This window comes from Pelodiscus sinensis, chromosome 1 (genome assembly GCF_052426305.1).
Source record: "Pelodiscus sinensis isolate ZL-2025 chromosome 1, ASM5242630v1, whole genome shotgun sequence".
Lineage (NCBI taxonomy): Eukaryota > Metazoa > Chordata > Testudines > Trionychidae > Pelodiscus > Pelodiscus sinensis.
In genome coordinates, this window is record NC_143052.1 from 358,944,515 (window position 1) to 359,015,427 (window position 70,913).

The following is a 70,913-nucleotide window of genomic DNA, read 5'->3' on the forward strand; positions in this document are numbered from 1 at the left end:
CTGAAGTTAGACTTACTGGCCTATAATAGCCAGGGAACATTCTAGAGCTATTTTTTTAAAGTGACATCACATTAGCCTCTTCCAGTCATTTTGTATAGGAGATGATTTTTAAAGGACAGGTTCTTTCAGAACCCTTGGGTGAATGCCATCTGGTCCACATGACTTGTTACTGCTTAATTTATCAATTTGATCCAAAACCGCCTGTCATGACACCTCAATCTAGGACAGTTCCTCAGATTTCTCACCTAAAAAATGGCTCAGATTTGGGAATCTCCCCAACATTCTCAGCCGTGAAAACCGATGCAAAGAATTTAGTTTCTCTGCAATGACCTTATTGTCCGCGATGCTCCTCTAGCATCTCCATCATCCAGTGGACCCCCTGGTTGCCTCACAAGCTTCCTGCTTCTGATGTAAATAAAATGGTATTACTTTCGGAGGTTTTGGCTAGCTCTTCAAATTCCATTTTGGCCTTCCAAATTGTATTTACACTTCGTTTCACAGAGTCTATGCTCCTTTCGGTTTTCCTAGCTAGGATTTAACTTCCACTTTTTAAATGACGCCCTTTTATCTCTCACGTCTGCTTTTACTTGGCTTTTTAGCCACAGGCTACGTCTAGACTGCCATGATTTTCCACAAATGCTTTTAACGGAAATGTTTTTCCGTTAAAAGCGTTTGGGGAACAGAGCGTCTAGATTGGCACAGACGCTTTTGCGCAAAAGCACTTTTTGCAGAAAAACGTCCGTGCCAATCTAGACGTGGTTTTGCGCAAGAAAGCCCCGATCGCCATTTGCGCAAGAGGGCTTTTGCCCGAACGGGAGCAGCACGGTATTTCCGCAAGAAGCACTGATTTCTTACATGAGATCGTCAGTGTTCTTGCAGAAATTCAAGCAGCCAGTGTAGACAGCCGGCAAGTTTTTCTGCAAAAGCAGCTGCTTTTGCCAGTCTAGACGCAGCCATAGTGTTTAATTTGGGGTATACATTTAAGTTGGGCCTTTCATCATGCAACCTCCCCTGTACCACTGAAATGCAGCCAGCTCTGGGCTACAGGCCCTCCGCAGGGGGGATAAAGCGGGACATTTTGGTCCATGATACCACAGCGAACCCCTCCCTTTCGCAAGGGCCCCAGGATGTGCAGCGTTTGGGCCGTCAGCTGGAGGAGAGGGATAGAGAAGAGGGACATGCTGTTCCATGATACTGAGCAAACTCACCCCTTTGCAAGCGCATAAGAGACAGTACCTGTGAGTGCTGAGAGGGACGTGTCTTCCCTGGGAACACCCTCAGGCAGCCGCGTCCCCACCTCTCTCAGCCCAGTCGGCAGCAGCGTCCCGCGCCGAGAGCCGGCACCGGGCCGGGCACTGGTTATAACAGCTCTGGGCCGTCCCAGGGGGGTTCCCTCTGTGGCCTGGGGAGACGTGGCATCTGGATACAAGCAGCGTGGAGACCAAAAATACTCTGGCCAACGTCTGATTTCCCCTGGCTGTGCAATATGATCAGCTTTAGGAGTAAACTAATTAAGGGCTTGAGTTGCTTGGGGAGTGGGGAACCACCCACCCTGGGAGAGGGGAACTCCTGGGCTCTGGGCTGAGTCGGGGGAACTGGCTGCTCTGCACATTTATTTATATTGAAAAATGACAGTTAATTAGTAAGAAAACCCGGGGGAAGGCCTCTGTCTGGTTCCCCCCAACTGCCCAGGGCAGACGGGAGGACTGCAGACAGAGCCATCGTGAGAAGGATGGTGGAGGGGAGACAGAAGCACAGCACAGGACGGTTGCTAAGATATCAGCCATTCTCAGCAGCGACTAGCACACTACTCCGCAGCACTTTTCACTGAGCAATCTTGAAAACACCCAGCAAAGGAAAGCCATGACCCCATTATACAGACAGGTAAACTGAGGCAAGGGGAGACATGACTTGGCCAAGGTCACACAGGGAGAATCCAGGAAGAGGTGCAGGTTGTAGGGCTGCGGGGGCTGCTGCAGCACCCACATACTTGGCACCTGGTTTCCCCACGCCAAGCAGCTGTCCCTATTACCGCCCCATTGGCAGCTCCACCAGCCCTGAGCTCCAGATTTGAGCAGCCGCTCTGAGGACCTCCCAGATTCAGCTCCATTCGGGGCCCCTCTGCCTTCTGTCCCTCTGGGCTCCGTCGCCTGGGATCCAGGCCACCAGCCCTGAAGGCTCCACTGGCCCTCGGGATCCCACAGTTGATCCAGGGCCCTCCAGCTGTGCTTAGGTGGCCAACTTTCCCAGCCAGAGGTCCAAGATGCCATGTGCTGCCTTGGCATCCAAGCCACCTGCTCCGGGAGAGATGGCACCTTTGGGCTATGTCTAGACTGCAGGCTTCTTTCGAAAGAGCCTCTTTCGAAAGAGAGCGTCTAGACTGCACGGAGAAATTTCGAAAAAGTGGCTTGCTTTTTCGAAAGAAAGCATCTAGTGAGTCTGGATGCTCTCTTTTGAAGAAGCCCTATTTACATTGAAGAACGCCTTCTTTCGAAAGAGGAACTTTTGAAAGAAGGCGTTCTTCCTCGTAAATTGAGGTTTACCGCCATCGAAAGAAAAGCCGCGTTCTTTCGAATTAATTTCGAAAGAACACGGCTTGAGTCTGGACGCAGGGGAAGTTTTTTCGGGAAAAGGCTACTTTTCCCGAAAAAACCCCTGAGTCTGGACACAGCCTTGGTGTGCCCCCAGCCAACGGTGGGGAGACACACAAACAGGTGTGGGTGCAGCTCGCCCCCTCACCCTACAAGTAGCTCCAGCGCCACTGCTCACGGGAGTCCTGACTTCCCTGCCAGGACCATGGTCTCTCTCTCAGGGGCTGAACCCATGACAAGAGGGAACTGGACTTATGGCCCATGGGAGGGACTTCCTTGGGGTGCAACCTTGCAGTGGGGTTCTCCTGAGCTCTCTGACATCCCAGCCTGCCCCCTTCTCACACTCCGAGGCTGGGACAAGCCCAGGTCCTCTCACATACACAGCCAGACACCCACAAGTTCACACCCACCCAGAGTACAGAGATGTTCTCGCCAGCCTCTCTGGAACCCACAGGAGAGAGGCGGCGTCCAATTCCCTCCGGCTCCCCTGCCCCATCTCGCTCTGCTCAGAAGCCTAAACCACCTGGATGGCTTCAATAATCTTCCCTCCCTTAGCGTGGGGAGGACAAGCATCGACCCCTGTCACGGAGCATGATTCCCAGTCCCGGTCCCGTTTCCTAAAACACAACGTTGTCGGTAAAGGGAAATGGGCGTGTTAAGGGAAGGGTTTGTGTAACCACTAGCAGATGCGCCTGGGGTTGCTCAGGCCCATAACCAAAGGCTGTGTCTAGACTAGCAAGTTTTTCTGCAAAATCATCTCCTTTTGTGCAAAACCTTGCCAGCTGTCCACACTGGCCGCTTGAATTGCCGCAAGAACACTGACGATCTCATGTAAGATTCATAGAATCATAGGACTGGAAGGGACCTCGAGAGGTCATCGAGTCCAGCCCCCCGCCCTCAAGGCAGGACCAAGCTCCGTCTACACCATCCCTGACAGATGTCTATCTAACCTGTTCTTAAATATCTCCAGAGAGGGAGATTCCACCACCTCCCTTGGCATTTGATTCCAATATTTGACCACCCTGACAGTTGGGAATTTTTTCCTAATGTCCAATCTAAACCTCCCCTGCTGCACTTTAAGCCCATTACTCCTTGTCCTGTCCTCAGAAACCAAGAGGAACAAATTTCCTCCTTCCTCCTTGTGACACCCTTTTAGATATTTGAAAACCGCTATCATGTCCCCCCTTAATCTTCTTTTTTCCAAACGAAACAAGCCCAGTTCATGAAGCCTGGCTTCATAGGTCATGTTCTCTAGACCTTTAATCATTCTTGTCGCTCTTCTCTGTACCCTTTCCAATTTCTCCACATCTTTCTTGAAATGTGGCGCCCAGAACTGGACACAGTACTCCAGCTGAGGCCTAACTAGCGCAGAGTAGAGCGGCAGAATGACTTCACGAGTTTTGCTTACAACACACCTGTTGATACAACCTAGAATCATATTTGCTTTTTTTGCAACAGCATCACACTGTTGACTCATATTCAACTTGTGGTCCACTATGACCCCGAGATCCCTTTCCGCCATGCTCCTTCCTAGACAGTCGCCTCCCATCTTGTATGTGTGGAACTGATTGTTCCTTCCTAAGTGGAGCACTTTGCATTTCTCTTTATTAAACTTCATCCTGTTTACCTCCGACCATTTCTCTAACTTGCTAAGGTCATTTTGAATTATGTCCCTATCCTCCAAAGAAGTCGCAACCCCACCCAGTTTGGTATCATCTGCAAACTTAATAAGCGTACTCTCTATCCCAATATCTACATCATTGATGAAGATATTGAACAGTATGGGTCCCAAAACAGACCCTTGAGGAACTCCACTTGTTATCCCTTTCCAGCAGGATTTAGAACCGTTAACAACAACTCTCTGACTATGGTTATCCAGCCAATTATGCACCCACCTTATCGTGGCCCTATCTAAGTTATATTTGCCTAGTTTATCAATAAGAATATCATGCGAGATTGTATCAAATGCCTTACTACAGTCTAGGTATATGACATCCACCGCTTCTCCCTTATCCACAAGGCTCGTTATCCTATCAAAGAAAGCTATCAGATTAGTTTGGCATGACTTGTTCTTCACAAACCCATGCTGGCTATTCCCTATTCCCTAGTTTATCAGTGTTCTTGCAGAAATACTATGCTGCTCCCGTTTGGGCAAAAGCCCTCTTGCGCAAATGATTTGCGCAAGAGGGCCAGTGTAGACAGCACAGATTTGTTTTCCACAAAAAATGGCTTTTGCAGAAAAGCGTCCTGGCAATCTAGACGCAATTTTTCCAAAAATGCTTTTAACAGAAAACTTTTCCATTAAAAGCATTTCCGGAAAATCATGCCAGTCTAGACGTAGCCACTGTTTTTCTCAAAGGACAACAGAGGCTGGCGTGAGAGTTCAGGGTGGTGGAGGGGGATGGGTGGGCAGCTTAGGGCAGGGTGTCGGGAGCTGTGGAGGGACTCAAGGGGGCTCAAGGAAGGGAGCGAGGGGCTCAGGGCAGACGGGAGAGGCTGAGGTTTGGGGGAGGGGTGCAGAAGTCAAGGCAGCTGGGAGGTGCAAGACTCAGGGCAGAGGGCTGAGGGGTGAAGGCTCACAGGGGCCATTCACGGTGGCGAGGGTGACGCTGCTCTGGTGGCAACTCATCCCAGCGGGTCGGGGCACCGCTCACCGGCCAGCGCCCCCCACACGCTTGCCCCTGCTGGTTTGCAGGCTGGCTGAGGGGGGCTCAGGCTTTGGGGATGCTGCCCCTTCCAGCGACCTCCTTCCAGGGTGTGTAGGCTCTCGGGTGGGGGGGAGGATCTGGGGGCTGCCCCTGCAGATTTTCCAGGGGGGCAGGATCCAGGGGCTGCCTCCCCTGCAACCTCTCTTGGAGGGTGGATTCCTGGGGCTGACCTGGCCTGCAGCATCACCCCTCCCCCACTGACTACAGGCTGTATGGGGGGGGAGACTCTAAAGGCTACTCCCCCTTGTGGGCCCCCTCACCTCTTGCAGGCTGTCTGGGAGGGCAGGCTCCAGGGGCTGCCCAACACCCCCCCCATATCCTGCCTGGCTCTCCCTCCAATGGCCCCCCAAGGCCTGCAGACTCTCCATATAGGGGCAGACTCCAGGTTTGGGGTGTGGGGGCTCCTTACTGGTGTGCTGGCAGGCGTGGTGGTGGGGCTCCAGCCCGGCCGGCTACTCTCCCAGGGGGCGTCTACCGCGCAGGGTTTAACTCGAAATAAACGACGCAAATTGCGCTACGTCCATTGCGTCGCTTTTTTCGAACTCGCTTCTTTCAAACTTGGGAGCGTCTACACAGCACTCATTGCTCCAGACAGCCCTCTTCCTCCAACTCCCCTTGCCCCTCGGCCAGCCGGAGTGAGCCGTCCTCCAGCTGGACAGGATTTCGACATTCTCTCGAAATCCCTGCCTGCTGCGTAGACACGGACTGGGGGATTTCGCTATGTAGATGTGCAGACGTACCCATAGTGCTGCAGCTGGGAACGATCCCAGAAGGATTCAAGAAAACTTAGACTGGCCGCTCGCTCTGGCAAGAACTGAATTATCCATCGCCGGGGGTGTGAACCCCGCATTTTGTTTAATGTCTTTATGGGCCCCGCTTTTCTGCCAGTCTGTACAGTCGCTGGCTGGTTAAGAACTTAAGAACGGCCGTACTGGGTCAGACCAAAAGTCCATCTAGAGTTCGACAGGGTCCTGTCTTCCAGCTGTCGCCAATGCCAGGTGCCCAGAAGCAACGAACAGAAAAGGGGATCATCAAGCGAGTCCTCCCCTTTCAATCAGGGTGTGTTTACACTGCCCCCGCAACTCGAAATCAGATAACGCCATTTCGCTACACAAATTGAAGCCAAATCCGAACTAGCTACTCTGTGTCGTGTGTAGCCGGGATTTAAAAATTCAAATCCCGAGCTTCATTTGCAAGTGCGGTATGCCTACATTACCCTCCTAGTTCGAATTAGGAGGGTAGTGTAGACATACCCTGGGATGCTCTATGGGGTGCAGGGGGCAGAGCTAAGCCAGGCCATGGCTCCTGAACCCCAGCCCTTCCCCTTCCTGGCTCCCCACGAGTCAGCTGGGCATATGGGGGGCAGCATGGTTCATAGTGTTGGGATACGGCTGGGCCACGGCTCCCGAACCCCCAACTGGTGGGGACCAGGTCTGGGTAGGGGGCCTGGCCCTGGTGCGCTGGGTGGCAGATGTGCAGCCCCATCCAAAGGCGGCTGCCGTGGCGGCCCGCTGGGGTCTCTCTGCAGCATGGCTCTTCCCTGTGCTCTGCTGTGGGGAGGAACACCATCCGATTCCAGGCACCTCCTGCGTTCCTGCCGCCACCCAACCCCGATGGTCAGAGGAGGCTGCACGACGAACGTGGGGGTCCTAGCGCTTATGGGTTACGAGAGCGCTAGGACAAATGGACAAACAGAGGCACAGACAGACGGACAAACACAGAGGGTACGTCTAGACTACCGGGTTTTGTCGACAGAAGTTTTGTCGACAGTATCTGTCGACAAAACTTCTGTCGACAAAGAGCATCCAGACACATTGAGTTCTGTCGACAAAGCAAGCTGCTTTTTCGACAGAACCCTGTAGTCTAGACGCAACCCTACAGGCAATAACACCTTCTGTCAACAGAACTCTGTCACCAGAAGGTGTTATGCCTCATAAAATGAGGTTTACCAGCGTCGACAAAACTGCTGAGTTCTGTCGACGTTATGTCGACAGAACTCAGCGGTAGTGTAGACGCTGGTATAGTTTTGTCGACACAAGTCCACTTCTGTCGACAAAACTCAGTAGTCTAGACACACCCAGAGAGAGAGAGAGCGCTGTGTCTGCATCTCTCTCTGGAGTCTGCTGCAACCCCCTGGAGATTCGACCTGTTCCTTCATCCCTTCCTCTCGGCCCCCTTTTCTCTGGCCTCACCTCTGCTCACTCCTCTGGTCCCAGGGGGCCTTGAGAATCTGTTGGTCCATTTTAGGAAAACATATAAACCAGATGCAAGAAGCATGGAAGGGCAGATTTGACGTGATTACGAGGACTAGCGTCCAGATCAGTCAGTTAACTAAAAAGTTCAACAGAAACCTGTCCAAACACTGTACCGTAGCAGGGTTTGCATCCATCTGTGTCTCACCTCGATGGTAGAAACAACTCACCAACCTTCCCTACGCAGGCTAGAAACCCCATCAGCCTGGGAGCACAGCCCCCGCTCTGGCCAGGGGGGACGTTATCGGGGTGTGAACGTACCGATTGTGATTGCAACCACTGCTCTATGCTTGCAGAAAATCTTGGACAAAGTGGGCCAAGTCCGGTGTCCGGTGTCCATAGAAAACGTACAACTCGCTGGTTCCGTTTATACTACATTGGGCTGTATCATTCTTGTACTTGAAGCCAGCTGTTCCATGCAAGCACTGGGCCATGTTCATGATGGTTGGTGGTGATTAGACACCTTATATAATGGAGACCAGGGAAAATGAGAAATCAGAGGCTAACATGGGGAAACAAGCTACTGAGACAAGAACAATGATTCAGATCTGTCTGAAAGTCCTCAAGTCACCAGGGACTCGGAAATGCAGCCTAGAACACTCAGTCTGTGTCTACACTGGGCCACTTATTCCGGATAATCAGCCGCTTTTCCGGAATAAGCTGCGAGCTGTCTACACTGGCCCTTGAATTTCCGGAAAAGCAACGACGCTCTACTGTACAAAATCAGCTGCTATTCTGGAAAAACTATTCTGCTCCCGCTCGGGCATAAGTCCTTATTCCGGAACACTGTTCCGGAAAAGGGCCAGTGTAGACAGCCCCGTAGTCTTTTCTGGAAAAGCGCGTCTACTTTGGCCACAAATGCTTTTCCAGAAAAAGGGCTTTTCCAGAAAAGCAGCCTGCCAATGTAGATGCTCCTTTTCCGGAAAAACTAAAAACAGAATAATATTCCGTTTTAAGCAGTTCCGGAAATTCATGCCAGTGTAGACACAGCCTCAGGGTATGTCTACACTACAGCACTAATTCGAACTAACTTAATTTGAATTAGTTAATTTGAACTAAGCTAATTCGAATTAGTGCATCTAGACCTAAAACTAATTCAAATTAGCGTTTTGCTAATTCAAAATAGCATGTCCACATTAAGTGGACCCTGAACCGAGGTTAAGGATGGCCGTTAGCAGTGCTGGCAGGGCATCAGAGTAGGACTTAGAGCGTGGAGCTGCTGCCTCAGGCTAGCCGAGGGCTGTGCTTAAAGGGTCCCGACCCCCGCCCCGGACAGACAGTTCTCAGGGTTCCCCGCTCGCTTGTCTAACGCCATGAGGGACAGCAAAGCAGTCCTGGCTTGGAGTGTCCTGACTGCCCACACTCGGCACATCACAGCACTCGGCCATCAGCCCGGCTGCACTTGCCGCAGGCTGCCATCTGGGGGGGGGTCAATCGGGGGGCTGCAGGAGAGCTTCCACCCCCAGAAGTCCGCAGAGCCAGCCCAGTCCTCCCCTTCGGGGGCTCGTACCCCATTCATCCCTCACCTCCTTCCACTTACCCCTCCCTAGCCCCCCTTCCTGATGTACAAAATAAAGGACACGAGTGTTCAAAAATAGAAACTCTCTTTATTGAACAAAACTCGGGGAGACTGGGAAAAGGAGGTGGGAGAGGGGGAAGAGAGAGGGTGGGAGAGGGGAGGGCAACTAAAATGATCAGAGGTTGGGAACAGGTCCCATATGAAGAGAGGCTAACGAGACTGGGACTTTTCAGCTTAGAAAAGAGGAAACTGAGGGTGGATATGATAGAGGTCTATAAAAGCATGAGTGGCATGGAGAGGGTGCATACAGAAAAGTTCTTCATTAGTTCCCATAATAGAAGGACTAGAGGACACCAAATGAAATGAATAGGTAGCAGGCTTCAAACTAATAACAGAAAGTTCTTCTTCACAAAGCAAATAGTCAACCTGTGGAACTCCTTGCTGCAGGAGGCTGTGAAGGCTAGAACTATAAGGGTACGTCTACACTGCATCCCTAGTTCGAACTAGGGATGCAAATGGAGACAACCGAAGTAGTTAATGAAGCAGGGATTTAAATATCCCGCGCTCCATTAACATGATTTCGCCGGCGCGCTAGTTCGAATCACAGCTGATTCGAACCAGGAAGTGCACGCCGGGACACGTTAGTTCGGACTAAGGCCCTTAGTCCAAACTAATGTTTCTCCTCGGCATACAGGCTACTGGGCTAGACGGACCTTTGGTCTGACCCAGTACGGCCGTTCTTATGTTTTTATGTTCTAAGCTCAGGGCTCAGGGTCGGGGGTCTCACTCGACCACCTTGATTTTCATGCAAACCTGCTCCTGGGTAGCCAGGCTGGCATCTCTCCTGCCCTAGACGGCCACTTTCCTGTGCCTAGTGCGGAGGTTGTGGACGTTGGAGTCTTCCCCCCAAACCTCGATGAGGTCCACGATCTCCGCACTAGACCATGCGAGCGTCTGCCTCTTGCGGCCCTGGGCAGGCTCCTGGGAGCCGCCAGCCTGGTCCCAGGAAGAGGGGGAGGGCTGGGTGGCAGCGGGTGGCTGGCTCATGCTGTACCAGGTGCAGGGTCTGCTGGCTGGGTGCTGGCAGGCTTGCACGTGGCAAGGGCACTGTAGCCAGCCCGTGCCCCTTTAAGGGCTCCAGGGCCGGGAGAGGAGCAATAGATTTTCCCTGGTGGTGCCCAGAGTGGCCACCAGGGAAAGCTGGGAAGGGCTAGCCTCCCACTAGTTCGAATTAAGGGGCTACACAGCCCTTAATCATAGAATCATAGGACTGGAAGGGACCTCGAGAGGTCATCGAGTCCAGCCCCCTGCCCTCAAGGCAGGATCAAGCTCTGTCTACACCATCCCTGACAGATGTCTATCTAACCTGTTCTTAAATATCTCCAGAGAGGGAGATTCCACCACCTCCCTTGGCAATTTATTCCAATATTTGACCACCCTGACAGTTAGGAATTTTTTCCTAATGTCCAATCTAAACCTCCCCTGCTGCACTTTAAGCCCATTACTCCTTGTCCTGTCCTCAGAAACCAAGAGGAACAAATTTTCTCCTTCCTCCTTGTGACACCCTTTTAGATATTTGAAAGCCGCTATCATGTCCCCCCTTAATCTTCTTTTTTCCAAACTAAACAAGCCCAGTTCATGAAGCCTGGCTTCATAGGTCATGTTCTCTAAACCTTTAATCATTCTTGTCACTCTTCTCTGTACCCTTTCCAATTTCTCCACATCTTTCTTGAAATGTGGCGCCCAGAACTGGACACAGTACTCCAGCTGAGGCCTAACTAGTGCAGAGTAGAGCGGCAGAATGACTTCACGAGTTTTGCTTACAACACACCTGTTGATACAACCTAGAATCATATTTGCTTTTTTTGCAACAGCATCACACTGTTGACTCATATTCAACTTGTGGTCCACTATGACCCCTAGATCCCTTTCTGCCATGCTCCTTCCTAGACAGTCGCTTCCCATCTTGTATGTATGGAACTGATTGTTCCTTCCTAAGTGGAGCACTTTGCATTTCTCTCTATTAAACCTCATCCTGTTTACCTCCGACCATTTCTCTAACTTGCTAAGGTCATTCTGAATTATGTCCCTATCCTCCAAAGAAGTCGCAACCCCACCCAGTTTGGTATCATCTGCAAACTTAATAAGCGTACTCTCTATCCCAATATCTACATCATTGATGAAGATATTGAACAGTATGGGTCCCAAAACAGACCCTTGAGGAACTCCACTTGTTATCCCTTTCCAGCAGGATTTAGAACCGTTAACAACAACTCTCTGACTACGGTTATCCAGCCAATTATGCACCCACCTTATCGTGGCCCTATCTAAGTTATATTTGCCTAGTTTATCAATAAGAATATCATGCGAGACCGTATCAAATGCCTTACTAAAGTCAATTCGAACTACTTAATTCGAACTAGGCTTAGTCCTCGTGGAATGAGGTTTACCTAGTTTGAATTAAGTTTGAACTAGTGGTTTGTATGTGTAGCGCCTAGCAAAGTTAATTCGAACTAACATCAGTTAATTCGAATTAACTTTGTAGTGTAGACAGACTCTCAGGGGCTGACCGAAGGACTCGGAAATGCAGCCTAGAACACTCAGGGGCTGAGCGAGGAGATGGCCGAGCCATTGGCTGTCATCTTTGAAAAGTCATGGAGGTCGGGGTATGTTGCAGAAGTCTAGAAAAGGGCAAATCTAGGGCCCGTCTATAAAAGGGGAATAAGAACAAGCCAGGAAACTACAGACCAGTCCTTTTAACTTCTGTGCCAGGGACGATAATGGAGCAAGGAATTACGAAATCCATCGGCAAACATCTGGAACATAATACACTGATAAGTAGCAGTCAGCATAAATCGAGTTAAACTCATTTGATAGCTTTCTGTGATATGCTAACTAGATCGTTGGATAAAATACACGCAACTGCCCAGAGCAGCCAGGTCCTCTGTGACCTGGCCCAGAGCCCAGGAGTTCTCCTCTCCCTTTGGGAAGGGCCTTAATTGCTGTTTACTCCTAGAGCTGGAGAAACAGCATGCTATGGCGACACGGAGAGAGACGTGATTTAGAGAGACTCCTGGCTGTTTAGATTTAGATGTTGGTTGTCCCCTACGGGCCGAGCGAACCCCCCTGGGACTGCCCAGAGCTGGGTTATAACCAGTGCCCAGCCCTGTGCCGGCTCTCGGTGCGGGACGCTGCTGCCGACGCCGGGCTGAGAGAGGTGCGGGACGCGGTGCATGAGAGGGAGTACCAGAGAAGACACTTGGGTCATTAATCACAGGTACCAGCTCTTGCTGAGGGGCTCCCCTGCTCACCAAACCCAGTGCATCATGGGCAAGATGGGACAGTCTGGGGTTCTTTCTGCTTTGCACCGAAAGTAAACATCCCTGGGCTTTGCTATAGAGGATGAGTTTTCTCCATTATCATGAGTCAAAATGTCCCTTGTCGTAGGACAGTACAGTGAGACAGGAAATTCAGGATTCACTGGTGTGGCATCCTGACAGGTCTCCAGCTCCATCAGCAATGACAAATGTTTGGCTGTGTGCGTTTTCGTATACTCCCTTGGGATATGGTGCCAGCTCTGCACAGGTAGCTAGCAGAATAGACTTCAAGAGAGCCATAGAGAACATAAGAACACAGCCTTCCTGGGTCAGACCAATGGCCAATCTAGTCCAGGCTACGTAAAGACTGCTCCACAATTGGCAGACCTTTTTCCAGTAGCTTTTTCAGAAGAGGCTTTTCTGAAATGTGGCCTGTCTGCACTGGGCCAAATTTCAGAAAAACCTCTTTTAGAAGAGTCCTTCTCCTTCGTCAAAGGAAGAAGACGGGGTTTCCATAAGAGCACGTCTGCTTTGCTACCAAAAAAAGCAGAAGAGCAGACGTGATCCCTAGACACAGGGGAGTTTTTGGTATCCCCAGTAGCCTGTCTGCTGTCAGCGGCCTATGCCTGGTGTCCTTGAGAAGGTGAACAAAACGGAATGATCAAGTGATCCATTTCCAACCCCTGACAAACAGCCTGGAGACACCATCCTGCCATCCTGATAGCCATTGCTGGACCTAAGCTCCATGAATTGATCTAGCTCTTTTCTGAACCCTGTTAAAGTCCTGGTCTTCACTACGTCCTCTGGCAAGGAGTTCCACAGTTTGACTGTGCATTGCATGAAGAAAAACTTCCTTTTGTTTGTTTGAAACCTGCTCCCTATTCGTTTCATTTGGTGACCCCTAGTTCTTATATTATGGGAACAAGTAAATAACTTTTCCTTAGTCACTTTCTCCACACCACTCATGATTTTATAGACCTCTCTCATATCCCCCCTTAGTCTCCTCTTTTCTAAGATGAAAGTCCCAGTTTTCTTAATCTATCTTCATATTGGTCCCATTCCAAACTCCTCATCATTTTTGTTGCCCTTTTCTGAAGCTTCACGAATGCCAAGAGATCTTCTTTTGTATGAGGCCGCCATAGCTCTATGACTATGAACACAGAGACTCTCTATTAAAAGACTCTTCCCCCAAGAGTCCGATCCATGTGCTCTTCTGCACCCGTCAGCTTTCCCCCAGCCCTTAGTTTAAAACCTGCTCTACGACCTATTTAATGTTTAGTGCCAGCAGTCTGGTTCCACTTTGGGTTAGGTGGAGCCTGTCCTTCCTGTGTAGGTTTCCTCTATCCCAAAAGTGTCCCCAGTTCTTAGTAAATCTAAACCCCTCTTCCCTACACCATCGTCTCATCCCCGCATTGAGCTTCTGAAGCTCTGCCTGTCTACCTGGCCCTGTGCGTGGAACTGGAAGCATTTCAGAGAACACCACCGTAGAGGTCCTGGATTTCAGTCTCTTTCCTAGCAGCCTAAATTTGGCCTCTAAGACATCTCTCCTACCATTCCCTATGTCATTGGTACCTACATGTACCACGGCCACCGGCTCCTCCCCAGCACTACACATAAGTCTATCTAGATGCCTCGAGAGATCCGCAACCTTCGCACCAGGCAGGCAAGTGACCATACGGTTCTCCCGGTCATCACAAACCCAGCTATCTATGTTTCTAACGATTGAATCCCCCACTACTAACACCTGCCTTTTCCTATTGACTGGAGTTCCTTCCCCCGGAGACGTAGCCTCAGTGAGAGAGGATCCCACAACATCCTCTGGAAGGAGAGTCCCGACTACGGGTTCATTTTCCTCTGCACCAGTTGACTGTTCTCCTTCCCTGAGCCTTTCATCCTCCTTAACAGTGCAGGGGCTGTCTGATTGGTGAGGGGACTATTCTATGGTGTCCTGGAAGGCTTCATCGACTTACCTCTCCACCTCCCTTCACTCCTATTCAGCTGCCCCAAATCCCTTTCTGCGGTACTGCTCCGTAGGTAGGAATTATCCATTTTGTGTGTGTGCAGGTGATTGATGTTGTATTCTCTGTCATGTCTATATTTTCAAACCTTGTCTTTATTTTTAATAGTTGACATTTAACAGAGAACTTTCTGGCATTTGCCTTTTTGTGTTTTTCTTTGGCTCTGCTGCTGCTGGACTGCAAACATGTGTTTCTGAATCAGCTGTGTGGTTGATCAGTCAGTTCTTAACTCTGGTGATCCTAACGTTACGATTCTACTGTTGAGGGTATTTGTCACCCTCCTTGTCTGCCGATGGACTGCAAAGTGCTTTCTCATCTAACAATAATAATAGAGATTGCCTATCTCCTAGAACTGGAAGGGACCTTGAAAGGTCATTGAGTCCAGTCCCCTGCCTTCTCAGCAGGACCAAGTATCATTCCTGATGAATTTTTGCCCGAAATTCCTAAATGGCCTCTGCAAGAATTGAACTCACCACCCGGGGTTTAGCAGGCTAATGCTCAAACCACTGAGCTATCCCTCCCCACAAATGCAGGCGCAGTGCTTTGTCTTACTTCTCTCCAACTGCAGAACAGAACTATTTCTACATAACACAAGAACATACCATAAAAATGGCCAGACTGGGTCAAACTAAAGGTCCATCTATCCCAGTATCCTGTCTGCTGACAGTGGCCAATGCCAGGTACCACAGAGGGAGGGACCACAGCCGGTAATCCTGACATGATCCTTCCCCTGCCATCTACCTCCAGACAAACATATAAAAATATAAAATATAAAATAAGGAATTTGAATGTGCAGGATCAGTTTTTGTAATTCATTTCTCTGCATAAGGAAAATGTTATTACTTGTGTGAAGAGCGACCAGTCTGCTTCACCCAGGAGAAGTCTCCAGCGCTGAATGTCACATCTCATACTAACATTGTCTCTCCCTCCAGGCATTTGTACTGTGACATCACGCGAGACCCGGGGCACATGCCCAAAGTCGGGAGAAGACACAATACATTCAGGAAAGACTGTTCGGTCTCCGTATTGGACTCCTTCTCTGCTACTCTATGTCCAGTTCCAACAGAACCATCTTCACCAACCCCTCCACCTTCATCCTGATGGGCATCCCTGGCCTGGAGGCAGCTCATATCTGGATCTCCATCCCCTTCTGTGCCATTTACGTCATAACCATCTTGGCAAATTTCACCATCCTATACATTGTGAAGACAGAGCCGAGCCTCCATGAGCCCATGTATTATTTCCTCTGCATGCTGGCCATCACCGACCTGGTCCTGTCCACATCCACCCTGCCCACAATGCTGAGCAACTTCTGGTTCAATGACAGGGAGATCGGTTTCAGTGCCTGCCTCACCCAGCTGTACTTTGTTCACTGCTTCTCTGCGATTGAGTCCGGGATCTTCGTGGCCATGGCCTTAGATCGCTACGTGGCCATCTGTAATCCCCTGAGACATTCCACCATCCTGACAAACCCTGTGGTGGCCAAAATCGGTTTGGCCGTGCTACTGAGTGGTGGCGTACTTGCATTACCCTACCCCTTCCTGGCGAGGCAGTGGCCATATTGCAGAACCAACATCATCCCCTACACGCACTGCGAGCACATAGATGTGGTGAAACTGGCCTGTGCCGACATCCGCATCAGTAGTTACTACGGCCTCTCGGTGCTACTCTGTATAAATGGCCTGTATGTGATTTTGATCGCTGTGTCCTACACCCAGATCCTCAGGGCCATCTTCCGCCTCCCCACAAAGGACGCCCGGCTCAAGACTTTTGGCACTTGTGTCTCCCACCTCTGTGCCATCTTAGCTTTCTACATCCCAACTTACTTCTCCTCCCTCTCGCAGCGGTTTGGTCACAATTTGCCCCTCTCTTTTCATGTTCTCCTTGCCAACGTGTACCTCCTGGTGCCCCCCATGCTGAACCCCATCATCTATGGGGTGAGGACCAAGCAGATCCGAGACAGGCTCTTCTGACTCTTTGCTCAAAAAGAGAGTAAGGTTTTCTGCTGGTGCTCTAGCTCTTCCACTGAGCTCTGAGCAGCACTGGCAGGCGAGTGGATGCCGGGCCTTCTTCCCTGTATCACAGACTGGCCAATCAAAGAGAGATTAATTCCTGTCGTGACCTGACTCTGGTACTCAGCATGACACACTAGGGAATAGGTATGTGTACGACACATCTGGTTGCCACCCTATAGACCCACCCCCTGCTCCCAGGTCCTGCCCCGAGCCACATCATCCCTCCAAGCCCCACGCCAGTTGCTCACTGCTCCCCTTCCCCCCTCATTTTGTGGATCATCTCTGTGATGGGTCCTCCCCAGGGCATCACCTGGAACAGAGATACAGCTGAGCCCTCGGTCTCCCCAGTTTTGGCTCCCACTTGCACCGTGATGTGACAAGCTGCAAAGCTCGCCTCACGCCAAGACAGGGAGGGACTACACCCAGCTGTCTTCATGGATGCTTTTGCCAGCTGCTCATTGACCCACAAAAGTGATGCTACAGCCAAAATATTCCCAGCTGCCCAGCCAAAGACCCCTGAGCTGCACGGTGTTGTCCTGGTGAAAACACAACCAGTATATATTTGTTACCCCGGGCTCCACTTCCACAAAGGAAAGCAATAGAAAGAGAGGTTTTAAAGGACAACAGACGATAGCAAACAGATCTAAGTAGATTAACAATAAGAAATAAAAGAAAACTATTGTCTAAGCCTCATGTACTAGTCAGGATTTCGTTCAAGCAGTGGCTCACCTAGTTAGTAAGTACAAGCAGGTTAGGTTTTTTCAGGCAGGCTTCTGTCATTCCTGCCTGGGACCAGAAGTTCTCCCCAGTTCAGACTTTTCCCTCTGGAACTTTGAGGTGCGTTGTTGTAGGGAGATTTTAGGACTTTAACAGGGTTCAAAAAAGAGCTAGCTAGATTCATGGAGGTTAGGTCCATCAATGGCTACTAGCCAGGATGGGTAGGAACAGTGTCCCTAGAACATAAGAATGGCCACACTGGGTCAGACCGAAGGTCCGTCTAGCTCAGTAGCCTGTCTGCCGACAGTGGCCAACACCAGGTGCCCCAGAGAGGGTGGACCAAAGACAATGATCAAGCCATTTGTCTCCTGCCATCCCTCTCCAGCCTCTGACAAACAGAGACCAGGGCACCATTCCTTAACCACAGTGACTCTTTTTTAGGTCTCTTGCTATGTTTTTTAATTTGGGGTATACATTTCAGTTGGGCCTCTATTATGGTGTCTTTAAAAAGTTTCCATGCAGCTTGCAGGGATTTTACTCTAGTCACTGTGCCTTTTAATTTCTGTTTAACTAGCCTCCTCATTTTTGCACAGTTGCCCTTTTTGAAATGAAATGCCAGGGTGCTGGACTGCTGAGGTGTTCTTCCCACCACAGGAATGTTAAACGTCATTATATTATGGTCACTATTTCCAAGCGGTCCTGTAATAGTTACCTCCTGGACCTGATCCCGCGCTCCGCTCAGGACTAAATTGAGAATTGCCTCTGCCCTTGTGGGTTCCTGCACCAGCCGCTCCAAGAAGCAGTCATTTAAGGCATCGAGAATTTTTATCTCTGCATCTAGTCCTGAAGTGACATGTATCCAGTCAATATGGGGATAGTTGAAATCCCCCATTATTATAGAGTTCTTTATTTTGATAGCCTCTCTAATCTCCCTCAGCATTTCAATGTCACTGTCACTGTTCTGGTCAGGTGGTCGGTAATATATCCCTACGGCTAAATTCTTATTATTGGAGCATGAAATTACTATCCATAGCGATTCTATTGAACATGTTGATGCATTTAAGATTTTTACTTCATTTGATTCTGTTATCTTTCACATACAGTGCCACTCCACCACCCACATGGCCTATTCTGTCCTATTCTGTCTATTTTTTTATTTTATATCCCGGTATGGTTGTGTCCCTCTGATTGTCCTCATTCCACCAGGTTTCTGTGATCCCTATTATGTCAATCTCCTCCTTTAATACGAAGTACTCTAGTTCACCCATCTTATTATTTAGACTTCTAGCATTTGTGTAGAAGCACTATTTAAAATTGCCTCTGTTTATTTGTCTTTCCTTTCCTGATGTGTTAGATTCTTGTATATGTGACTATTTCTTGTCTGATATGGCCCGTTCCTTATAATCTCCCTTCCTCTCTTTCTGACTAAAACCTAGAGAATCTCTATCAATGGATTCTCCTCTAAGAGATGTCTCCATCCAATCCACGTGCTCCTCCGCACCAATCGGCTTTCCCCCATCTCTTAGTTTAAAAACTGCTCTAAGGCCTTTTTAATGTTTAGTGCCAGCAGTCTGGTTCCACCCTGGTTTAGGTGGAGCCCATCCTTCCTGTATAGGCTCCCCCTCTCCCAAAAGTGTCCCCAGTTCCTAATAAATCCAAACCCCTCTTCCCTACACCATCGTCTCATCCACGCATTGAGACTCTGAAGCTCTGCCTGCCTACCTGGCCCTGCGCGTGGAACTGGAAGTATTTCAGAGAACGCCACCGTAGAGGTCCTGGATTTCAGTCTCTTTCCTAGCAGCCTAAATTTGGCCTCTAGGACGTCTCTCCTACCCTTCCCTACATCATTGGCACCTACATGTACCACGACCACCGGCTCTTCCCCAGCACTACACATAAGTCTATCTAGATGACTCAAGAGATCCGCAACCTTTGCACCAGGCAGGCAAGTGACCATACGGTTCTCACAATCATCACAAACCAAGCTCTGTATGTTTCTAATGATCGAATCACCCATTACTAACACCTGCCTCTTCCTAACCACTGGCGTTCCCTCCCCTGGAGAGGTCTCCTCAGTGCGAGAGGATACCGCAACATCTGTCGGAAGGAGGGTTCCAACTACGGGATGGTTTCCCTCTGCTCCCATTGACTGCTCTCTTCTCCTGAGTCTTTCATCCTCCTCAACAGCTGTGGGGCTGTCTGACCAGAGGTGGGGCAATTCTACAGTGTCCCGGAAAGCCTCATCTACGTAGCTCTCGGCCTCCCTCAGCTCCTCCAGTTCAGCCACCCTGGCCTCCATAGCCCGAACTTGGTCTCTCAGCGTCAGGAGCTCCTTGCACCAGGTACACGCATACGCCACCTGCCTACAGGGCAGACTGCCTACAGGGCAGGTAATCATATGTGTTACACTCAACACAATAAACAGGATAGCCCCCACTCTGCTGCTGGGCTTCTGCCTACCCTCTGTTTGTCTGGAGATAGGTGACAGGGGAAGGATCATGGGAGGATTACATGTTGTGTTCCCTTCCTCTGGGGCTACTGGCATTGGCCACGGTAGGCAGAGAAGACACTGAGCTGTGTCTAGACTGCAGGCTTCTTTCAGCTAGAAAAATTTATTTAGAAAGAGAGTGTCGACTCAGCAAAAGCACAATGAAAAAAAGATCTACTTTTTCAAAATGTGGTTTACTGCTGTTGGAAAAAAAACCCTGCATTCGTTTGACTTTCTATTGAAAGAACGCAGTTACAGTGTGGACATAAGTGTCGTTTTTCTGCCTTTTTTGTATATTGCCTTTTTACCAGAAAAACTCTGCAGCATAGGCATGTCTACACTGCAGAATGTTTCCGGGATGCCAGAAGTACATAAGAACATAAGAATGGCTCTTTCTGAACCTTTTCTAATGCCAGTATATCTTTTCTGAGATAAGGAGACCACATCTGTATGCAGTATTCCAGATGTGGGCATCCCATGGATTATATAAAGGCAATAAGATATTCTCCGTCTTATTCTCTGTCTCTTTTTTAATGATTCCTTACATCCTGTTTGGTTTTTTGACTGCCGCTGCACACTGCGTGGACGTCTTCAGAGAACTATCCACGCTGATTCCAAGATCTATTTCCTGACTAGTTGAAGCTAATTTCGACTCATCCACTTCTTCTTACTAGCGAGGTGGTCTGTTAAGGTATGTCTACACTACAGCGTTATTTCAAAATATCTAATTTTGAAATAGTTAATTCAACATAGCTTATTTTGAAATAACGTGTCTATACACAAAATGCATTTCGAAATAGCCTTTTTCTATTTCAAAATAGTGTGTCCACACTGAGAGGATGTTGAATCACATTTAAGGCTGGTTGGAACCAGTTCCAGCAGGGCATCAAGTCAGAAGGTACCTTGTGGCCAGGGCGGCCAGCAGGGCTGGAGGTCCCATGTTTTGAAATAAGTGTGTACGCAGTGCTTATTTCGAAATAGCAATTTCAAAATTGGCACCATTCCTCGTGGAATGAGGTTTATCAATTTTGAAATAAGCCCTCTGCCATTTCAAATTAATTTTGAAATAACAGGATGGCTGTGTAGACTCTAAGGGTATGTCTACACTACCACCCTGGTTCGAACTAGGGTGGTTAATGTAGGCAACTGGAGTTGCAAATGAAGCCCGGGATTTGAATTTCCCGGGCTTCATTTGCGTGTTGCCGGGCGCCGCCATTTTTAAATGCCAGCTAGTTCGGACTCCGTGCCCGCGGCTACACACGGCATGGACTAGGTAGTTCGGATTAGGCTTCCTATTCCGAACTACCTGTACACCTCGTTCCACGAAGAGGCATCTACTAGGGTGGTAGTGTAGACATACCCTACGATAGTTATTTCGAAATAACTTTGCTGTCAAGACATACCCTTGTATACCCTCTATCATGATATCACCCTTGTTTCTTACCACTGGTTTCCTCTCCCAGAGATTCTCAGCAGGTCTGTGTAATACATTCATCTCAGCCTCTGTACAATGTATATTTGTACAGGCAACATCTCCTGCCTTTTGTCCTTGCTTCTGCTTCCTAAGCAAGACCAATATTCCAGTTATGGGTATTTTCCTACCCAGTCTCTTTGATGGAGCCCAGTTGTGTTTGTAGCAAGACGGAGGCCTGAAATGTAAGCCCATGTATCAATGGTCAAGACTTTGCAAACGCAGAGCAATTCAAGCTGCGAGCAAGAGGCAGGCCCAGCTCACAGAACATGGCACAGACAGGGCAGATGTTGTAGACACTCTAACTGGTACCAGGCACAGGCTGCCCGCACATCCCAGAGGGATGGTAACAACCCTTCGTTATGAAGCATCTTGGTACCAACCCTCTCCGCACAGAAACGGGGACACACGGGCCCAAGTTCAGGACAGGGTGTAACATGGCAGCATGACGGATGGCGATGGTTTTGATTGAACCACCAAGTGCACTGAAATGGACGGTATCGAGGCAACTTCATCGGGTAGCAACGTGAGACACCAGGAGTGATGTGTACGATGTTTGCATTGGAGTAAAAGATGTTTCTTGGAGAGGCTGTCTTTGGCCAAGAATCTACCATTGACTGCATTGTGTCCATGGCAGGGAGTACTCAGGAGGAGTGGGTCACTAGGGTCTGCTGACAACAAATCCTGTATTTCATTTGATAATATGGGTGGCCTGGTGCCTTTGATCCTTATCTGATTTTGTGGTCTTGGGGGGCTCTCTTGAAGTCTATTTTGCTGGCTCCCTGTGCAGAGCCAGCCCGATATACAGGCAGGGTTCCCGCTAAGGTTTTCCAACAGTGAGCAGAGTGAGTTTTGGCTTGTGCACCAATATTGAGGTTGCGTGTGCTGGTTTGGATGGGTGCCACCATGGCACCCAATTTATTCACACACAAGTTCCTGGCCACCGGAGCAGATGCCCTCCCCCACCGCATGCGGCAGGTCCTGTTCCTGGCCCCGGCCACCAGAACAGGCCTTGCCCTCCCCACCACCTGCACCATGTGGAAGCCCTGGCCATCAGAAGAGGCCATCTGTCTGTGGCATGTGTCTGTGGCAGGTCCTGACCCTCTGCCCCAGCGGTTCTCCTGAGGTGGTGGGCGGGGGGAGAACTCTGCGCACAGCCATGCAGGTGCGCACCTCAGTGGGAACATTGTACACAGGGGAGCCCATGTATGCAGCCAAATGGGTATCATCATTGCACAGGGCGAGATGCCCGTTAGCACAGCACATTCGTGACCGCTGAGCACAATACTTATTTACTAGCAATATCAGTTCTTCAACTGTATTCATCCAACGTCTCCCATTTGTACCCAGACCTCCAAGATCCTGGCTTGATCCCTCCCTCTCCCCCACTTCTATCTTGTCTCATCTTTATCTCTGCTATTACAGTCCATGCTCCTCCCAATTTCTCACCCTTCTCCCGCCTCTTTGTTTTTGCCTTTCATGGGGGCTGTCATCACCTGTCCTCGCCGAACGTAGTTTAGAGCCCTCCTCACGAGGTGGGCCAGTCTGCTTCCAAACAGGCCCTTTCCCTCCCTCGAGAGGTCGTGTACCTATCCGTGGATGTCGGGGGTTTGCAGCTTGTCACACCCCAAGGCAAGAGGGAACGTGGACTGGTGAGACAGAGACCTGAGCTCTGCCTCCATTCCTGGTGCCACCCTGGGTGGGACCCACCACAGAAATGATCCGGAGAGTGACATTGGGAGGAGAGGAGGAGGGTTGGCAGTAAATATTGGGAAGCAGCTGAAGGGCTGAAATGCAGAAGTGGAGCAGAGGTGAGAGCCTGAGGAAAAAGGTAGGAGGGGGCAAGTATTCACAGGCCCATGTACAACCAGAATTAGAGTTAGAGGCAGCAACCCCAGGAGTCAATGAATGTGCACAGACCCATCCCCAGGTTGTCACACAGACACATCACACTAAGGCCAGGAAAGAGTTTAATGTCGCACACACAGCCCAGTCAGTGATGAAACCAGCCTGTCAACAGTCGACTCTGAAGGGAGTTCTGTGTGAGACCCAGAGCACCAGCACAAAACGTCAGGTCCTTTTACGAGTAAAGAGCAGACGCAGCTTCTCCCGGATCTGTTTGGTCCTCAGCCCATAGATGATGGGGCTTAGCATGGGGGGCACCAGGAGGTACACGTTGCCAATGAGAGCATGGAAATACAATGCCAGATTCTGGCCAAAGCGCTGTGTGAAGGAGAAGAAAAAACCAGGGACGTAAAAAGCTAAGATGGCACAGACGTGGGAGCCACAGGTCCCAAAAGCTTTGAGCCGGGAGTCTTTTGTGGGGAGGTTGAAGATGGCCCGGAGGATCAGGAAATAGGACATGGCAATAAAAAATGTGTCCAGACCTTCCCCACAAAGTAGCTCAAAGAGGCCGTAGGAACTACTGAGGCTGATGTCGGCGCAAGCCAGCTTCACCACAGGGATGTTCTCGCAGTGCGTGTGAGGGATGATGTTGGTTCTGCAATATGGCCACTGTCTCACCAGGAAGGGATAGGGCAATGTGAGCATGACAGCTCGCAGCAATACAGCCAAGCCAATCTTGGCCACCACGGAGTTTGTCAGGATGGTGGAATGTCTCAGGGGGTGGCAGATGGCCACGTAGCGATCAAAAGCCATGGCCACGAAGATCCCTGACTCAATCACGGAGAAGCAGTAAACAAAGAATATTTGGGCGAGGCAGGCACTGAATTTGATCTCCCTGGAATTGAACCAGAAGATGCTCAGCATTTTGGGCAGGGTGGATGTGGACAGGACCAGGTCGGTGATGGCCAGCATGCAGAGGAAATAGTACATGGGCTGGTGGAGCCTCGGCTCTGTCTTCACGATGAAGAGGATGGTCAAGTTTCCCAAGATGGCTATGATGTACATGATGCAGAAGGGGATGGAGATCCAGACATGGGCCGCCTCCAGGCCAGGGATGCCCAGCAGGATGAAGGTGGAGGGGTTGGTGAAGTTGGTGGTGTTGGAATCTGACATGGAGTCAGAGAGAAGGTGTCCGATCCTGATGCAGAGCAACGTCTCCTATTCAAAACGCACATTCCCCCGGCTTGCTGTAGGTGCCCAGGGTGTTAGGTGATGGTCACAGCCCAAATGCCTGGACGGAGAGACAAAGTGAATGTCACACACCACATGCCCTGCTCCACTCAAGCTAGTGTAGACGCGCACTATGTTATTTCAGAATAACGTGAGGTATTCTGAAATACTATTGGGCTGTGTCTACACTGGCATGAATTTCCGGAAATGCTTAAAACGGAATACTATTCCGTTTTCAGTTTTTCCGGAAAAGGAGCGTCTACATTGGCAGGCTGCTTTTCCGGAAAAGCGTCTGTGGCCAATGTAGACGCGCTTTTCCGAAAAAGAACCCCGATCGCCATTTTCGCAATCAGGGCTTTTTTCCGGAAAAGACTACTTGGCTGTCTACACTGGCCCTTTTCCGGAACAGTGTTCCAGAATAAGGACTTATGCCCGAGCGGGAGCAGAATAGTTTTTCCGGAATAGCGGCTGATTTTGTACAGTAGAGCATCGTTGCTTTTCCGGAAATTCAAGGGCCAGTGTAGACAGCTCGCAGCTTATTCCGGAAAAGCGGCTGATTTTCTGGAATAAGTGGCCCAGTGTAGACACAGCCTTGCTGTTTAGACAGACCCCTAGTGCTTCAAAAGGGCACATTAACTACAGCTGAGACAATTTCTCAGCAAAACTGTGATGACAAAATTAGAAGAAAAATATGAATGAAACTTGGGAATTTTAAAGAAGGGATTATTAGATAGTCAAAACCGCGGATGAATTTAGCTAGAGATCTGTTTCATTGGCAAAGTGAAGGCAGCTATTACTGGGGGAAAGGCAATATAAAACAAATGGAAAAGGGAAAATAGATAGCAAATAATAGGAATTCCATGTTACACTAAAGATATTAGGGGAAAATCCATCCTTTGCAAGGCTAAGGATAAAAAAAGGGAATTTATAAACTATATTAAGAATAAAAGAAATCCTATAAAATACTTAATTTGTGGAGACCGGGAGAAGTCCCAGATGATCGGAAAAAGGCAAATGGTAGTGTCTATCTTTAAAAAAGGGAAGAAAAACAATCCAGGGAACTACAGACCAGTCAGCCTCTCCTCAGCACTGGGAAAAATCATGGAGGGGATTGTCGGGCTCAACGGATAGTCATCAACAGCTCGATGTCTGGCTCGTGCTCAGTTTCAAGTGCAGTGCCCCAAGGATCTGTTCTAGGACCAGCCCTTTGTTATTAATGACCTGGAAGAGGGGATGGGTTGCACCCTCAGCAAGTTTGCGGATGACACTAAGCTAGGAGGAGAGGGAGATATGCTGGAAGGTTAAGCTACCTAGACTGATTAGAGTATTGGGCCAAAAGAAATCTGATGAGGTTCAATCAGGACAAGTATAGAGTCTTGCAGTGGGGACGGAAGAATCCCAGGCATTGTTACAGGCTGGGGACCAACCAGCTAAGTAGCAGTTCTGCAGAAAAGGACCTGGGGGTTACAGTGGGTGAGAAGCTGGATATGAGTCAAGAGGGCGCCCTTGTAGCCAAGAAGGCTAATGGCATATTAGGGTGCATTAGGAGGAGCATTGCCAGCAAATGTAGAGAAGTGATTATTCCCCTTTATTCGGCTTTGGTGAGGCCACATCTGGAATATCGCATCCAGTTCTGGGCCCTCCACTATAGAAAGGACATGGACACATTGGAGAGGGTCCAGCAGAGGGCAACCAAAATGATGAGGGTGCTGGAGCACATGAGCTATGAGGAAAGGCTGAGGGATTTGGACTTGACAAAGCCCTGGACGCGATGTTCAAGAAATGTTATTGTTGTGCATTCAGGAAAAAGCAACGTGATGTTCTCTTGTTACTTAAGGTATCGAAGTACGTTCCAATCCCATAAGAGTGAACGAGGATGGTAAACACCATCTGCAGTAGAACCTTAAAGTTATGAACTTGAGAGTAACAAATAGGCCACGCATGTGATTCTGAACCAGAAATGCGCAAATGGGCAGCAGCAGAGCCTAAAAACAAACAAACAAAAACAAACAACCAAACAAATAACTCAAGAAAACAAAGTAAAAGGGAGATAGAGACCAGTTCTGTGTTAAATATAAACTATTGAAAATAAAAGGTAAATATAAAAGCAGTTTTCACTTGTTCATGATGCAATGGGATATCTGAGTTGAAGTTAGTTGAAAAAATCTAAGAATGTCGTTAATGCCAGTCAGCAACATGACTTATGAAGAACAGGCTTTGTGTAAAAGCAGCATCCTCTGGCAAGGAGTTCCACAAGTTGTCTGTGCTGGAAAGTCCCAGGGTTTTTAATCTCACCTCATATGAAAGCTGCTCCACACACCTAATCATTCTTGTTGCCTTTCTGGGACATTTTCTAATTAGAAATAGATCATTTCTGAGATGGGGAGACCACATCTGTGTGCAATATTCCAAGATTTCTCTCTCAGAATGGTTAGAGCAACTTTAAGCCCCAATCTTTTGTCTGTGTGTCTGGGACTATGATTCTGAACGTGCATTACTTTGCATTTATGAACATCGCCCACTTTCTTGCGCAATCAGCTAGTTTTGCGAGGTCCCTTTGTAGCTCTTCGCTGTTGGCTTTGGATTCATTATCCTGAGCAGTTTTTTATCATCTGCAGATTTTATCACCTTATCACCTTTCTCCAGATGCTGTATAAAGCCCTGTTCCCAGTGCAGCACTATTTACCACCCTCCATTCTAAAACCTGACTATTTCTTCTCACCCCTTTGTTTCCTGTCTTGTAACCAGTTCCCGATCCATGAGATCCTTCCTCTTTGGCCTCCGGCAGCTGACTCGGCTTAAAGAACTTTGGTGGGGGACCTTGTAAAACAGTTTCTAAAATTCTTAGCCTGGCATAGCCATGGGATCTCTCTGGCCCACATGCCTGTGGGCCCTGACAAAGAATTCTACCAGATTTACTCCTTCTTGTGTAATGGGTAGGAGTAAATAACTCTGCTTTATTCACGTTTCCTACGCCTGCCATGACTTTATAGACGGTATCCCACCTTAGTAATCTCTTTAGTTGAAAAGTCCTAGTCTTATTAGTCTTTCTCCATATGGAACCCGTTCCATATCTCTAATCATTTTTGTTGCCCTTTTCTGAACCTTCATATGGGACCCATTCCATAAGAACATAAGAACGGCCGTACTGGGTCAGACCAAAGGTCCATCTAGTCCAGTATCCTGTCTACCGACAGTGGCCAACACCAGGTGCCCCGGAGGGGGTGGACCGAAGACAATGATCAAGCGATTTGTCTCCTGCCATCCCTCTCCAGCCTCTGACAAACAGAGGCCAAGGACACCATTTTATCCCCTGGCTAGTAGCCTTTTATGGACCTAACCTCCATGAATTTATCCAGCTTCTCTTTAAACTCTATTATAGTCCTAGCCTTCACAGCCTCCTCTGGCAAGGAGTTCCACAGGTTGACTACACGCTGTGTGAAGAAGAACTTTCTTTTATTAGTTTTAAACTTGCTCCCCATTAATTTCATTTGGTGTCCTCTAGTTCTTCTATTTAGGGAACTAATAAATAACTTTTCTTTATCAGCCCTCTCCACACCACTCATGATTTTATAGACCTCTATCATATCCCCCTCAGTCTCCTCTTTTCTAAACTGAAAAGTCCCAGTCACTTTAACCTCTCCTGATATGGGACCTGTTCCAAACCCTTCATCATTTTAGTTGCCCTTCTCTGAACCTTTTCTAATACCAGTATGTCTTTTTTGAGATGAGGTGACCGCATCTGTACACAGGATTCAAGATGTGGGCGTACCATGGATTTATATAGAGGCAAGAAGATATTCTCTGTCTTATTCTCTATCCCTTTCTTAATGATTCCAAACATTCTGTTTGCTTTTCTCTCTGCTGCTGCGCACTGAGCGGCTGTTTTCAAAGAATTATCCGCAGTGACTCCAAGATCTCTCTCTTAAGAGGTAACAGCTAATATATCCCCCATCATTTTGTATGTATAGCTGGGATTCTGTGGTCTGCTTTGGACATAACTACCTTGAGCAGCTTTGTATGATCTGCATATTTTCCATTTCACTGTTTACCCCTTTTTCAAGACCATTTCTGAATATTTTGAATAGGGTGGATCCCAGTAAGGACCACTTGGGGGACACCGCTGGTTACCGCTCTCCAGTCTGAAAACTAAGCATTTGTTTCCTGTATCTTCTCAAGTACATTTGACACTCTCTCTGACAGAGTGGATGCTCCTGTCCCTTTTCCTCGCTAGGATTTGACATCCAGGCTGTGTCTAGACTGGCCACTTTTTCCGGAAAATCATCTGATTTTCCAGAAAAACTTGCCAGCTGTCTACACTGGCCGCTTGAATTTCCGCAAAAGCACTGACGATCTCATGTAAGATTGTCAGTGCTTTTGCGGAAATACTATGCTGCTTCCATTTGGGCAAAAGTCTTTTTCTGAAAAACTTTTGCACAAAAGGGCCAGTGTAGACAGCTCAGATTTGTTTTCCGCAAAAAAGCCCAGATCGAGAAAATGGTGATCAGGGCTTTTTTGCAGAAAAGCACGTCTAGATTGGACATGGACGCTTTTCTGGAAAAAGTGCTTTTGCGGAAAAGCATTCTGCCAATCTAGACGTGCTTTTCCGAAAATGCTTTTAACGGAAAACTTTTCCATTAAAAGCAATTTCGGAAAATCATGCGAGTGTAGACGTAGCCCCAGTGTTTAAAAGAGGCCCTTTTCTCTCTCACTGCGTCTTTTCCTTTTCCTTGGTTCTTCAGACACAGTGATGCTTTATTGTTTCTCTTACTCTATTTTTATTTATATCTGGACGAGGCATTTGCAGCGAGCCTTTCAACAAGAAACATTCCCTGTGCCCCTGAAATGCAGCCAGCTCTGGGCTAGAGGACACCAGCTGGGGGGATAGAAAAAGACGTTTTGGTCCATGATCCTAGAGCAAACCCATCCCTTTTGCAAGGGCCCTGGGATGTTCAGTGGCTGTGAAGAGCAGCAAGGACCCCAGACTGACTCTCTCTCCCATCATCCCCACACTACAGCAGGTCTGTGGAGCCGGGGACCCCGTCAGCCAGAGCTGGTACCTGTGAGTGCTGGGAGGGACGTGTCTTCCCTGGAACCCCCTCAGGCAGCCGCGTCCCCACCTCTCTCAGCCCAGCGTCTGCAGCAGCGTCCTACACCAAGAACCGGCCCAGGGATGTGCACTGCTTATAACACAGCTCTGGGCAGCCCCAGGGGAGTTGCTTAGAGTGTAGGAGAGAAGAGGCATCTGGCCGCAAAGAGCATGGAGAAAAGGAATACTAGCGCCTGTGTCTGCCCTCCCATGTCTGTGCCAATCTCCCAGTTGTGGTGGTTAACAGCAATTAAGGGCCCTTCCCGAGGGAGAGGAGAACTCCTGGGCTCTGGGCTGAGTCAGGAAGGAATTGGCTGCTCTGTGCACTTGTTTATGTTTAAAAATTATGGTTGATTAGTAAGAAAACCAGGGATAATGGCTGGGTGTCCAGGCCTGATTCCCTAGCATGATACAGTGCTGCACTTTTCACTGGAGAATCTTGGAAACACACAGTAAAGGAAAATGATGACCATATCCCCATTATACAGTTAGGTAACCTGAGGCAGGAGTTGACGTGATTAGCCAAGGTCACAGAGAGAATGACAGACAGAATGATGGCAGAGGGATAGGATATAGGTGCCGCACCCCCAGGCGATACCAAGGGGCCAGCCCCGCTATCCACCCACTGTCAGCTCCACCAGTCCCTGATCCCAGAATCCAAGGCACCCTCCAAGGTCGCTCTGCCTGCTGTCCCCATGGCCAGATCCAGAGACTCCACCACCACTTGGAACCCCCACATAGTCCCAGAGCTCTGCAGCCTCCTCCAGAATGGCGAGGGGCACACACAGGTGTGGGGGCGGATCAGCCCCTCACCGCTGAACACCAGAGTTCTGACTTCCCTGCTGTAACCCTGAGTGACTGAACCCACGACAAAAGGGTGCTGGACTAATGGGCTAGCCGAGCCTGTCCCTTGGAGAGTGTGATTGATTTCCATGGGGTGCAACCAAGACACATGGTTCTTCGCAGCTCTCGGAGACACTGACCTGCCCCCCTCCCACTCTGGCATGCGGCAATCCTTGAAAAATGTGTTCTCCTTGGCCTCTGAGGGTAGGATAAGCAGGAGCAGCTCGAGGAGAGCTGCCGACAACTGGCGCCCAGGCGGAATGCGCGATCGGCACCCCCGCCTCCATAGCCCTCAACGGCGTGACGTCATCATTGGGCGCCGCGTTAAAGGCGGCTCCCTGGGCAACTGCCGAGGTTGCCTACATCCATGGGCCACCCCTGCGGACAAGAAGCAATGGGCTTAAACTGCAGCAAGGGAGGTTTAGGTTGGACATTAGGAAAAAGTTCCCAACTGTCAGGGTGGTCAAACACTGGAATAAATCGCCCAGGGAGGTTGTGGAATCCCCATCTCTGGAGATATTGAAGAGCAGGTTGGACAGACACCTGTCAGGGATTTTCTAGACGTTGCTTGGTTCTGCCATGAGGGCAGGGGCCTGGACTTGATGGCCTCTCGAGGTCCCTTCCATTTCTAGGATTTTATGGTTCTATGATTTTCTCTGTGTGGATACAAGCACAAGTGGAGGAGAGAGGAGCAGTTTTGCCACTGGCCTTGTGGCTGTATTAAGACTCCCTGATACAAACTCCACCCCGAAACTCCCCTGTTTGCAGTCCCTTGGTCATTAGCACCCCCTGATCCCTGAGCCTGTAGCTGTTAAGGCTTTCTCTCCTAGGTCAGCCACTCCTCCTGGTTAACCACCCAGCGGGAAAGGGATCACAAGGCTGATTGAGGCTGATCAAAGCTGATCAAATGCGCTGAAAGGAACAAAGGCTCCACCGGTCCCCAGACACACAATCCCAATTGCCCCAGTCACTGAAATAGCTGAAATAACCCAGGCACTCGGCTCTCCCAGCCGATGTCCTCTTCTGCCAGGAGACTGCCCACGCCATTGCACACCGTCCTTCCCCCCAGCAGGCAGGACAGATTGCTCCAGGGCCTTGGCTTGGCCACTTGGGCTGCAGTACAGGAGGGTTCTGGGGCACCGTTGAGAGGATCCATCAAGGTGAACTGCTTAGAGACAGGCCTACTAACAGCCCAAGGGCCCTCCATTATGAGGCAACAGTCCAGTCACAAAGGGCACTTCCGTTTGCCGCACTGGCTAATCAGAAACCACACAAGCCATCTCCTTAGACATTCTGGTTTTCCTGTCCCACCACCTGCACCGCTCCTTCCACAGGCGAGAGGCTATGAAAACCATCTCGCCAAATCCAAACAGGTTCTTCCAATCGCAAAGGAATGGCCACGTTCCCAGGTCAATTTTTACCTCAGATCGCACCCAAAAGAGCACACTGGGCCAGGCCTTTGTTTTTATCTAGAATCTAAAGGTTTATTAATACAAGGAAAGAAGAAAAGGGTCAGAATTAAAATTGGTAAAGGAATCAGAATCATGCACCAATTGCAAAGTTCTTGGCGCAGGCTTGTAGCAGAGATGGGATAACCTGCTGTCTTAAAACAAATCTCTGGAACACACACTCTGTTAGGGAGACTCATAGACTTTAAGGTCAGAAGGGACCATTATGATCATCTAGTCTGACCCCCTGCACAGTGCAGGCCACAAAATCTCACCCACCCCTCCTAGAATAATCCTCTCACCTAGATCTCAGATATTGAAGCCTTCAAATACTTTGAAGACCCCAAGATGCAGAGATCCTCTAGCTGTAGATCTGTACCCCATGCTACAGAGGAAGGCGAAAAACCTCCAGGGCCTCTGCCAATCTACCCTGGAGGAAAATCCCTTCCCGAGACAAAACGTTAGGGCCCACAAGTCCCTCTCTATATAACATGCCCATGCGGAGGGTCTCCTGTTGTTCTCCTTCTGGGAAAGTGTGTCTCAAGATTGAGATTGTCACCTGAGGAAGGCACCCGAGAAAGTCACCTGCCCATGCGTGACTCAGTCTGTTTTAGTCAGCAGCTGTCAGTCACATGCTGGTCGGAACATTCACAGCAAAGCTTCTCAGATGTGGATTGGCACCACTGGAGGAGCATTGTCAGTCAAGTGCTGCTAACCACTTGAATTGCTTTCCTTTCAGGATAGATTGGCCAAGCCGATTGGTGTCTCTCCAAGGCAAATATTTCAAATATCAGTACAGAGCCAATTCTTATAAAACAATTTGCGACTCGTGAGGTGCCCTTCCTGAAGTCTGGCTATGTGGATCACCAACATGATGTGCAGCGGCCTGTGCCATCAGTGTATGTGCAGTGATGGAGTCTGGCTCCAGAGATAAGTGTGACCCCAAGAACCCTCTCGTTACACCTTTCAGGTATAACAATATAAAGGCCACAGAGAGCTGGTGGCTCTTTGAGGAAAGACACACAAGCCCAAGGTTGGTGCACGTCCATTTTCCTTTGCAGAAGTGGTGCCCTGGGTGTGTAAGTCAGACTGGTCGGCTTTTGACCAGGGCAGGAAATTGCAGCTCCGGTGTTTTCGGCTGGGCGTATTTTGACTCTTCAAGAATTGGTGACCAGAGCATTCATGGGTGTGGTTCCTGCCTGAGGGTGTAAGTTAGAGGGAAGCTCAGAGGGCTTTGCAGCATGTCACGTTGCAGTACAAGAGGGAATCTAGATTGGGGGAAAAAATGTCTCAGCTGGACCTCAGTACCAGGTGCAACCCAGGGGCGACCCATCACAGATGATCCAGGGAGTGACAGGAGGAGGAGGAGAAGTAGCAAGAAGGGAAAGGCCTTTGCAGAAGTGCTTGGGGACTATAGGTGAGACGTGGAACAGAGGTGGGACCCTGAATCATAGAATCATAGAATACTAGGACAGGAAGGGACCTTGAGAGGTCATCGAGTCCAGTCCCCTGCCCCCAAAGCAGGACCAAATACTGCCTAGACCATCCCTGATAGACATTTATCTAACCTACTCTTAAATATCTCCAGAGATGGAGATTCCACAACCTCCCTGGGCAATTTATTCCAGTATTTGACCACCCTGACATTTAGGAACTTTTTCCTAATGTCCAACCTAAACCTCCCTTGCTGCAGTTTAAGCCCATTGCTTCTTGTTCTATCCTCAGAGGCCAAGATGAACAAGTTTTCTCCCTCCTCCTTATGACACCCTTTTAGATACCTGAAAACGGCTATCATGTCCCCCCTCAGTCTTCTCCAAACTAAACAAGCCCAGTTCTTTCAGTCTTCCTACATAGGTCATGTTCTCTAGACCTTTAATCATTCTCATTGCTCTTCTCTGGACCCTCTCCAACTTCTTCACATCTTTCTTGAAATGTGGTGCCCAGAACTGGACAACATACTCCAACTGAGACCTAACCAGTGCAGAGTAGAGCGGAAGAATGACTTCTCGTGTCTTGCTCACAACACACCTGTTAATTCATCCCAGAATCATGTTTGCTTTCTTTGAAACAGCATCACACTGCTTAGGAAAAAGGTGGGACAGGGCAAAGTTCCAGGTAGAACTGCAGTTAGAAAAGTGCACCCCCCCCCCAGGAGTCAGTGAGATGTATACAGACCCATTTCCCAGTGTGTTTTGCTGAGACAGCACAGTAAGGCCAGGAAAGTGTCTCCACTGCCCAGTCATTTCCCGAGGAGTAAGGGAAGTCGAAAAAAGAGTGCTCTTCCTTCGACTTCCTGCTGTGTAGACAGCGCCAACAGCTGAATTATGCTATTTTGACTTCAGCTTCTCAATTGACGTAGCTGAATTTACATAGCTTAATTCCACTTTAGCCCTGCTGTGTAGACATACCTTCAGTGATTAAAGGAAGACATGTCAGCATGTCAACTGTCAACTCTGAATGAAGCTCTGAGACTCAGAGCACCAAGACAAAACTTTAGGTCCCTTTATGAGTGTAACCAGGATTGGAAGGAACAATTCCCTCACAGCTAGCTGGGAAGGGGGAAAGATTCTGGGTGCGTCTATATAACCACAGTTTGCTCCTGCTTTACTTTGACGTGTTAGCTACTTAGCAGATGGAGGGGTAGTTTGCTCAGTGTTACCCGTTTAATGTTGGACCCAACACCGGTGATATGTGTATGAAATTCAGGGATAGCTAAAATATGGTAGCCAAGATTTGTAATGTTGTGGGAATACAGACTAGCAGGACAGTACTAAATTGTTCCAAAGAGGTTAGCAGAAAGAACCTTGCCCAACAGGGGCTCTGTGAGAGGAGATGGGTTAATGGAAGGTTATTCTGGCCAAAAAGACACAGACCCTCCCCTACCAGGACCTGCTTGTTTGACCTATCCCTTCCCCCGCCCACACACACACTCACTGTTCAAACAACAGAGTTAAATAGGAATCATTCAGAGACCCTTTCTTATGTCAATTGTGTAGCAGGGAAATGCCTTCTATCCTGCTTGCGAAGAATTGAACTCACCGGGCACTGAAATCACTGGAGGCTGGTGGGCAGGAGTCACAGTCAAGAGGGGGATGGCAGAAAAATGGTGACGGACACCAAAGAGGGTGACAGAGGAGAGATGTGATGAGCAGCCAGCCGTGCAGTGGAGGAGTGCAGTGAGCAGCCAGCAGGGTGGCAGTGGAGCTGCAGTGGAGCAGTGCAGTGAGCGGCTAGTAAGATGGTGGTGAAGCAGGGCAGTGAGCAGCCAGCAAGGCGGTGTACTGGGTCAGTGAGTGGCCAGCAGGGTGGCAGTGGAGTCGTGCAGTGAGCGGCCATCAGGGTGCCAGTGGAGTGGCAGTGGAGCAGTGCAGTGAGCGGCTAGTAAGATGGTGGTGAAGCAGGGCAGTGAGCAGCCAGCAAGGCGGTGTACTGGGTCAGTGAGTGGTCAGCAGGGTGGCAGTGGAGCAGTGCAGTGAGCATCCATCAGGGAGGCAGTGGAGCAGCAGTGGAGTGGTGCAGTGAGCAGCTAGTAAGGTGGTGGTGAAGTGGTGCAGTGAGCAGCCAGCAAGGCGGTGATGGAGTGGCAGTGTACTGGTGCAGTGAGCAGCTAGCAGGGTGGCTGTGGAGTGGTGCAGTAAGCAGCCAGCAGGGTGGTGGTGGAGCCATGCAGTGAGCGGCCATCAAGGTAGTGGTGGAGTGGCAGTGGAGCAGTGCAGTGAGTGGCCAGCAGGGCAGTGGTGGAGTGGCTCTGTGAGCAGCCAGCAGGGTGGCAATGGAGCAGTGCAGTGAGCATCTAGCCAGGTGGCTGTGGAGCATTGTAGTGAGTAGCCAATGGCACAGCAGTGGAGAATCGCAGAGAGCAGCTAGCGGGGTGGCTGTGGAGGAGTGCAGTGAGCAGCTAGCAAGGCAGCTGTGGAGCGTTGCAGTGAGCAGGTAGCAAGGCAGCTTTGGAGCGGTGCAGTGAGCAGGCAGATGGCGAGTGACCAGTGGAGCAAGTTCAGAACCTGTTACGACAAGGACCCTGCCCAATCTACTTTAGATGGGACTTTTCCTAACGGAGCCAGTGGTAGCCGGGACCAAGTTCAGTATCTAGAGATTCCTCTCCATCAGCCTGACACAGAACCAGCTCAAGCTCTCACATTGTAACCCTGGAAATTCACCCCCCACCTTTGCTGCCTCAGAGAGGAAATGCCCCCCCTCCCCCGCATGCTCAGAGTATGAATGTGGAAAAGACACCGTTAATGAGAGGGAGGGAAGCAGCATGGCATTGAATTGGGAGAACACCGCAAACAGGGTCACAAACATAGACCAAGAGGAAAAATCCCATCCCACGTAGGCTGGACAATGTCCCTTTTCTCTCAGGTTGTTCAGTCTGGAAATCTCAAGGTCCCACTCACAGGCCCAACCCTTCTCTCCACCCCACTCAAAGCTGCTGCCCTTGGTCAGGGCAGACCCGGCGTTCATAAGTCCTTCCACTGAGCTCATCTCCCATTGTGGTGGGGGGACGACAAAAAGAGACATCATGCTCATTCCGCTGGTCACTTGCCACCTGCCAGCTCCCTGCTTTCCACCATTGCTCTCCTGGGCTGTGTGGGTCAGGAACTACGTGGATTACAATGTGCCAAACACCACTCCATCTGCTGACTATCTAACCCATCTACGTAAAACAGGAACAAACAGTATTCACATAGCTACATCAGGGGTCTGTCTTCCTTCCTTCCTTCCTTCCTTCCTTCCTTCCTTCCTTCCTTCCTTCCTTCCTTCCTTCCTTCCTTCCTTCCTTCCTTCCTTCCTTCCTTCCTTCCAGTGAGCTGCCAGGGAAGCGTTCCTTCAGATCTTGCTTCCACAAACAAAGAGCCGGAGCAGCCTCTGCTGGATCTGTTTGGTCCTCACTCCGTAGATGATGGGGTTGAGCATGGGGGGTATCATTAGGTACATGTCAACAATGAGAACATGGAAATGCAGGGGTAGTTTCTGGCCAAACCGCTGTGTGAAGGAGGAGAAGAAACTAGGGATGTAAAAGGATAAGATGGCACAGAGGTGGGAGCCACAGGTCCCAAAAGTCTTGAGCCGGGCGTCCTTGGTGGGAAGCTTGAAGATGGCCCTGAGGATCTCGAAATAGGACATGGCGATAAGAACCATGTCCAGACATTTCCCACAGAATAGCACGAAGAGGCCGTAGTTACTGCTGATGCTGATGTCACCGCAGGCCTGGTTCACTAGCTGGATATGTGAACAGTGCGTGTGGGGGATGATGTTGGTTCTGCAGTATTGCCACCTCCTCACCAGGAAAGGATAGGGCAGTACAATAATGCTGCCTCGCAGAACCACGGCCAGACCAATCTTGACTACTACAGAGTTTCTCAGGATGGTGGAATGTCTCAGGGGATGGCAGATGGCCACGTAGCGATCAAACGCCATGGCCATGAAGATCCCAGACTCCATCACTGCAAAGAAGTGAAGGAAGTACAACTGGGCAAGGCAGGCATTGAAACTGATCTCCCGGGCATTGAACCAGAAGATGCTCAACAATTTGGGCAGAGTGGACGTAGACAAGACCAGGTCGGTGACAGCCAGCATGCAGAGGAAATAGTACATGGGCTCATGGAGGCTTGGTTCAACCTTCACAATGGAGAGGATGGTGAAGTTCCCTAAGAGAACGATGGCATACAGGATAGAGTAGGGGATGGAGAGCCAGACATAGGCTGCTTCCAAGCCAGGAATACCCATCAGGATGAAGGTAGAGGGGTTGGTGAACTTGGTTGTGTTGGAATCAGACATGGAGTCGGGGAGAAGTTGTCCAATTCGGGGGCACAACCGTGCCTTCTTCTCAAACCGTATGTTCTCCTGACTTCCTGTAGGTGCCCAGGATCTAGGGTGATGATCACCACACAAAAGCCTGTATGGAGAGACAAAAGTGAATGTCAGATATCACATGCCCTGCTGGAGGCTGTTCTGATGGATGGAGTAATTTGTCACTCTTCCCACACTGAAAATAACATTTCCATTAACCAGAGCAATGAATTAGGAACAATTGACCACGTTCAGGCCAATTCCGTATTTGATGGTGCTCCAAGTGTCAGTAAGTGATACACATCATAGTGTGGGAAACCCTAATAGGAGCCACCAGGAAACCTGAGTGTTGATAGTGGTTCTCCGTCATTGTTCTTTCATGACAGGAAAACTGAGGCTGGGGAGACCTTGGTAAAGATAGCTCTCTATTTCCTTGGTAGCTCAAAATCTGTGAGTGGAAGAAACCTGAACATTTGGCAAAACATATATTAGGGAAACATCCCACTGATTACTTAGTGAGAAATGTAGAGAATTTAGAGAGAAAAATCTGAATGAAACTTGGGGAATTCAGGGTAAGAAGTATTATTTTGGGAGAAAAAAATCTTGATTCTGTGGTAAAAAAATGTGGCTGAATTTTGCTAAAAACCCATTTCAGTGGGAAGATGAAGCAGCTATTACTGGGGGAGCGGACATTACAAGTTATGAATCTAAAAGGGACACTAACGACTCTAGGGAAAATCCATGCTTTGCAGGGCTAAGGATAAAAAAAGAGGAACTTATAAAGTATATAACAGGGACAAGGCAGAACTGGGAGGCAAAACCAAATCAGTATCTTAGATGCCTATATACGAGAGGTATGGGTAATAAGTAGGAAAAAACTTTAAATTCTGTTAAAAGAAACACAACTATGACATAGTTGGTATCAAAGGGACTTGGTGGGATAATACACATGACTGGGATATTGGAATAGATGGGTACAGCTTGCTCAGGAAGGGAAGGTGGGAGAAAAGAGGGGGAGGTGTTGCTTTATATATTTAAAACGCACACACTTGGACTGTGGTGGAGATGGATGTAGGGAGCAGACTTGCTGAGAGTCTCTGGGTTAGGTTAAAAGGGGTGAAAAGCAAGGGTAGTGTACTACTAGGGCTCTACTACTGATTACCTACCTAGGGAGAAGAGGTGGATGAGGCAAACATGAGCAATACAATATAAGAAAACAACACACATATGCAGGGGCAAGATTAGAAAGGCAAAGGCACAAAACGAGCTCAAACTAGCTATCGACATAAAGAGAAGCAAGAAGACTTTCTATAAATATATTAGAAGCAAGAGGAAGACCAAGGACAGGGCAGGCCCGTTGCTCATTGAGGAGTGAGAAACAGTAACAGGAAACTTGGAAATGGCAGAGATGCTTAATGACTTCTTTGTTTTGGTCTTCACCAAAGTTTGACAGTAATGGGATACCTAACATAGTGAGTGCTAATCGAAATGGGGAAAGGTTAGAAGTTAAAATAGAAGAACAAGTTAAAAATTACTTAGAGAAGTTAGATGTCTGCAAGTCACCAGGGCCTGATGAAATCCTTCCTAGAATACTCAAGGAGCTGATAGAGAAGGTATCTGAGCCTTTAGCTATCATCTTACTGCTAGGAAAGTCAGGAGAGATTCCAGAAGACTGGAAAAGGGCCAATCCGGTGCCCATCTATACAAAGAGAAATAAGAATAACCTAGGAAACTACAGACCAGTCAGTTTAATTTCCATGCCAGGAAAGATAATGGAGCAAGTAATTAAGGGATTTATCTGCAACCATTTGAAAGAAAATAAGGTGACAGGCAACAGCCAGCATGGATTTTTAAAGAACAAATCATGTCAAACCTATTTGATAGCTTTCTTTGATAGGATAACAAGCCTTGTGGATAAGGGAGAAGTAGTGGATGTGGTATACCTAGACATTAGTAAGGCATTTGATACGGTCTCGCATGATCTTCTTGTCAAGAAACTAGGCAAATATCATTTAGATGGGTCTTTGAGAATGTGGGTGTGCAACTGGCTGGATAACCATTCTCAGAGAGTAGTTATTAATGGTTCACAATCCTGCTGGAAGGACATAATAAGCGGGGTTCTGCAGGGGTCTGCTTTGGGACTGGTTCTGTTCAATATCTTCATCAACGATTTAGCTTTGGCAAAGAGAGGACGCTTATTAAGTCTGCAGAAGCTGGGAGGGCTTGCAAGTGCTTTGGAGAATGGGTCATAATTCAGAATGATCTGGACAAACTGGACAAATAATCTGAGGTAAACAGGATGAAGTTTAATAAAGACAAATGCAAAGTGCTCCACTTAGGAAGGAACAATCAGTCTCACACATACAGAATGGGAAGCGACTGTCTGGGAAGGAGTACGGCAGAAAGGCATTCAGGGGTCATATTGGACCACAAACTAAATATCAGTCAACAGTGTGCTGCTGTTGCAAGAAAAGCAAACATTTTCTGGGATGCATTAACCGGTCCGTTGTGAGCAAGATGCAAGAAATCATTCTTCTACTCTACTTAGGCCTCAGAGTATTGTCTAGATCTGGGCATCACATTTCAAGAAAGATGTGGAGAAATTGGAAAAGGCCCAGAGAAGAGCAACAAGAATGATGAAAGTTCTAGAGAACATGAGCTAGGAGGGAAGAGTGAAAGAATCAGGCTTGTTTAGTTTGGAAAAGAGAAGATTGACAGGAGCCATGATAGCAGTTTTCGAGTATTTCAGGGTATGTCTGCACTGTATTCCTCTTTTGAGAGAGGAATACAAATGTAGACAAATGAAATTGCAAATGAAGCTTGGATTTGAATTTCCCGTGCTTCGTTTGCATAATCACAGCCAGCCGCTTTTCCGAAATACCCTAATTTGAGATAAAAAACGCTGTTTAGATACTGTTATATCGAGAAAAACCCTACTTTCGAAATACCCCTTACTCCTTATAAAATGAGGTTTAAGGGTTATTTCAAAAGAAGAGTTTTTTCTCGAAATCTAAACAGCGTTTTCATCTTCAAATAGGTTATTTCGAAAAAGCATTTATGCAAATGAACACTGCACAGCATCGGTGGAGCTTGTGAAATGCACCAAAACTGGCTGCCTGACAAATCTCAATGGCCCATTGTCATTGGATGGGAAGGAGTAAAAACATTCCCTGATTCCCTGTCTCCACGCCAGTCGTGATTTTATGGAACTCCACCCCATCGTCTTTTACTCAGCTCTTATCTTAGCTGCCGAGTCCCAGGGCTTTTACACTCACCTTGTGAAAGCTGTTCCTTATCCCAAGCTTTTGTGTTGCGCTTTTCAATTCCAGTATCCCTCTGACGGGTATGAGATGGGGTGCACCCATTCTGATGCAGCATATAAGGTGGGGGCGTGCCATGGGTTTATAGAGAGACAATTAGATTCTCTAGCCCCTTTTTGAATACCACTGCATATATTGTCAGAGAACAACCCACAATGACTCCAAACTCTCTGCTGGATTGTACCAGCTCACTGAAATCCCCTCCTAGACCTAGAGTGAGGTCACATCTCTCTTTTCACAGGAGGCATGAACAGAGACAATTGGTACGAAAACCAGCAGAGCACATTAGATGAAATCTCATGAGAAAAAAAATCATCTTCCTAACTGAAAGAAGTGGAGGAGAAGGGAACAGATGCTGAACAATGTTCCGGAAATTCATTCACCGGAGCGTTTCCAAAGCAGCAGGGATAGCCGACTCTCTGGGATAGTTTAAGTGCAGCAAATCCTTTATTTTGGCAGGGGATGGACAATCAGCCACCTGAGGTCCATTCTAGCCCTGTGGCTCTGATGCCACAGTGCACCAGGTCTAACTCAAACACAAGCTGTGCCCCTCAATGGCGGGGTCTTAGGGCACATTCAGTGACATGGACAGTGTGAACATATAGCATTGAGAAAAGAAACCTGTTTACAAAATCCATATTTGGTCAGCGGAACTTCTTGCCACCAACTGAGGTGAAGAGCTAAAGTGAACGGGCCTCGCAGGTTGTTTGACACACGTGTATTTTCAGTTGTTTATAAGTTTTTCAAACTTTAATCATTTGGAATCTCAAATTTATTCGGGTGCAAGCTTTTGTGGGCAGAGACCCACTTCATCAGATGTATTGAAGTGGAAATGAATCATTAATAAATTCCACTCCAATGCACCTGACCAAGTGGGCCTTGCTCATGAAAGCTTGAGGTCAAATAAATCTGTTAGGGTCTGTCTACACTACCCTCCTAGTTCGAACTAGCGGGGTAATGTAGGCATACCGCACTTGCAAATGAAGCCCGGGATTTGAATTTCCCGGGCTTCATTTGCATAAGCGGGGAGCCGCCATTTTTAAAACCCCGCTGGTTCGAACCCCGTGCAGCGCGGCTACACGCGGCACGAACTAGGTAGTTCGAACTAGCGGGGTAGTGTAGACATACCCTTAGTGTTTAAGGTGCCCCTGGACTCCTTGTTGTTTTTACAGATACCGACGAGCACGGACACCCCACTGATATCACCATTTGGGCTGAAATTTCCCACTCTGGTTCTGGCTTGAATTGTTTTTTGAATATCTCAGCCTAATTTTTTCCAGTGGGAGCTTTGAATGAAGGCAGGACAAAACATCTTACACACGTGGAAAAGGTCTTAGAATGGAGCCCGGGAGGAGTCCCGGCACATCCATGCTTTCCTGCAGGTAACCGTTCCCGTGTGAACAGGCAGAGCCCTGAGATGGCAGATGAGGACTTGACGGATCCTATTAACACACGACTGGCTCTTAAAGTCATCCCCAGATCTTACAATAAGGGGTATCTTGCCTCACACAGACTGCAGCAAACTAGCTGGTTTGTATTGAAACTCTGCTATCAGCTTTCCTCATGATTCACTCCAAGTGCCCCAGGTGGAGAGGCCTGAGAAAGAGGAACAGTCTGGTCCAGGATACTAGAGCAAATTCATCCCCTGTGCGAGGACCCAGGGACACTGAGTGTCAGTGAGGAGCAGAAAGAACCACAGACTTTCTCTCCCCTTCCACCCACACTGCCCTGGGTCTGTGAGTTAGGGGAGCCCCTCTGCGAGAGCTGGTACCTGTGAGTGCTGAGAGGGACGTGTCTTCCCTGGGAATGCCCGTCAGGCAGCCGGGTCCTGCAGGTCTGTCAGCCCAGCATCTGCAGCAGCGTCCCGCACTGAGAACCGGCACAGGGCTGGGCACCGTTTATAACACAGTATTTTGCATCCCAGGGGGTTCGCTCAGCCCCTAGGACAGGAAGAGGCGTCTGGGTGCAAAGAGCATGAGGACCAGAAACACCCCAGCTGATACCTGCACTTTCCATGTCAGCTCCTGGGGTCTTTGTCCAGCTTTAAGTGTAAACAAGAATTAACAGGCCTTCCCAAGGGAGAGAAAAGCTCTTGGACTCTGGGCTAGGTCACGGGGGAACTGACTGCTCCGTGCCTTTGTGTGTATTGAACAATTAAAACTGATTAGGAAGAAAATGAGGGATAAAGGCTCATGTCTGCTCAGGGTCTGTACATGGCCGGGAGGGATATTCAGACAGTCAACAGCCATCGCTGGAGAGAGAAGTTTCTCCTTGGGCCGTTACCTTGAATGGTCCGTCCAACTGGATGTAAACATCATTGTGGTTGTGGCCCGAGAGGAAAGACGTTTGAAATGCTGGGACATAATCAATATTGAAACCCTTAGGTACAAAAATGATACATGCCTACACACCTGCCACCTCCCTCCTTTTCACCACCGCTGTCCTGGGCTGTGTGGGTCAGGAACTCAGTGGATTACAATGTGCAAACACCTCTCCATCTAACCCATCTATTTACATAGCTACATCAGGGGCCTTCCTTCCATCCTTCCTCCCTCCCTTTCGTCCAGTGAGCTGCCAGGGAAGCGTTCCTTCAGATCTTGCTTCCACAAACAAAAAGCCGGAGCAGTCTCTGCCGGATCTGTCTGGTCCTCACCCCGTAGATGATGGGGTTGAGCATGGGGGGTATCAGGAGGTACACATTGGCAATGAGAACTTGGAAATGCAGGGGTAGATTCTGGCCAAAGCGCTGTGTGAAGGAGGAGAAGAAACTAGGGATGTAAAAGGCCAAGATGGCGAAGAGGTGGGAGCCGCAGGTCCCAAAAGTCTTGAGCCAGGCATCCTTGGTGGGAAGCTTGAAGATGGCCCTGAGGATTTCAAAATAGGACATGGCGATAAAAATCATGTCCACCCATTTCCCACAGAACTGCACGAAGAGGCCGTAGTAATTACTGATGCTGATGTCACCGCAGGCCAGCTTCACCATGTAGATGTGTTCACAGTGCGTGTGAGGGATGATGTTGGTTCTGCAGTATTGCAACCTCCTCACCAGGAAAGGATAGGGCAGTATGATAATGCTGCCTCGCAGAATCACAGCCAGGCTGATCTTGGCCACCACGGGGTTTCTCAGGATGGTGGAATGTCTCAGGGGATGGCAGATGGCCACATAGCGATCCAAAGCCATGGCCATGAAGATTCCGGACTCCATCACTGCAAAGCAGTGAAGGAAGTATAGCTGTGTGAGGCAGGCTCTGAAATCGATCTCCCTGGAATTGAACCAGAAGATGTTCAGCATTTTAGGCAGGGTGGATGTAGACAAGACCAGATCAATGATGGCCAGCATGCAGAGGAAATAGTACATGGGCTCATGGAGGCTTGGTTCAAACTTCACAATGAAGAGGATGATGAAGTTGCCAAAGAGGGCTATGGCGTATATGGCACAGAAGGGGATGGAAAGCCAGACATAGGCTGCCTCCAGGCCAGGAATGCCCAGCAGGATGAAGTTGGAGGGGTTGGCGAACTTGGTTGTGTTGGAATCTGACATGGAGTCGGGGAGAAGTTATCCAATTCAGGGGCACAACGGTGTCTTCTTCTCAAACCGAACATTCACCCGACTTCCTGTAGGTGCCCAGGGTCTAGGATGATGGTCATCACACAAATGCCTGGATGGAGAGACAACGTTAATATCAGACCCCACATGGCCTGCTGGAGGCTGTTCTCATGAATGGAATAATTTGTCTTTCTTCACACACTGAAAATAACCTATCTATTAACCAGATAAATTAATTATGAACACTTGACCCTACTCAGGGCAATTCTGTATTTGATGGTGCTCTAAGTGTCAGTAAGTGATACACATCATAGTGTGGGAAACCCTCATAGGAACCACCAGGAAACCTGAGTGTTGATACTGGTTCTCCGTCATTGTTCCATCATGCGAGGAGAACCGAGGCTGGGGAGCCCTTGGTAGAGGCAGCTCCCCATTCCCTTGGTAGGTCAAAATCTGCGAGTGGAAGAAATCCAAACATGTGGCAAGACATCTATTAGGGAAATATCCCGCTGCTTCATGAGAAATGTAGAGAATTTAGAGAGAAAAATCTGAATGGATCTTGGGAGGTTTTTAAGAAGAGATATTTTAGATAGCAAAAAAAAAAATCACCATTCCACAGTCAAAAATGTGGATGAATTTGGCTAAAACTTCATTTCAGTGGCAAGGTGAAGGCAGCTATTACTGGCGCAATAACCCTGGCGCAAGGACACATCCACACTGCCATGTGCTCTTTTGCGCAAGAGAGCTTACACTTGTTAGAAAAGAGCATAACTCTTCCGCAAGAAGCCCTCTCCTCCCACGCTCTACTGTAACTCTTCTTGCGCAAGAGCAGGCTCTGTAGAGGAATGGCCATTCTTGCGCAAGAACCGCCAGTGTAGATATAGCCCTGGAGAGAGGGGAGAATTGACGGCTACTCTGGACAGAGAGCAGTAGGGACCTGGCTGCCAGGGAAGCAGGCGGCTTCCTGGAGGTAGAGCAGGACTGGAGAAGGTAGGCAGGGATGGGCGTCTCTGGCCAAGCAAGCTCCCAGGCTGCAGGGCCTGAAGCAAGGCCGGAGGCTACTAGGGTTATAGAGAGGCAGCCAGAGTAGGCAAAGGCAGCAGGTCCACACCCCTTTGCTAGTGATGAGTGGCCATTTGGCTACAGTTTGCCCCTGAGGCAGGGACTAGAGGAAGACTGGCCATGGGTCACTGAGGCAAGGTGGGAGCAGGAGAACTGGGTGTTCCCTTGGAGAAGAAACATAGGGAGACACCAGCTAAAGGGAGGCGTCCAATGAGCCAAACAAGCTAATTCCTAGGAGGGCCGGCTGCAGACGCTATGGTGGTGAGACAGCCTCGTGACACGTGTATTATTCAAAGAGATGCTAGAGCAGGTTTAGGTGAATTCCTTGAAAGGAAAAGGAAACGTGTTAATGATGCCGAAACATGAGACACGGTCAAGAAATATGACTGTTCTGCACGTGGAAAGAAGCAGCGTGACATGCTCATGTTACTATGGTAATGAAGTACATTCCCGTCCATTAGCAGTGAACGAGACTGGTCAATAGCCTGTATAGTAGGACCTTACGGTTTTGAACCCTAGGGTGGAGAAACAAAACTGCCCATCAGCCACAGGTGCGGACCCAAACAAGGACACAGACAGGCAGCAGCCAAGCAAAACCAACCAACCAAATTCCCCTCAAAACACAACAAATAAAAGTCAAAGGGAGAACAGTTCTGTGAGATGTAGCCTATGAACAATACAGGGTCAATTCCATAGAAGATTAGACTTGGTTATGAAGCGATGGGAAATCTGAGATGAAGTGAGTTTTACAAAGTCTCCAAATGTAGATAATACTTGTCAGCATCATGGCTACAAAAACGGGTCTTGTGACAAAAAATGGTGGTAACCATTGTCACGGAGTGTGGGGGGGTCATGGGTCCTGCGCCCCAATCCGCAGGCAGATGGAACCCTGAGCCAGGAGGTAGAATAGAAGGTTTATTGGTGCCCAGGGACACAGTGTCGTACAGACGTGTGACTGGAACCAGGAGCAGTAGTACAGGCCATCTGGGGGAAAGAGGGGCCCAGAACCTCAGCTCTGGGCCCCTTCCCCCCCCCCCCCGGCCAGCTAGACTCCCTTCTCCCCACACCAGCCAAAAAGTAACACACACTCATAGCCACTGTTCACAACCCCCCAGGTAGCTCCACCTCCTGCTTTGTCCAGCTTCCAGGCTGAAGGTGTTATCTGCTGTCACCTGGTCCTCAGGACATGAGAGACTGAACATACTTCCACAGTGAGTCCTGCCCAGCCTCCCCCTCATTCAGGTAGTGCTGCAGTGCCCGGGGAAACTGAGGCACATGCACACAGTTACTACAGAACAGCACAGGACAGTAGAATCACATAGAGCACAACAAAGCAAATGGTGTGAATACAAATCAGAGTGAATACAGTGACTGCAGAAGCCAATGCAGTCCCCACTACATCACAATCGTTTAACGAGAATAGAAGTTTGGTGGATGAAGGACACGGTGCAGATGCAAGGCACTTTGATTTCCGTGAGGCATTTGACTTAGTAGGGAAAACATTCAGGTGAAAATGTGAACACTGCACAGTGTCCGTAGAGCATGGTAAACGGACCAAAACTGGCTGCCTGACAGATCTCAACGGCCCATTGTCATTGGATGGGAAGGAGTAAATAACATTCCCTGATTCCTTGTCTCTATGCCAGTCATGATTTTATGGAACTCCACCCCATCGTCTTTTACCCAGCTCTTATCTTAGCTGCGAGTCCCAGGGCTTTTACGCTCACCTCGTGTGGAAGTTGTTCCTTACCCCAAGCCTTTGTGTTACCCTTTTCAATTCCAGTGTCCCTCTAAGGGGTGTGAGTTGGGGCGCACGCATCCGCATGCAGCATATAAGGTGGTGCCGTACCACGGGGTTAGAGAGAGACAATCTGATTCTCTAGCCCCTTCTTAGCCATTCACAATGTTCAGTTAGGGTATGTCTACACTAGCCCCCTAGTTTGATCTAGGGAGGCTAATGAGGGCAACTGAAATTGCAAATGAAGAGCAGGATTTAAATATCCCATCCTTCATTAGCATGTTCCCGGCTGGTCGCCATTTTAGAAATTGACTAGCCCGAAGTAACTGCCCGCGTCTACATGTGGCAGTGAAACAGGATTCTGAATTAAAGCCCTAAATCGAATTAGCTGGTAAAGCACATTGCAGGAGGAATGACAGCTAATTTGATTTAGGGCTTTAATTTGGAATCCCATTTCACTGCTGCATGTAGATGTGGGCAGTTACTTCAAGCTAGTCAATTTCTAAAATGGCAACCAGCTGGGAACATGCTAATGAAGGATGGGATATTTAAATCCTGCTCTTCATTTGCAATTTCAGTTGCCCTCAGTAGCCTCCCTAGATCAAACTAGGGGGCTAGTGTAGACATACCCTTAGGTGTTTTGAATACCGCTGCATACATAGTCAGAGAACAACCCACAATGACTCCAAACTCTCTGCTGGATTGTACCAGCTCACTGAAATCCCTTCCTTCAGTGAGGTCACGTTCTCTCTTGTCACAGGAATCATGAGCAGAGACAATTAGTACAAAAACCAGCAGAGCAGATTTAGATGAAATCTCAGGAGAAATCTTCCTACCTGTAAATAGTGGAAGAGAAGGGAACAGATGCCAATCAATGTCCCTGAAATTCATTCACCGGAGCTTTTCAAAAGGAGCCAGGACAGCCATCTCTCTGGGATAGTTTAACTGCAGCAAATGCTTTATCTTGGCAGGGGATGGACAATCCGACACCTTTTCACCCTGTGGCTCTGTGACACCGGGGTGTAAAGTCTTACAGTGCACCAGGTATTACTCAAACACAAGCTGTGCCCCTCAATGGCGGGGACTTAGGGCACACTCAGTGACATGGACAGTGTGAACATATAACATTGAGAAAAGAAACCTGTTTACAAAATCCATATTTGGCCAGCGGAACTTCTTGCCACCGACATTCCTGAGGTGAAGAGCTAAGGTGAATGGGACTCGCAGGCTGTTTGACACTTGCCCTTAGAATCATGTATTTTCAGTTGTTTATACATTTTCCAAAGTTTAATCATTTAGAATCTCAAATTTATTCGGGTGCAAGCTTTTGTGGGCAGAGACCCACTTCATCAGATGTATTGAAGTGGAAATGAATCATTAATAAATTCCACTCCAATGCACCATGTGGGTCTTGCTCATGAGAGCTTGAGGCCAAGTAAATCTGTTAGAGTTTAAGGTGCCTCTGGACTCCTCGTTGTTTTTACAGATACCGACGAGCACAGCCACCCCCACTGATATCACCATTTGGGCTGAAATTTCCCACTCTGGTTCTGGCTTGAATTGTTTTTGGAATGTCTCAGCCTGACTTTTCCAGTTGGCTCTTGGAATGGAGGCAGGAGAATACACGTCTTACACATGTGGAAAGGGTCTTAGAATCGATCCTGGGAGGAGCCCCGGCACGTCCATGCTTTCCTGCAGGTAACCATTCCCGTGTGAACAGGCACAGCCCTGAGATGACAGATGAGGAGTTGACGGATGCTATTAACACACGACTGGCTCCTAAAGTCGTCCCCAGTTCTACAATAAGCCTCACACAGTCCTCAGCAAACTAACTGGTTTGTATTGAAACTCTGCTATCAGCTTTCCTCATGATGCACCCAAAGTCTCGCACGATATTCTTATTGATAAACTAGGCAAATATAACTTAGATAGGGCCACGATAAGGTGGGTGCATAATTGGCTGGATAACCGTAGTCAGAGAGTTGTTGTTAACGGTGCTAAATCCTGCTGGAAAGGGATAACAAGTGGAGTTCCGCAAGGGTCTGTTTTGGGACCCGTACTGTTCAATATCTTCATCAATGATGTAGATATTGGGATAGAGAGTACTCTTATTAAGTTTGCAGATGATACCAAACTGGGTGGGGTTGCGACTTCTTTGGAGGATAGGGACATAATTCAAAATGACCTTAGCAAGTTAGAGAAATGGTCAGAGGTAAACAGGATGAAGTTTAATAAAGAGAAATGCAAAGTGCTCCACTTAGGAAGGAACAATCAGTTCCATACATACAAGATGGGAAGCGACTGTCTAGGAAGGAGCATGGCGGAAAGGGATCTAGGGGTCATAGTGGACCACAAGTTGAATATGAGTCAACAGTGTGATGCTGTTGCAAAAAAAGCAAATATGATTCTAGGTTGTATGAACAGGTACCGTATATTCCGGCGTACAAGACGACCTCTGAAGTTAAAAACATCCCCCAAAAATCGGGGGTCGTCTTGTACGCCGGATGCCCCGCCGCCGGAGCCCCTCCGCGGCTTTGAAAGCCTGGGGGAAGCCGGCGGCGGGGCATCCCAGGCGCGCATGGGCTGCCCCCCCTCCAGAGCCCCTCAGCGCCGCCGCGGAGCGGCTCCGGCGGAGGGGCAGCCCATGCGCGCCTGGGATGCCCCGCCGCCGGCTTCCCCCGAGGCTTTCAAAGCCGCGGAGGGGCTCCGGCGGGGGGGGGGTCAGCCCAGGCGCTCCTGGCGGCTTTGCTCCCGGTGCCTCTGGTCTGCTGGGGACCATCTCCAGCAGACCAGAGACACCGGGAGCAAAGGAGGCGGAGGGGCGCTGGGGTATAAGATGAAACCCTATCTTTTAATTAAAAAGATAGGGGGTCGTCTTATACGCCCAGTCGCCCTATACGCCGGAAAATACGGTATGTTGTAAGCAAAACTCGTGAAGTCATTCTGCTGCTCTACTCTGCACTAGTTAGGCCTCAGCTGGAGTACTGTGTCCAGTTCTGGGCGCCACATTTCAAGAAAGATGTGGAGAAATTGGAAAGGGTACAGAGAAGAGCGACAAGAATAATTAAAGGTCTAGAGAACATGACCTATGAAGCCAGGCTTCATGAACTGGGCTTGTTTAGTTTGGAAAAAAGAAGATTAAGGGGGGACATGATAGCGGTTTTCAAATATCTAAAAGGGTGTCACAAGGAGGAAGGCGAAAATTTGTTCCTCTTGGTTTCTGAGGACAGGACAAGGAGTAATGGGCTTAAAGTGCAGCAGGAGAGGTTTAGATTGGACATTAGGAAAAAATTCCTAACTGTCAGGGTGGTCAAATATTGGAATCAATTGCCAAGGGAGGTGGTGGAATCTCCCTCTCTGGAGATATTTAAGAACAGGTTAGATAGACATCTGTCAGGGATGGTGTAGACGGAGCTTGGTCCTGCCTTGAGGGCGGGGGGCTGGACTCGATGACCTCTCGAGGTCCCTTCCAGTCCTATGATTCTATGATTCTATAAGTGCCCCAGGTGGGGAGGCCTGGGAGAGAGGAACAGTCTGGTCCAGGATACTAGAGCAAATTCATCCCCTGTGCGAGGACCCAGGGACGCTGAGTGTCAGTGAGGAGCAGAAAGAACCACAGACTTTCTCTCCCCTCCCACCAACACAGCTCTGGGTCTGTGGGACAGGGGACCCCATCAGCCAGAGCTGGTACCTGTGAGTGCTGAAAGGGACGTGTTGTCCCTGGGAACTCCCCTCAGGCAGCCGCGTCCCGCAGCTCTCTCAGCCCAGGTCCTGGAACAGCATCCTGCGCCGAGAGCCGGCACAGGGCTGTGCACTGGTTATAACCCAGCTCTGGGCCGTCCCAGGGGGGTTTGCTCAGCCCCTAGGACAGAAGAGGCGTCTGGGTGCAAAGAGCATGAGGACCAGCAACACCCCAGCTGATACCTGCACTTTCCATGTCAGCTCCTGGGCTCTTTGTCCAGCTTTAAGTGTAAACAAGAATTATCGGGCCTTCCCAAGGGAGAGGGGAGAGCTCTTGGGCTCTGCGCTGGGTCACGGGGGAGCTGGCTGCTCTGTGCCTTTGTGTGTATTGAACAATTAAAGTTGATTAGGAAGAAAACGAGGGATAAAGGCTCATGTCTGCGGAGGGTCTGATCCCCTGTGCACGCCCAGGAGGGACAGGCAGACAGTCGGCAGCCATAGCTGGAGAGAGATGTCTGAGGGGAGAGCTGAACGTTTTCTGCAGAGACATGGGCCAGAGAGGAAGAATTCACATCACTAACGCTTGTCATATTGTGAAGTAGCTTTCACTGAAGAATCCTGAGAACACCTAGCAAAGGGAAGCAATGAGCATTTCCCCACTATACCAGCAGGGAAACTGAGGCAGGGGAGGCATGACATTTCCCATGTCACACACAGAGTTACAGACAGAACCCAGGCATAGCCATGCGCAGTAGGAGTGTGGGGGGTGCTGTAGCACCCCCAGATATTGCACCCATTTTCCCTGTACACAAGGGTCAGCTCCGCTGCTTAGTTGCTGTCAGGCCTGCCAGCCCCATGCCCTGGCTTTCGGGTGGCCTCTGGGTCCTGCAGGCTATCCCATCCCCCACGGTCCCGACCTCCACCAGCCCTGGAGGCTCCCCTGCCATGCACGATCCTGCAACCGCCTCCAGCTGTGGTGAGGTTGCCAAGACAGGATGCACCAGACACCATTTGCCTGTCCGTGTGGTCCGAGAGCGGTGGCAAGCCTGGGTGTGACCCCAGACAGGGTGGTGAGGGGCGTGAACAGGTGTGGAGGGGCGCCCCCCATCCACAAATAGCTCCAAGCGCCACTGAACACGGGAGTCCTGACGTCCCTGCCAGACCCATGGTCTGCATCCGATTCCCCGCAGCTCCAGCCGCAGAGCGGTACATCTTGCCCCGATCCAAAGCCTGACAGATCCCTCCCCTCCCTCAGTGTGGGGAGGGCAATGCTTCAACTGGGCAGCTTCCCCTTTTACATTCAAACAATGAGCTGTCGCTAACTCTGGTGGCCAGAATCCAGCCCAGGGCCGGCGGTTGCCCATCGCTGATCTGGACGGTGCTTGGTCCTGCCGTGAGGGCTGGGGACTGGACTCGATGACTCTCCAGGTCCCTTCCGGTTCTAGTGTGGTGTGATTCCATGAAATTGATTCCACACTTCAGTGAGTCAGAACTGGTGCCATAACCCATAGCCTGTCTGGAAAGTGCACAGGAAACTATCTGGAGGGGAGGGGAGCTTCTAACGCCTGTTACGTTTCTCCCTGGGCTGCTACCTTGAATACAGATGCCTAGGGGATAGGATGCTCCCCTGGGGAGGACAGGGGTGTGAGTTCAAGTCCCAGGCTGGGTGGGGTCGGGACTGCTGAGGGGGAAATCTCGCTCCCCTGGGGTACAGAGCCCCCAGAAGGGTTCGAGGCCGGAGGTCAAATCAGTGAGGCAGGAAAGAAACTTAGAAGAGAAAACTTTATGATGCAGGCTGTCACTTCCAAGAGTGAAGCAGCAGCCCTGACAGACAGATTCAGGTATCCTTTATACAGAATGCTTAGACAGTTCAGTTGTGGATTGTTCTTCTTTAACATCTCAAAGTCTCAGCAGAAGTACTCTGAGACTTCTGTTCACCCCAGGAGTGCTAGAAGTAAGTTTTTACAGAACACAAAGCCACATGAGAACTTGAGTGGAGGAGTCTACAAGGCAAACTGTGACAAAGATAAGGGTTTACATGACAAATTGTGACAGACTAGGAGTATCCATGAATTTGAGATAGTCATTTGTAAGGGTCTTTGATTAGAGCTAATTTGATTTCTCTCTGTTACAGGGAGAGAGGCCTGGAAAACTTTTTAACCCTTACAGCAGTTTTCTTTTAGAAAGTTATGATTTCTGCACAGTTCCCCCCTTTAGACACAATTGGAGTTATTTGATTTTTCTCCCACAATTCCCCCCTTTAATACTCCTATTGGAGTATTACTCAAAGTTATTCTAGACATTTTTAGGTATTCTTTTTTGCGATGTTCCTTCACGAACACGTAGTCGCCTGGTTGGATGTTGTGGCACGGCACATCCGTAGGTGCTGGGAGGGCTTCCTTTACCTGCAGGTGCAAGCTCTCCTAACCGTCATTTTATGTCTAAGTTTCTTCTTTCTGTGTGGCTGCTAGCCTGTGGGCCTCCTGCAACATTAAACTGCTTACAAATCACACATGAATTAGATATTCTTGAGACAGCTTCTAGGTGCACGCCTGGGGCGTACCATTGTTTTGGGATTTGTGAGGCCACCCCCCTTTTGCTCATGTGTGTCATTTGATGAGACACCTGAGCAAGCTGCCGTGTGAGAGATTTTTGGGGCGACTGGGCAGCCAGCTGGGGATAAGGAGCAGCCTGCTTTCTCCCAAAGGTTTTTCTCTGCAGGTTGAGTAGCTTGCTGTAGTTCTATCAGGTCCTGCAAAGAAACAGGGAGGGAAAGAGAGACCAGAATCTGAAAGGGAGCCAGAGGTCCATGTTCTGCTGCATGTCTGGCGGCTGCATCAGCACTCCCATTACCCAGAGAAACAGGATCAGTGGCACCCGTGTGGGCCGGGCAATGGGTAATAGAGAGGGATGTGGGTAGCTGAATAGCATCAAGGAGTTGGGAGATAAGGGGACCATGTGAGATAGCAGAGCCAGAAGAGGTAAGGAAACCTTGTTGTTTCCAAATTTTTCCTGTGGCATGACAGACAGAGAAAGCATACTTTGAGTCAGTATAAATGGCAGCAGACTGTCCGGAAGCTAAAAGGCAAGCACGAATTAAAGCGATGAGCTCAGCAGACTGAGCTGATTTTGATTCCTGGAAGAGAAAAGAACCTCTAAAACATTATTATCTGAGACCACTGCATATCCAGCCTTTAGTTTACCAACTGAATTTCTTTTACATGAGCCATCAGTATGCAATACAAGATCTGCATTTTCCAGCGGTTTATCAGACAAATATTTGGGGAGGTTTTACACAGTGCTCAAGCAATTCTTCACAGTTATGGGTATGTGCTTTACCATTAGAGGGTAAAGGAGAAAAAGTAACTGGGTTAAGTACATTACATCTTTGAATTACCACATTTGAGGAAGAGAGGATAACATTCTCATACAGGGTTTGTCTCTGAACAGACAGGTGCTGGGTGCGGTGTCGCTGTAAGAGAGCAGAGACAGCATTAGGGACCTGTAAGATAATGCTGTGGCCTAATGTGACACGTTGGGCCTTTTTAAAGTAATTCAGCAGTAGCTGCAACAGCCTTCAGACAAAGTGGGAACCCACGGGCTACTGAGTCCAGTGTTGCAGAAAAATAAGCTACTGGACGAGGTGTGTGTCCAAGGGGTTGACAAAGAGCTCCAGCTGCAATTCCATCCTGTTCATGACAAAACAGAGTAAAAGGCTTGCTATATTTAGGTAAGCCCACTGTGCAGAAGAGTTTTAAGGGAAAGGAAAGCAGATTCACATTCTGGGGACCAGGTCACTGGGTCAGGAGCTAAGATTAAGAGTAGAATAGTAAGGGGCCTGGTGAGTCCAGAAAAGTTAGGAATCCATTGTCTGCAATATCCTGCAGTACCCAGAAATTTGTGTACCTGACTTTGGTGAAAGGGTGAGGAATGAAAAAAAAACCATGTGAGATTCGCTCAGGTGTTAACTGGCGGCCATCTCCTGAAAGTAAGTGTCCTTAAGTACTGAACTCTTTGTTTTACAAATTGCAATTTGGCTTTGGAAGCCTTGTGACCCTTATTAGCAAGACACTTTAACACATAGGAGGTATCAGTTTTACATCTTTCCTCAGTTTCACTAGCAATTAGCACATCATCAACATACTGAACTAACACAGAACTGCAGGGAAGAGAGAGAGAATTAAGGTCAGTTTTTTAAAAACTGAGAAAACAAAGTAGGGCTTTTACAATAACTTTACAAAAACATGTCCAGGTTAATTGATGACCCTGAAAGGAAAAGGCAAAGAGAAATTGGGAATTCTTATGCACTGGAATAGAAAAGAAGGCAGAACATAAATCTATTACAGAAAACCAGGTTAGGTACTACTGGAAATCTAGGGATTACAAACTTATTAATGACTCTTAGGTCTTCTACAAATCTATAGATTTGCTTTTTCACAGGTAGTATAGGTGTATCACAAGGTGAAGTTGTATAAACAAGTATCCCTTGTTTAAGGAGGGAAGAGATTACAGGCTTAATGCCCTCTTGTGCCTCCCTAGCCAATAGATACAGGGCTACCCTTGGGAAAGGCTTGTTGTGTCTGTATGTTATTTGCACTGGTGTTGCAGAGGCTAGCGACCCCACTTCATTCACAATGGGCTGCCCACAATGTCTCTGGGGCATCTGAGAGGTCCAGGAGGGGTGTATGTCCTGAGGTCTCATCAGATTCCTCTGAGAGTAGTAATGCCATCAATTTTGGAGCCTGATAGGGGGAAGGTCAACAAATATCCCTTCCTCTCTACAGAGAAGGTTTGCACCCAATTTACACAACAAGTCAGGTCCCATAAGGTTTACAAGAGAAAAGGGAGATAACAGGAAAGAATGTTCAGCTGACAAGGGTCCAAAGCGGGTGGGGGTGCAGATGGCACATCTGGGGAATCAAGCTGTTTCTTTAGAGTAGCCAATTCTTGCTGCAGCTTTTCAATAGAATCTTTTTTGCTAGCCATAATGCTCTGATTATTTTTTTTTACTGCCACATCCTTCCAGAGGCACCAATATTCCATCTGGTTAGGATGTTTTTCCTCGAGGAAAACTCTAAGATAAGCAAGCTTTTGTAAGTCAAAGCTCTAGTTGCCATTTATTCTGGGAATTCCCCTGAGTATAGCCATTCCAAATGCTCAATAATTCCTTAAGTCTCCTTAGTTTCAAACCTGCAGGCAATACCTAGCTGACTGATCATCTGAGACAAGGGAGTCCCAGGCTGTGAGAAACCTTTTCCCTCAGTAGGAGACAGACTTGAGGGAGCAATCTTATCCATGTTAGCACTGTCTTGTCCAAGGACAGCGCAGGAGCCCAACAGTACTACCCTCTCCAAGGATAGTTCAGGCGTCCAGCAACACTACCCTCTCCAAGGATAGTGTGGGAGTCCACACAAACTGTCAGCTTCACTCACACTCCTTATGTGCCGGGGGAAACCGCCCTTGCTTTCAGCAGCTGTGCAGTGACACTGACAGCACTGGTGTGGCTGCAGTCCCCCTCCGGACTTCACTCACTCAAAACCATGCGCTTGGACTCGCCACCAATTAGTCAGCAACAACAACAACAACAAAATCCAACCCCTATTTGGCTATACCCAGTGTTTTCATTTTAAGTTTCCCTCAAGCCTCTTAACAAAAAAAAATTGAAGTAAAAGATGACTCTTACCGCCAGCCGGTCCAGCTGGTGACGAGAACAGGGAGGCGGACTGGGGGATTTTAAATGGATCCCTTACCCTCCAGATGCGCGCTGTAGTCCGTTCCCATTCCCCATCATCAGCCTTTCCAACTGGAGTTCCAAGCCATCCCACTTCTAACACCAAATTGAGAGGGAAATCTCGCTCCCCTGGGGTACAGAGCCCCCAGAAGGGTTCGAGGCCGGAGGTCAAATCAGTGAGGCAGGAAAGAAACTTAGAAGAGAAAACTTTATGATGCATGCATGCAGGCTGTCACTTCCAAGAGTGAAGCAGCAGCCCTGACAGACAGATTCAGGGATCCTTTATACAGAATGCTTAGACAGCTCAGTTGTGGATTGTTCTTCTTTAACATCTCAAAGTCTCAGCAGAAGTACTTTGAGACTTCTGTTCACCCCAGGAGTGCTAGAAGTAAGTTTTTACAGAACACAAAGCCACATGAGAACTTGAGTGGAGGAGTCTACAAGGCAAACTGTGACAAAGATAAGGGTTTACATGACAAATTGTGACAGACTAGGAGTATCCATGAATTTGAGATAGTCATTTGTAAGGGTCTTTGATTAGAGCTAATTTGATTTCTCTCTGTTACAGGGAGAGAGGCCTGGAAAACTTTTTAACCCTTACAGCAGTTTTCTTTTAGAAAGTTATGATTTCTGCACAGTTCCCCCCTTTAGACACAATTGGAGTTATTTGATTTTTCTCCCACACTGCCAAAACTGGTTGGCCCCGGAGCAGGAGGGATAAGGGGTGCCCTGACGACAAGGTGGTGGGGTGGGTTCCTGCATGGCCTAGGGGATAGGGCACTCACCTGGGGAGCACAGAGTCATGGGCTCTAGTCCTGCCTCCTCCAGGTCAGGTCTGGACCACCAAAACTGGACAGCCCCAGGGTCTGGAGGGAAACTGGATGTAAACATCATTGTGGTTGTTGGCCAAGAGGAAAGACATTTGAAATGCTGGGACACAATCAATATGGACACCCTTAGGTACAGAAATGATACGTGCTTACACACAGGGTACTCATACTGAGACATCACAACCAAATCACTGTGCTGTGTATGGGAGTGTTGGTTTGGGCACAGAACATCACCCCACTCCCCTAGCCTCCTGCAGGAGTGTTAATCAAAGTCTAATGCAGAGGCAAAGTGCTCAGAACACTCTTCGGATCCAGGCCTCACAATTGCAGTGACATGTTGTACTGTTATCCACACATGGGTGTGCAACATTCCATGGGCTTTCCCACACTTTGCAGACCAGCATCACGATCTCAGCATTCACAAGGGGCCTCCTCCAGATCACCAAAGGAAATGAAACCTGAATGTCTGTGGAGCATTATGGGCCATAATCCGATTGGTGATAATTGGATATAGATATTTCTCAATGCCAGAAGAGGCGTGCCTCAGTTTCCCCTTCCACACAGCAGAGCAGGGTTATTATGATTTGCCTGCAGATACACTTTTAGCCTTTTTCTATGCGTGAGCTGAGAATCAGTATCCCTATAAGGCTCCTTCTTTTCTTCTTCCAGCATGTCCAATAATTTGCCCCCAAAATGATACAGGTTACCCCCTTTCAGAGGATTTACCATCAATATCAATTTCTTTCATAAGGTTTATCATGAGCAACACACTTTGCATCATGAGACTGAACCGTTCCACCAAATCGTCTCTCACTGGTGGACCTTTGCAATTATTTCCACTAAGCCACCCCTTGTGATTGAAGAGTTTGGTTTGTTCAACACACGCTCTGTCTTTCAACTCCTCCCGGAACCGTCCCATGGGTCTACTTCCTGGTTTTCCTTCCACCTCAGTGTCCCCTTCAGCTGGGGTCGCTAAGGTCTTCTGGGGGGTCCTGCTGTTGCAGGGGCTGGTGAGGTAACGCTGTAAGGGCAGCTTGGGGTTGGTTTGACCATTGTGAAGCTGTCTCCCAACCCCCAGGTTATGGCCTTGCAAAATATCCCCTAGCTCCCATCTCAGGCTTTCCCTGTGGTACCCAATAGCAGCTCAGGGACCTTCCCCCATCCCCTTTCCTAGAGGGATGACATGCGTGTGCTCTGGGCTAACAGGTCTGTCGCTCTTTTACAGCTGCTTTCTGTGTCTTACATATGGTTCATAGAATCATAGAATCATAGAATAATAGGACTGGAAGGGACCTCGAGAGGTCATCGAGTCCAGCCCCCCGCCCTCAAGGCAGGACCAAGCTCCGTCTACACCATCCCTGACAGATGTCTATCCAACCTGTTCTTAAATATCTCCAGAGAGGGAGATTCCACCACCTCCCTTGGCAATTTATTCCAATATTTGACCACCCTGACAGTTAGGAATTTTTTCCTAATGTCCAATCTAAACCTCCCCTGCTGCACTTTAAGCCCATTACTCCTTGTCCTGTCCTCAGAAACCAAGAGGAACAAATTTTCTCCTTCCTCCTTGTGACACCCTTTTAGATATTTGAAAACCGCTATCATGTCCCCCCTTAATCTTCTTTTTTCCAAACTAAACAAGCCCAGTTCATGAAGTCTGGCTTCATAGGTCATGTTCTCTAGACCTTTAATCATTCTTGTCGCTCTTCTCTGTACTCTTTCCAATTTCTCCACATCTTTCTTGAAATGTGGCGCCCAGAACTGGACACAGTACTCCAGCTGAGGCCTAACTAGTGCAGAGTAGAGCGGCAGAATGACTTCACGAGTTTTGCTTACAACACACCTGTTGATACAACCTAGAATCATATTTGCTTTTTTTGCAACAGCATCACACTATTGACTCATATTCAACTTGTGGTCCACTATGACCCCTAGATCCCTTTCCGCCATGCTCCTTCCTAGACAGTCGCTTCCCATCTTGTATGTATGGAACTGATTGTTCCTTCCTAAGTGGAGCACTTTGCATTTCTCTTTATTAAACCTCATCCTGTTTACCTCTGACCATTTCTCTAACTTGCTAAGGTCATTTTGAATTATGTCCCTATCCTCCAAAGAAATCGCAACCCCACCCAGTTTGGTATCATCTGCAAACTTAATAAGCGTACTCTCTATCCCAATATCTACATCATTGATGAAGATATTGAACAGTACGGGTCCCAAAACAGACCCTTGCGGAACTCCACTTGTTATCCCTTTCCAGCAGGATTTAGCACCGTTAACAACAACTCTCTGACTATGGTTATCCAGCCAATTATGCACCCACCTTATCGTGGCCCTATCTAAGTTATATTTGCCTAGTTTATCAATAAGAATATCATGCGAGACCGTATCAAATGCCTTACTAAAGTCTAGGTATATGACATCCACCGCTTCTCCCTTATCCACAAGGCTCGTTATCTTATCAAAGAAGGTTGCCAGATACTTTCACCAAAAATCCCGAACATGGCATGAAAAAACTTGGTTGAGGAAAAAAAAAAAAAAAAAAAACCCATGCTGCGCCTTTAAATTCCCACACTCCCGGCTCCCCCCTCCGGCCTTCTGGTATTTTCTGGGTTTTTTACTGGAGAGAAGATGCAATTGCAGGCCTGTCCGGGTGAAAACTGGACACCTGGCAATGTTAGTCTAGCAGCCCAGGGATTTTCCTCCCCCTCTCTGTCACGTGTGCCGTTCACGTGTTCACAGTCCGATATTTCTCCTGGCCCAGGGAGACAGGTTGAGTTTTCACAAGCCTGTCAGGAACTAAGTCCTGAAAAATGGGGACCCGCAGTGGGGTACGGCCTGTCACCCCTCTCTGCTCCCTGAAAGGACAGTTGTGTGACTACTCCCCTCCCTTAGCTACCGAAGTGTAACCCTTCAGCAGGCCGGCACTCCTCCTATCCATCACAGGGAGCTTCTAAGCAGAAGCCTCCAGAGGCAGGATATTCCTGAGGTCTCTTGTGGGCCCCACCTTCTGCACTCGGAGTGCTAGAGCGGTGAACAGCCCTGACAGCGCTCCCCACGCAGGGAGGTCGGGCTCCCCTAGCATAGCTTGGCCCCCACAGTGTGGCCGGGTGGGGCTGGTGCCAACGGGTTCCTCTCGCTGTTCCCGAGGGGAGATGGGATTTCTGGTTGGATCCCAGGGTCTCTCTGCCCCTGCTGGCAAGTGCAGAGACCCCTGGGCTGTGGAGAAGCAGCCCTCCCACTGGGACTGAGCCAGACCTGCCAGGGGAGGGCCCCGTTCTGCTGAGGGAGGCGTCCCAGCTTCACAGGCACTGCCTGGAGGCTGGGTCGCTGGTGACCTGGTGTGAGACCTTCTCCCATCGATGTGAAGAGGCAGCAGACTTGGGGGCATGACGGGATCTAAGCAGCCGCTGCAGGGACTTAGTGAAAGCCATGGGTGAGACCCCAGGCTCCCTTCCAGGAGCTGGAGGGGGCTGAGTATCCTGCCCCTGGGGGTGTCCCAGTTAATTACATTCCCCTCCCCACCTCTGCCCTCTGGGGCTTGATGGGTGCACATGGCAACAGATGCCAGTTTTAGCCTCATTGTGCGGCATAAACCGTGAGCTGAGCCCAGGTGGTTCCAGGTGGGTCGGGTTGGCCCATGGTGGGGAGGGTGATGTCAGCACAGTTTGGTGGCCCCATTTCTAGAGCTGTGGCTCCACCTGGGGGGCCCTTCTGAGTCAGTCTTGGGAGATGGGAAATGGTGTTTCTGCCCAGGCTCCTGGGAGGTCTCCCTTGCTCTCTCACAACCCTGCCCTTACGCCATAGAAGTCACGCTGAGCACAACATTTACTGGCCAGCAATATCAGTTCTTCATCCTAAGGGTACGGCTTCACTGAAAGGCTATGTCGGGATACAATCCCTGGGCTCCGTCTTTTGAAGGTGTCCACTATTGCAAAATATAGTGGACCCACTATTTCAGCATCCCTGTGAACCTCATTCCACAAGGGAGAAGGGATGTCTCAAAAGACTGTGTTATTTCAAAAGTGGGCACTGTGTAGATGTGCCAAATTTTGAATTAGCCTATTTCGAAAGAGAATCGAAATAAGATACACAACTTGTGTAACTTATTTTGAGCTAACGGTGCAGTATAGATGCACCCTTATTCAGCAAACATCTCCCATTTGTACCCAATCGCTACGATTCCAGTTTGATTCTCCTCTTGTAAAGTTCTGTCTTGTCTCGCCTTTATCCCAGTAGTTACAGCCTCTGCGACCTCGCCCCCGATTTCTGACCCTTCTCTCACCTCTCCATGCTTCTGACGTACCTCTGGGAACTCATTACTTGTCCCCATGCAACCTAGTTGAAAGCCCTCCACTCTAGGTCAGCCAGTCTGTTCCCAGTCTGTCTCTGCTTAGCTTCCTTCTTCCTGGAACAGAATCCCTTGGTCAAGGAACCAAAGCCTTCCTGGAGACACCATCTCTGTAGAAGGCATTTACCTGGTGGTGCATCTATCTCTGCCTGGGCCACCACTCTTGACCGAAAGGATCAAAGAGAACAACACCTGTGCTGCAAAGTAACTGACTAAAGGAAGAGGTCCCACATGTCACCAGTCTACTCTGAGTGTGGCTCGGTCGGAGAGACTGAGCACCAGGACAAAAACTCAAGTCCCTTTCTGAGGATAACCAGGATCTCAAGGAACACTTCCCTCACACCTAGCTGGAAGGGGAGAAGCTCAGGGTGTGTCTGTGTAACTACAGTTTGCTCCTGCTTTACTTAAACGTGTTAGATACTCACAAGAAGGAGGGGTATTGTGCTTAGTGTCATCACTTTAATATTGGACCCAACACCGGCTATGTGGGTATGAAATTCAGGAACAGCTAAAATATGGTGAGCAAGGTTGGCAATGTTGTGGGGATACAAGACAGCAGAACGACACTAAATTGTTCCAAAGGAAAGAGCAATGTGGCATTGACTTGGGAGAACACCCCGAACAGGGTCACTAACATAGACCACGAGGAAAAATCCCACCCCAGGTAGGCTGGGAAGGATCTTTTCCTCTCAGGTTGTTCAGTCTGGAAATCTCAAGGTCCCACTCACAGGCCCAACCCTTCTCTCCACCCCACTCAAGGCTGCTGCCCTTAGGGCAGATCCAGAGTTCTGAGATGCCCCCACAGAGCTCACCTCCCGTCCTGGGGCCAGGGGACAAAAAGAGTCATCTTGCTCCTTCCACTGGTCACTTTCCACCTGCCAGCTCCCTGTTTTCCACCACTGATCTCCTGGGCTGCTTGGGTCAGGACTACGTGGATTACAATGTGCCAAACACCACTCCATCTGCTGACTATCTAACCCATCTACGTAAAACAGGAACAAACAGTATTCACATAGCTACATCAGGGGTCCTTCCTTCCTTCCTTCCTTCCTTCCTTCCTTCCTTCCTTCCTTCCTTCCTTCCTTCCTTCCTTCCTTCCTTCCAGGGAGCTGCCAGGGAAGCGTTCCTTCAGATCTTGCTTCCACAAACAAAGAGCCGGAGCAGTCTCTGCTCAATCTGTTTGGTCCTCACCCCGTAGATGATGGGGTTGAGCATGGGCGGTATCAGGAGGTACACATTGGCAATGAGAACTTGGAAATGCAGGGGTAGATTCTGGCCAAAGCGCTGTGTGAAGGAGGAGAAGAAACTAGGGATGTAAAAGGCCAAGATGGCGCAGAGGTGGGAGCCGCAGGTCCCAAAAGTCTTGAGCCGGGCGTCCTTGGTGGGAAGCTTGAAGATGGCCCTGAGGATCTCGAAATAGGACATGGCGATAAGAACCATGTCCAGACCTTTCCCACAGAATAGCACGAAGAGGCCGTAGTAACTACTGATGCTGATGTCACCGCAGGCCAGCTTCACCATGTAGATGTGTTCACAGTGCGTGTGGGGGATGATGTTGGTTCTGCAGTATTGCCACCTCCTCACCAGGAAAGGATAGGGCAGTATGATAATGCTGCCTCGCAGAATCACGGCCAGGCCAATCTTGACTACTACAGAGTTTCTCAGGATGGTGGAATGTCTCAGGGGATGGCAGATGGCCACGTAGCGATCAAACGCCATGGCCATGAAGATTCCAGACTCCATCACTGCAAAGCAGTGAACGAAGTACAGCTGGGCGAGGCAGGCGCTGAAATCGATCTCTCTGGAATTGAACCAGAAGATGCTCAGCATTTTAGGCAGGGTGGATGTAGACAAGACCAGGTCGGTGATGGCCAGCATGCAGAGGAAATAGTACATGGGCTCATGGAGACTTGGTTCAAACTTCACAATGAAGAGGATGATGAAGTTGCCAAAGAGGGCTATGATGTACATGAAGCAGAAGGGGATGGAGAGCCAGACATAGGCCGCCTCCAGGCCAGGAAAGCCCAGCAGGATGAAGGTGGAGGGGTTGATGAACTTGGTTGTGTTGGAATCAGACATGGAGTCAGGGAAAATTTGTTCAATTCGGGGTCACAACTGTGTCTTCTTCTCAAACCGTATGTTCTCTTGACTTCCTGTAGGTGCCCAGGGTCTAGGGTGATGGTCACCACACAAAGCCTGTATGGAGAGACAAAAGTGAATATCAGATACCACATGCCCTGCTGGAGGCTGTTCTCATGGATGGAGTAGTTTATCTCTCTTCACACACTGAAAGTAACATTTCTATTAATCAGAGAAATGAATTATGAACAATTGACCCTACTCAAGGCAATTCCGTATTTGATGGTGCTCCAAGTGTCAGTAAGTGATACACATCATAGTGTGGGAAACCCTCATAGAAACCACCAGGAAACCTGAGTGTTGATACTGGTTCTCCGTCATTGTTCCATCATGCGAGGAGAACCGAGGCTGGGGAGACCTTGGTAGATGCAGCTCCCCATTCCTTTGGTAGCTCGAAATCTGCGAGTGGAAGAAATCCAAACATGTGGCAAGACATCTATTAGGGAAATATCCCGCTGCTTCATGAGAAATGTAGAGAATTAAGAGAGAAAAATCTGAATGGTACCTGGGTGGTTTTTAAGAAGATATCTTTTAGATAGAAAAAAAAAAGCATGATTCCATGATCAAAAACGTGGATGAATTTGGCTGAAACTTCATTTCAGTGGCAAGGTGAAGGCAGCTATTACTGGTGGGGGGTGGGGAAGGCAATATAGAACAAATGGGAAAAGGGAAAATAAATAGCAAATAATAGAAACTGGAAGTTATGAATCTATAAAGGACACTTAAGACTTTAGGGCTGTGTCTACACTGGGCCACTTATTCTGAAAATCAGCCGCTTTTCCGGAATAAGCTGCGAGCTGTCTACACTGGCCCTTGAATTTCCGGAAAAGCAACGATGCTCTACTGTACAAAATCAGCAGCTATACCAGAAAAACCATTCTGCTCCCGCTCGGGCATAAGTCCTTATTCCGGAACACTGTTCTGGAAAAGGGCCAGTGTAGACAGCCCAGTAGTCTTTTCCGGAAAAAAGCCCCGATCGCGGAAATGATGCTCGGGGCTCTTTTCCGGAAAAGCGCTTCTACATTGGCCCCGGACGCTTTTCCGGAAAAAGGGCTTTTCCGGAAAAGCAGCCTGCCAATGTAGACGCTCCTTTTCCGGAAATACTTATAACGAAAACAATTCTGTTTTAAGCATTTCCGGAAATTCATGCCAGTGTAGACACAGCCTAGGGGAAAATCCATGCTTTGCTGGGCTGACGATCAAACAAAAGAAACCTATAAGGTATATTATCCAAAGAGATGCTAGCGCAGGTTTAGGTGAATTCCTTGAAAGAAAAAGAAATGTGTTCATGTTGCCAAAAAATTAGACTTCTTCATGAAATATGATTGTTCTGCATTTGGAAGGTGGTATGGTGCACTCCTATTCCTTAAAGAAATTAAGTACGTTACAGACCTTAGCAGTGAATGAGAATGGTAAAAAACATCTACCGAAGGACCTTACGGTTTTGATCCCTAGAGTAGAGCAACAAACTTGCCCATCAGCCACACATATGGACCAAACAAGGATGCAAACAGGCAGTAGCCAAGCAAAACCAACCAACCAAATTCCCACAAAAACAACAAATAAAAGTCCAAGGGAGAACAGTTCTGTGAGATGTAGCCTATGAACAATACAGGGTCAATTCCATAGAAGATTAGACTTGGTTATGAAGCGATGGGAAATCTGAGATGAAGTGAGTTTTACAAAGTCTCCAAATGTAGATAATATTTGTCAGTAACATGGCTATGAAAATGGGTCTTGTGACAAAAAATGGTAGTAACCATTGTCACGGAGTGTGGGGGGGTCATGGGTCCTGCGCCCCCATCTGCAGGCAGACGTGACCCTCAGCCGGCAGGTAGAACAGAAGGTTTATTGGTTCGACACAGCGTAACACAGACTTACGACAGGAATAAGGAGCAGTCAATACAGCCCATCTGGGAAAAGGTGGGCCCAGAACCCCGGCCCAGGCCAGCTGGGCTCCCTTCTCCCCCCACCAGCCAAAAACTAACTCACACTCACAGCCACTGCTCACAGCCCCGCAACCAGCCCCACCTCCTGCTTTGTCCGACTTCCAGGCCAAAGGTGCTATTTGCTGTCACCTGGTTCTCAGGACATGAGAGAATGAACATACTTCCACAGTGAGTCCTGCCCAGCCTCCCCCTCATTCAGTGCCCGGGGAAACTGAGGCACATGCACACAGTTACTACAGAACAGCACAGGACAGTAGAATCACATAGAGCACAACAAAGCAAATGGTGTGAATACAAATCAGAGTGAATACAGTGACTGCAGAATCCAACGCAGTCCCCACTACGTCACAATCGTTTAACGAGAATAGAAGTTTGGTGGATGAAGGACACGGTGCAGATGCAAGGCACTTTGATTTCCGTGAGGCATTTGACTTAGAAGGGAAAACATTCAGGTGAAAATGTGGACACTGCACAGTGTCCGTAGAGCATGGGAAACGGACCAAAACTGGCTGCCTGACAGATCTCAACGGCCCATTGTCATTGGATGGGAAGGAGTAAATAACATTCCCTGATTCCTTGTCTCTATGCCAGTCATGATTTTATGGAACTCCACCCTATTGTCCTTTACTCAGCTCTTATCTTAGCTGCTGAGTCCCAGGGCTTTTACGCTCACCTCATGTGGAAGTTGTTCCTTACCCTAAGCCATTGTGTTGCCCGTCTCAATTCCAGTGTCCCTCTAAGGCAGTGATCCTGTGGGAGAAAAATCAAATCACTCCAATTGTGTCTAAGGGGGGACTGTGCAGAAATCCAAACTCTCTAAAGAAAACTGCTGGAAGGGTTAAAAGTTTTCCAGACCTCTCTGCCTGTATCAGAGTGAAATCAAATGAACTCTAATCAAGACCCTTACAATGCCTCCTATCTCAAGTTCATGAAGACTTCTAGTCTGTCACAATTTGTCATGTAAACTCTCTCATGTGCCTTTGTTCTGTGAAACTGACTTCTAGCACTCCTGGGGTGAACAGAAACGTCTCAGAGTACTTCTGCTGAGACTTTGCTATGTTAAAGAAAAACAATCAACAACTACTGTCTGAATATACTGTATAAAGGATCCCTGAAACTGTCTCTCGGAGCTGACTGCTATTGTTCTCTGGTAGCTGTCAGACTGCACGCATGCATAATAAAGTTTTTCCTTCTAGGTTTCTCTCCTGCCTCACTGATTTGACTTCCAGCCTTGGTCCCTTCTGGGGGCTCTGTACCCCAGGGGAGTGAGATTTCCCCCACAATCCCCAACACGGTGCCTGTGGGCGCTATGGTGCCCATAGGGGCATTTGTGTGCGCCCACCAAGTGCTCAGGTCTGGCCTGGCCCTGGGCACGTGGCGCATGGTGCCAGAGCCGGCCCCGGGCGCATGGCGCATGGTGAGCACCGGCCCCGTGAGCGCCGCGAATTGTCAGCTCACGCTCTGGGCGCGTGGCACTTGAAGGGGACGACGGCCCCAGGTGCGCCCTCTGGCGCCTGGCAGGTGAACGGCCATGCTCCCTGGTGCACGGCAGCCTCAAATGGTTGGGGACCACTGCTCTAAGGGGTCTGAGTTGGAGCGCACACATCCACATGCTGTCTATAAGGGTATGTCTACACTGCATCCCTAGTTCGAACTAGGGATGCAAATGGAGACAATCGAAGTAGTTAATGAAGCGAGGATTTAAATATCCCGCGCTCCATTAACATGATCTCGCCGGCGCGCTAGTTCGAATCACAGCTGATCAAAAAACGAGGAGTAACATTAGTTCGGACTAAGGGCTTTAATCCGAACTAACGCGTCCCGGTGCGCACTTCCTGGTTCAAATCAGCTGTGATTCGAGACGAGATCATGTTAATGGAGCACGGGATATTTAAATTCCCGCCTCATTAACTACTTCGGTTGTCTCCATTTGCATCCCTAGTTCGAACTAGGGATGCAGTGTAGACATACCCTAAGGTGGGGGCGTACCACTGGTTTATAGAAAGACAATTCGATATTTTCTGTTTGATTCTCCAGCCCTTTCTTAGCCATTCCTGACATCCGTTAGGTGTTTCGAATGCCACTGCGACTCCAAGATCTCTCTCTTGAGCAGCAGCTGGCTGAAATCCCATCCTTGAATGGGGTCACCTTCTCTCTTGCCACAGGAGGCATGAACAGAGACAATTGGTAGAAAAACAAGCAGGGTAGATTTAGAGGAAATCTCAGGAGAAAAAAAATCATCGTCCTAACTATAAGTGGAGAAGGGAACAGATGCCGAACAATGTTCCTGAGATTGATTCACTGGAGCTTTTCCAAAGGAGCCGGGACAGCCATCTCTGTGCAATAGTCTAAGTGCAACAAATCGTTTATCTTGGCAGGGGATGGACAGCCTGACACCTGAGGTCCCTTCTCGCCTGCGGCTTTGTGATGCTGGGGTGTAAAGTCTCACAGTGCACCAGGTATTACCCAAACACAGGGTGTGATCCTCAGGGGTGGGGACTAAGGGCACACTCAGTGACATGGACAGTGTGAACATATAACATTGAGAAAGAAACCTGTTTACAAAATCCATATTTGGCCAGCGGAACTTCTTGCCACCGACATTATTGAGATGAAGAGCTAAGGTGAATGGGACTCACAGGCTGTTTGACACCTGCCCTTAGAATCGCGTATTTTCAGTTGCCAAAGTTTAATCGTTTGGACTCTCAGATTTATTCGGGCGCAAGCTTTTGTGGGCAGAAACCCACTTCATCAGATGTACTGAAGTGGAAATGAATCATTAATAAATTCCACTCCAATGACAAAGTGGGTTTTACTCATGAAAGCTTGTGCCCACATAAATCTCTTTGTCTCTAAGGTCCCCCACGACTCCTCATTGTTTCTGCAAATACTAACGAACACGGCTACCACACTGCCACCAGCATTTGCACTGCAATTTCCCACACCGGCTTCCGGTTCTGGCTTGAATTGTTTTTGGAAGTTTTAGCCTGACCTTTTGACATGAATCCTTGCATGAAGCCAGGCGAACACATATCTTACACGTGTGAAAAGGGTCTAATGACCGTGCCAAGGAGTAGCCCAGGCATATCCATGCTTCCCAGCAGATAAAAGGCAGGCGACTGTCCCCATGTGAACAGACAGAGCCCTGAGATGAATGATGAGGACTTGATAGTCCATACGCATCAACTCATAACTGGCTCCTAAAGTTGTCCCCCAGTGCTTAGGAAAAGGGGCATCCTGCCTCTCACAGACCTCAGCAAACTAACGGGCTTTGTACTGAAAATCTCCTGCCAAGTTTCATCCTGACGCATCCCTGGTGCCACTGAAATGCAGCCAACTCGGCACAGGAGGCCTGGGAGAGAAGGACATTTTGGTCCGTGATATTGGAGCAATTTTTGGGCCACCTCATCGTCTGGGCAAGGTCCCTGAGATGTTGAGTGGCTGTGAAGAGCGGAAAGGGCCACGGATTTTCTCTCCTCACACCCACGTTGTCTTGGGGCTGTGGAGCAGGAGAGCTCCTCAGCAGGGGACAGTACCTGTGAGTGCTGAGAGGGATGTGTCTTCCCTGGGAACCCCCCTCAGGCAGCCGCGTCCCGCACCTCTCTCTGCCCAGTGTCTGCAGCAGCATCCACGCCAAGAGCCGGCACAGGGCTGTGCACTGGTTATAACACAGCTCTGGGCCTTCCCAGGGGGGTTCGCTCAGCCCCTGGCATCTGAGAAGAAAGAGCACGAAGTTCAGAAGCCCCCCAGCCGATACCTGCACCTTCCACGTCCATGTTCTCTGCTCCTTGTCCAGCTTTAGGAGTAAATAGGAATTGAAGGCTCTTCCCAAAGGAACTCTTGGGCTCTGGGCTGGGTCACGGGGGAATTGGCTGCTCTGTGCCTTTGTGTGTATTGAACAATTAAAGTTGATTAGGAAGAAAACGAGGGATAAAGGCTCATGTCTCCTGAGGGTCTGATCCCCTGTGCATGCCCAGGAGGGACAGGCAGACAGTCGGCAGCCATAGCTGGAGAGAGATGTCTGAGGGGAGAGCTGAACGTTTTCTGCAGAGACATGGGCCAGAGAGAAAGAATTCGCATCACTAGCGCTTGTCATATTGTGAAGCAGCTTTCACTGAGAACACCTAGCAAAGGAAAGCAATGAGCATTTCCCCACTATACAGACAGGGAAACTGAGGCAAGGGGAGACATGACGTTTCCCATGTCATACAGAGAGTGACGGACAGAACCCAGGCATAGCCATGAGCAGTAGGAGTGTAGGGGGTGCTGTAACACCCCTATATATTGCATCCGGTTTCTCTGAACGCATGGACCAGCTCTGCTACTCACCTGCTGCCAGGCCTGCCAGCCCCACGTGCTTCAGGTGATCCCAACCCCCATGATCCTGCTGACCACTAGCCCTGGAGGCTCCGCTGCCACACAGGACCCTAGTCGGCCCATGGCCCTGCAGCCCTCTCCAGCTGTGGTTAGATGGTCAGCTCTCCCAGGCAGGACCTATCAGACGCCATTTGCAACAGTGGCATCCCATCCGTCTGGCCCAAGAGAGTGGGCAAGCCTAGGTGTGCCCCAGGGGGGTCGGTGAGGGGTGTGAACAGGTTGGAGCGGCAGCTCAGCCCCCCACCCTACAAATAGCTTCAGCGCCACTGAACACAGGAGTCCTGACTTCCCTGCCAGGACCATGGTCTCCCTCCCAGGGACTGGACTCATGAGAGGAGGGAACTGAACTACGGGATGGCAGAGCCTGTTCCAGGGGAGGGGTTGATGGACTTCTCTGGGGTGCAACCTAGAAATGGGGCTCTCCTGAGCTCCCTGACATCCCAGCCTGACCCCTCACCTTCTGAGGCTGGGCCGTGCTGTAATCCTCTTCCATATTGCACTTATAAAGCCACACCCACCTTGAGTACATGAATGCTTTCTCCAGCCACTCATGAAAGGGCAGAAAGGGATCTGTACAGCAGAAAGGGATCTAGCGGTCATAGTGGACCACAAGCTGAATATGAGTCAGCAGTGTGATGCTGTTGCAAAAAAAGCAAATATGATTCTGGGCTGCATTAACAGGTGTGTTGTGAGCAAGACACGAGAAGTCATTCTTCTGCTCTACTCTGCGCTGGTTAGGCCTCAGTTGGGCTGTGTCTACACTGGGCCACTTATTCTGGAAAAGCAGCCACTTTTCCGGAATAACTTGCCAGCTGTCTACACTGGCCGCTTGCTTTTCTGGAAA

The 70,913-nt window shown here is 48.9% G+C and overlaps 4 protein-coding genes and 1 pseudogene across 4 annotated transcripts; 1 reads left to right on the forward strand and 4 right to left on the reverse strand.

Annotated features, from left to right (window-relative positions):
* The first annotated feature begins 15,454 nt into the window (after positions 1–15,454).
* Positions 15,455–16,441, forward strand: LOC102459142 (olfactory receptor 52E4-like; annotated as a pseudogene).
* A 6,725-nt stretch (positions 16,442–23,166) lies between these two features.
* LOC102459380 (olfactory receptor 52E4-like) lies at positions 23,167–24,114 on the reverse strand. Its single transcript, XM_014570513.4, has one exon. The coding sequence runs from the start codon at positions 24,112–24,114 to the stop codon at positions 23,167–23,169; it is 948 nt and encodes a 315-aa protein (XP_014425999.4).
* Positions 24,115–36,381: 12,267 nt separating this feature from the next.
* Positions 36,382–37,332, reverse strand: LOC149526137 (olfactory receptor 52M1-like). The gene has a single exon (XM_089777442.1). The coding sequence runs from the start codon at positions 37,330–37,332 to the stop codon at positions 36,382–36,384; it is 951 nt and encodes a 316-aa protein (XP_089633568.1).
* Positions 37,333–43,254: 5,922 nt separating this feature from the next.
* LOC102459852 (olfactory receptor 52E4-like) lies at positions 43,255–44,205 on the reverse strand. Its single transcript, XM_006117178.3, has one exon. The coding sequence runs from the start codon at positions 44,203–44,205 to the stop codon at positions 43,255–43,257; it is 951 nt and encodes a 316-aa protein (XP_006117240.3).
* An 18,527-nt stretch (positions 44,206–62,732) lies between these two features.
* LOC102460090 (olfactory receptor 52R1-like) lies at positions 62,733–63,683 on the reverse strand. Its single transcript, XM_075903461.2, has one exon. The coding sequence runs from the start codon at positions 63,681–63,683 to the stop codon at positions 62,733–62,735; it is 951 nt and encodes a 316-aa protein (XP_075759576.2).
* Between the last annotated feature and the right edge of the window lie 7,230 nt (positions 63,684–70,913).

What these genes read in the sequence shown, in the direction of transcription:
- LOC102459380 (XM_014570513.4), bottom strand. Translation starts at nt 24,114, where the DNA reads ATGTCAGATTCCAACACCACCAACTTCACCAACCCCTCCACCTTCATC.
- LOC149526137 (XM_089777442.1), bottom strand. Translation starts at nt 37,332, where the DNA reads ATGTCTGATTCCAACACAACCAAGTTCACCAACCCCTCTACCTTCATC.
- LOC102459852 (XM_006117178.3), bottom strand. Translation starts at nt 44,205, where the DNA reads ATGTCAGATTCCAACACAACCAAGTTCGCCAACCCCTCCAACTTCATC.
- LOC102460090 (XM_075903461.2), bottom strand. Translation starts at nt 63,683, where the DNA reads ATGTCTGATTCCAACACAACCAAGTTCATCAACCCCTCCACCTTCATC.